Source organism: Rhododendron vialii, chromosome 9a (genome assembly GCF_030253575.1).
Source record: "Rhododendron vialii isolate Sample 1 chromosome 9a, ASM3025357v1".
NCBI lineage: Eukaryota > Viridiplantae > Streptophyta > Magnoliopsida > Ericales > Ericaceae > Rhododendron > Rhododendron vialii.
Window position 1 is genome coordinate 10,815,822 of NC_080565.1, and position 72,089 is coordinate 10,887,910.

A 72,089-nucleotide genomic window follows, 5' to 3' on the forward strand; every position below is an offset into this window, starting at 1 on the left:
ATTGTAATCTATCTCTATAATAAAACAGCTCAGTATTTGAATGCTATGTATATAAATTTAACGGCCTAAACTTATCACTTACAAATCCTACGGCTGAGAAGAGTCCTAAGGCTTGAAAATCCTATTTTCATTCTTCTCTAACCATTCCTATTTTAACTCTCTTCTGTTATGGAAAGATAGAAAACAATAAAATTTTATTGCCAAAAAAAGAGCCGGATTTTGAAATAAGACTCTCTCTCTCTCTCTCTCTCTCTCTCTCTCTCTCTCTCTCTTTCTCTCTCTCTCTCTCTCTCTCTCTCTCTCTCTCTCTCTCTCTCTCTCTCTCTCTCTCTCTCTCTCTCTAGCAAGGTGAAATCTTCTCTTCTAACTTTTCCTATCCCAACTCTCTTTTGTTATGGGAAGATGAAAAGTAAAAAAAATTCGCGTATAAAATTAGTGTAAGGTAGATCGTAAACTAAACAAAAGAGTAATAATGTTATATTTTTGTTCATTGGTTGATCAATTTCAATTTTTTTGGTGTGTGTGTTTTCATTTTTGTTGTGCAGCAATTTACTTAGTTTCGTTGGTGGGAGTGGTCAATAGTAAAGAACCATAATTCATTTTAGTTGTTTTCAAAATGTGTTGCGTTGTGCCTTCAGGCACGGATAATTTCTAGTATACACAATAATGTATGTACATTAACATAGAATTCGCGTTATACATGGGTAATAAATATTTGGGACGAACCAAGACATTTCATTAGTACAATCAAGTAAATTAATTCAAATACTATTACATAAAAACATGTAGCTCAATAAAAATACAACAATATAAAAGCAAATGAAGTATTTGAACTTCCTTTTTAAAGTTATTACTTTTTCTCCAAAGAAATATAGAATGAATTAACTCTCCATATTCAAAATCATGAGAAAGTAAATAAACATCATGCCAAAAAATTCGATCTATTGGATTTAAAGTTTTTTTTTTTAAATATTAGAAATAAGAAAGTGAGTATGCCATAGCATAAATGGACATTAATTAATCTCTTAGCTTTTTTTTCTTCATTTTTCCGAACCAGAATCAATCCCGAAAAAGATTCAATGAGGGAGAAGACATGGCTAAAGTTCAAAATCAAATAGAATTTGTTCTGCACTTTCAACATATATAACACAAAGCAATATAAATCCATACATGTTTTGCAAAAATCTCCTACCTCTCTTAAAGAAGATCATGTTTGGGGTAATTGTAGCCCTTAATTGTATAGATGTTGTCTTTGTTGGGTTGGGTATAATGGGCATTCTACTTTTTGCATGTGGTGGGAAACTTGGTGCATGTGGTGGGTTACGTGTTTTCATTGTGAGGGTGTGAAGCTAATGTCAGGAGTTTTTGCATTTCCTGACTATTGAATACGTGGGCTTCATTGTGTCCACGTGGAGCACTTCTGGTTCCCTTCAACTTTACTTTCCCCTTCTCTCTCTCTCCAACAGAAATTGCTACCTCTCTTTCTCTCTCTCTCTCTCTCTCTCTCTCTCTCCGGAACGAAATCATCATCACCATCACGCCTGTGCTCCTTGAATCGGAGAAGATCAAGGACGTTGAGTTCGAGAGATTTCGAGAATGGAAACAGCAGATCGCGATGAGAAGGTTGCACGATTCTTCCCCTAGACTTGGATTTCAACGCAGAATTCGAATTGCGTACCAACTGCATCTTTGTAGAGCTTCGCCGTCCGAGAACGCTGTGCCTGTCACTATCGCTGTTTGTAACAGGTAATGCTTACGATGATCAGATGTTTTCCATTTTCTGGTTTAGTATGTTCTTCGGATTTTGTGATTTTGTAGTTTTTGTATTTGATTTGTGTATAAAGATTTATTTAGGACATCGATTTAGTTTCCCTTGTATTTTTTGTATGCGATTTGTCGTGCATGTGTGATTTTGTCCCTTTGTTCCCAAATTTTGTACCTAATTTAGCTTGCATGTCTGCTTTTGTCCCTCTGTTCTCAAATTCTATACCTAATTTCACTTCCATGTTTGATTATGGAAATCTTGCTTGGGGAGATTTTTTTGTACTAGCATCTTAATTTTGGTTTAAATTTTTTGCATTGACCGGCGGGATGCATGTTTTTATGTGCAGGTCTCAATACATGCGTTGATGGACTCTCGATTTGGTTGACGAATTTACCATAGGATGCCAACGGAGCTAAAATGGTTTCTAGGGTTAATTGAACGAACTTGTTATGGAACGAACTCAGAGCAAATGGTGAGTTTAGTTTATGGCTTGGAACCCCGTTCATGATTAGAGTTTACATCTTTGATTTTTACTACTTTACTGCACTATAGGTGATTTGTTGTTTTCTTTTTCCTATCTTTTTCAGCGATTTAGCGTATTTGCAAGTCCTGAAATTGTTGGTAAGTTTCCAAAAGAATTTTGTATTTGCGCGATTGTTAATTTCCTTTTAGCAAGATCGGGTTTTTAGGTTAGTCTGTTGTTAGTAGTGAATATTAAATTTTGGAGTTTTGGATTTCCAAGGTTCCTAATTGTATTGCGTATGTTCTTACGTTAAAATCAAAAAGGAAAAAAAGAAGTTTCATTTCGTTTAGCTGTGTTTGGATCAAGGTTTTTCATTTCCTTCTGCTATGACAACTACCTTTAATTTTGAATAGTTGCTGCCCCTTTGGATGGAGTGATTTCAAGAGGAATGAAACGGTTATGATTTTTTGCCAAATCTCATTGTTTTTTCTAGAAACAAAATAGACCTTGCATTTGCATTTACTCAAATTTCACACATTTATTCAAACAAGTGGTGATATTCTCCTTGCTATTCGTTAGGAAAACATGCAGCTCTAAATCTAACTTAAATATCATCTTCCTTTCTTCTTTCGATGCTTTTACGAGTCGTTATGTTACTGGATGTGATTTTATGAATTGAATGGTTTCAATGAACCTTTTAACATCTACAAGGAGTTTTTTTTGAACTGCCAAAAATTTCTACGAGTAGTACTTGTGCGTGCATAATTTCTTCCTATTTAATGTGTTCTAGAAAATGCATTTTTCGATATGAATTTAGTGCGATGTATGACTATGTTAATCCCACTGTACTGGCATTGTGCAGGTTTCAACATGGTAATTGTCACAGGGCTATTTTTCGCCTAGAAATCTGCCCGTGATGGCACCAAGTTTGCCAACAACTTGGTCTCAGTCAACTAGTGTTTACACACACACCCGATATGTTTGAACGTCTAGGAACACACTCAAGAGTTACGGGAACCGTCCCAACCTTTATTAAGCACCAACTCACAAAGGATTACACTCAAGAACCTAGACAGAACAACCCTCTGCCTTAGGCTACGAAAATGCTTGCCTAAATAGGCTTACAATCATAAAAACGTGGCCACTAAGTACATGAAATCATGGGGCCAACCCATGATCTTGCAGTTGACACCCCCAACTGCCCTAGGGCTGTGCTGGCACTGCCAGAATCTGCCAGCACATTGAAACATGAAACTGCCTGGAAATTAACTGCCGATAACTGCCCGTTTCTGCCTTGGACACCTGTCCCATGCTGCCAGCAACACATGCAGCCCATTTCTACCTTGGACACCTGTCCCATGTTCCCAGCAACATGTGCAGAAATGCTGTTAACCGTCAATAACCGTTCTGCCCGAGCCAACTCAAGCCTGCCTCTGTTTTGCCCGAGCCAACTCAAGGCTGCCTGGCCAATTTCGTGATCCAACCCCAGCTCCCAATACTTAGCCGTTTTCCTCGATTGCCTTGTCCCACAAGCCTACTTCCCGTTCAGCATCCCTGCCTCGATATCATCGGGCCATCATGTGCATCACGATTGCCACTTGCTTTAGGGACCAGTGTCGACACCAACCGACACCGTCGGGTCACCTTGTAAAGACATGCCTGCCTCATGCCTTCGTTTCCACCGGTTGGCTAGGGTGCAAGGTGCCACCGCTAGCCAAGCTTAGCAAGCCTTGGAAATCAAGGTGCTAACAAACCACCCCCACCAGAGGAAGCCGACGTCCTCGTCGGTAAGGCCCGTAAGTACTCCAGCACTTGCTTCTCAGACTGCCACAAAGTCCCATCCGTTTCCCATGTAGCCTCCGAGTCTTGCCTATTTTCATACTTCGCCAAACAGGAGGTTCTCCCATTTGCCTCGCTCTGCCCTTTCGCCTTATCATCCAGAATCCCGTGCATCTGAACTGCGAGAGAAGCCCGTTGAGCTTGTTTTCTTCCAACCACTACCAAGTCTGGAAAATCCTGCATTTGAATTGCCGACAGCCAGCCACCCGTTCCTTCCCTTTCCCGCTTTCCCTTCTCTGCCTTGGAACAACGCGGTACGAAGCAGGGCCGTTTCTCATCAGCAATCAAAATCCCACCGAGATGTGGCATCACAGCCACTTTTGCAGCCACAAAGAACTCATTACCCAGTATAAGTTCGAAGTCATCAAGCGGATACACCATCAAATCCACTTGCCCATTCCAGTCCCCGATCCCCAAAGCGACATTGCCCGTCATTCCATGCCCCACCTGTGCATTGGAATTTACTGTCTTGATTCGACTGAAACTTTCAACGACTTTTAAACCAAGCGACTGCACCACCCGTTCTGAAACAAAGTTGTGTGTGGCCCCCGTGTCCACCATGGCCAACACTTCCATTCCACAAAGCAACACTTTGACATACATCAAACCCGATCTTTGCGAGGTTACTGCCTTGTCTGCATGAATCACGTTGAGCAATTGCATAGGGTTGACCCGGACATGCACTTCCGAGTCTGAATCACCATCTTTCCCTTCATCCACGCAAATAGCATTCAGCTTTTCACGCTTTGGGCAATCCTTTGCCCGATGAGGCCCATCGCAAATGAAACAACCCTTGCTGAAATTCCCTTTGCCTTGCCGTTTGTCCTCTGCAACCGATTCAGATTTCTGACCCTTGTCTTTCTGACTCTTATCCCATTTCTTTGAACCAGATTTTGACGTGCTGGATTCAAAAGAATTGGATTCGCCCGTCAGTTTGAAATCTGCCAACCCGTCGGCAGCAGCAACAGCCGATGGCAAGTCCTTAATTCCAAGCCTTCGTAGTTCCAACTGTGCCCAATTCTGCAAACCCGACATAAAATTGAAAACCTTGTCCTCCTCCGACATGTTCTTGATATCCAGCATCAAAGAACTGAATTCCTTCACATAATCTCGCACTGAACCCGTGTGCTTCAATTGTTTCAGCGACTCCCTTGCTAGCCACGAAGAATTGCAAGGCAGGAATTGATCCTTCAATTCCTTCTTCAGTGTATCCCACTGCTCGATCTTTGGACGCTCGCTGTCCTCACATCGAGTTCTCCACCAGAGTTTCGCATCGCCCATGAGAAACATCGTGGTGATTGTCACACGATCTGCCTTCGGAACGCGAGCAGCAGAGAAGTACTGCTCCATATCCCACAGAAAGTTTTCCAACTCCTTGGCATTTCGGGCACCACCGAAAGCCTTCGGTTCAGGGACCTTTACACGAGTCTCGAATCCGTCTGAGCGACCCAAGAAAGCCCTCTTCACAACCAGCAATTCTGACTCCAAGTTAGAAACCCGCTCCTTCATGACATCTAAGAGTTTGTTGAAATCCGCCAGCATCTCAGTAAACTTCGTTTCCGTCTGACCGACATGTGTTTCGTGAGCCTTTTTCTGTGACTCGACCGAAGCCAACACGACGTCCAGGCGTTCAACCAAGGTAACGCCCTCATCAGAATCATCATCACCAACGAGCTTTTCCAACTGTGTAACTCTGACCCGTACTGCCTCGAGTGCAGCATTTGCAGCCATAACTCCAACCCGAAGTTCTGCAACTTTTGCTCGCAACCTGAGCTGCTCTGATACCAACTGTCACGGGGCTATTTTTCGCCTAGAAATCTGCCCGTGATGGCACCAAGTTTGCCAACAACTTGGTCTCAGTCAACTAGTGTTTACACACACACCCGATATGTTTGAACGTCTAGGAACACACTCAAGAGTTACGGGAACCGTCCCAACCTTTATTAAGCACCAACTCACAAAGGATTACACTCAAGAACCTAGACAGAACAACCCTCTGCCTTAGGCTACGAAAATGCTTGCCTAAGTAGGCTTACAATCATAAAAACGTGGCCACTAAGTACATGAGATCATGGGGCCAACCCATGATCTTGCAGTTGACACCCCCAACTGCCCTAGGGCTGTGCTGGCACTGCCAGAATCTGCCAGCACATTGAAACATGAAACTGCCTGGAAATTAACTGCCGATAACTGCCCGTTTCTGCCTTGGACACCTGTCCCATGCTGCCAGCAACACATGCAGCCCATTTCTGCCTTGGACACCTGTCCCACGTTCCCAGCAACATGTGCAGAAATGCTGTTAACCGTCAATAACCGTTTTGCCCGAGCCAACTCAAGCCTGCCTCTGTTTTGCCCGAGCCAACTCAAGGCTGCCTGGCCAATTTCGTGATCCAACCCCAGCTCCCAATACTTAGCCGTTTTCCTCGATTGCCTTGTCCCACAAGCCTGCTTCCCGTTCAGCATCCCTGCCTCGATATCATCGGGCCATCATGTGCATCACGACTGCCACTTGCCTTAGGGACCAGTGTCGACACCAACCGACACCGTCGGGTCACCTTGTAAAGACATGCCTGCCTCATGCCTTCGTTTCCACCGGTTGGCTAGGGTGCAAGGTGCCACCGCTAGCCAAGCTTAGCAAGCCTTGGAAATCAAGGTGCTAACAGTAATCCACTACTTGCTTGTGGTTCTAGCATCTCTTCTCCAAGTACCTCCCCCTTGCATTTTTTTACTGTACTTGCAATTGGTTCTGCACTCACATTGTTGAAACTGCTGCCCTCTGAAATCTCAGCTTCTGGTATGTCTTCCCCTCACATTGTTGGATGACTGGTTTAGCTTGGAATAAAAAAGAAATATCAACATCTTGGTTGAAGTAGCACAGAACATCATCATACTCATGAAATCAACTTCAGCCATGAGCATGTCATCCAAACAAATGGAATAGGTAAGCTTTTGCTTAACACGGTTACAAAATAAAACCTTCACGTTTATCTTCACGTTTAGTGTGCGGTGACATGTTTATCTTCATGTTCATAGCCATGATGAGTCACCAGTCCTTGTAATTCATGCAGGAGTGGCCATGGAACTAGAGGATTCATTATATCCCTTTTGAGGGAGGTCAGTATTAGCATAGACCCTTATGATGTATTTGAAGATGTTTACTGGGCACTTTTGATTGGAGCAAAACCTTGTGGGCCTGGAATGGAACGAGCCAACTTATTAGACTTAAATGGGAAGATTTTTGCAGATCAGGTACTTTCGAATTTCATTGTCGGGTTAGTTTTAGTCTACATTAAGAAAAATAAACTTGAATAGAATTGTGATTCTCATTCTGCAACTAATTGTGGCTGAAATAACACGGGGAAAAACTCGTAATACAGTTTCATCGCGTAATGTCATACCTGCTAAGAACTCCCATGCTTTGACTAGATTAGATGAGAACAAAGCTAAATGCCAAGTCTCATGGAACTTTTCTAAATTGGCTTGAAGAACTCATATATATTTGGAGTAGTGCAGGGCTCGGGACACCCCTGTATTAGCCGCTGATTGTATCTGAACTTGATTGTATGTGCTAATTGTATCTAAATAGTTAGATATTTTTGTAGAGATGCTTTCATGCGGTACTATATTTATCTATAGAACTGGTTTGAATTTTGCAGTTCCATTGGAATATGTGGTGGTATCCTTTTGGTTTAGCTAAAATGTTTGATGAAAAATTAGTTCTTCGTTGTCCAATGCAAGTCTTGCTGCTGCTGTAGGTTTTATGAAACCGTTTATCTATAAATACTTATTGAGATTAGGGAAAGTCTCTGGTTCTAATTTTGCAGTACCACCACAGTCTTGCTGTTGTAGCCTTTAGGTTTTGTGAAACTGTTTGTTTGCAAATACTGATTGTAATAATGGGAACTTCGATACTATATAGGCTCTGGACAAAATTCGTTAATGCACAGCCAGAGCTCTCCATCAATATCATTCCTGACAAGGCCATCAACACTTTGACCATCATTGATAGTGGCATTGGCATGACAAAAGCTGGAATGCGGATGTGGTTTTGTACCATTATGTTTGGAATCTTGGGATCATTATATGCTATGCTTGGTTACTTAATTCTTCTCTAATCTTATTTTTCCATATTTGGTGAACAATCTTGGTACTATTGCAAGGTCTAGAACCAAAGATTTCATTGAAGCCCTTTCTGCGGGTGCCGATGTTAGCACGATTGGTCAATTTGGTGTTGGATTCTACTCAGCTTACTTGATTGCTGATAAAGTCATTGTAACCTCAAAGCACAATGATGATGAGTAGTATGTCTGGGAGTCTCAAGCTGGTGGCTCTTTCAAAATCACCAGAGACACCTCTAGCGAGGCTCTTGGCAGGGTTACAAAGATTACCCTCTACCTTAAAGAAGACCAGCTTGAGTACCTTGATGAATGCTGACTGAAGGACTTGATCAAGAAGCACTCCGAGTTCACCAGTTACCCAATCTCTCTATGGTGAAGAAGTGCATTGAGCTTATGCAGCCTATATTTCCAAAAAAAAAAAATCCGTTCAATTCAACGGGCATGATGGACGTGCCTTGCACGTCGCGATGTACCTAGTATCATTAAAAGAAGCAATTTAATTTGTCAACCTTGTCCAATTGAATACAAAAGGATGTACACAATAAAAAAAATATTCATCATCACGATGCTAAATGTCACGGGGCTGTTTTTTGCCTAGAAATTTTGCCCGTGATGGCACCAAGTTTGCAAGCAACTTGATCTCAACCAACTCACACCGCACACACGTGTTTGAGAGAATGTCTTAGAACACACACAAGAGTTACGGGAACTATCCCAACGTTTTATTGCACAACAATATAAGAAAAACACTCAAGAGTCTAGATAGAACACCCTTCTGCCTTAGGCTATGAAAATGCCTTGCCTAAATGGGCTTACAATCATAAAAACGTGGCTACAAGTAAAATGGGATCGTGAAAAGGCCCCATGATTTGCAGTTGACACTCCCAACTGCCCTAGGGTTGTGCTAGCATGCCCAGAATCTGCCAGCACACAAAAAATTGAAATTGCCAGGCCATAACTACTTACCTGCCCGTTTCTGCCTTGGACACCTGTCCCATGCTTCTAGCAACATGTGCAGCCCATTGTTTTCTTGGACACCTATCCCATGCTCCTAGCAACATGTGCAGAATGCTGTTAACTGTCAATAACCGTTTTGCCTGAGCTAACTCAAGGCTACCTCCGTTTTGCCTGAGCCAACTCAAGGCTGCCAAGCAAACTTCGTGATCCAACCCCAGCTCTCAACACTTAGCCGTTTTCTCGATTGCCTTGTCCTACAAGTCTGCTTCCCGTTTAGCATCCATGCCTCGATATCATCGGGCCTTCACGTGCATCATGACTGCCATTTGCCTAAGGTACTAGTGCCGACATCATCGGGCCTTCAAGTGCATCACAACTGCCACTTGCCTAAGGGACTAGTGCCGACATCATCAGGTCACCCTGTAAAGACATGCTTACCTCATGCCTTCGTTTCCACCGATTGGCTAAGGTGCAAGGTACCACTGCTAGCCAAGCTTAGCAAGTCTTGACCATCAAGGTGCTAACACTAAACCACAAGCTTGGATGGATGTGAAAAAAAAACCCGCCAACCCACTAAACCGACCCATGACAACATATATCGATTGAGAGCAAGGGCGGGTCGGGTTGGACAGATGAAAAATTCATTTTAAGTGGGTTGACATGGGTGTAAATAAAATTTAGCGTATTTCCCAACCTGACTTGCCGTTTAGATACTATTAGGTAGGGTTGTAAACGAGCCAAGTCGAGTTGAGCTTTGAGTTGCTCAAGCTTGACTTGCCTAAGATTAGGTCAGCTGATGCAGACTTGATTGCATGTGCATACATGGATCAGCATGAGAGACAAAGGGCAAAGTAGTAATAAGATTTCGATGGATTTTTCTTGAAATGGAATATTCTTGAAATCCTCTAAATCTTCATATATTGTCCATGATAAAAAGGATCTGATTTGCTAGTATCTTTTATTTCCATGATAAGAATGATCTGATTTGCTAGTATTGTTTATTTCCATGATAGGAAGGATTTGATTTGCTAGTATCTTTTAATTAGGAAGTTTCTTCTTTCTAGTAATTGTTTTGTTTGGCTAGGAAGTATTACCTTTTTCTTTTAATTTCCTAATATGTTTAGGTTCTAGTAGCCTATAAATAAACACTGTAAGCCTTGGGGCAAATCAATTGATTAATAAAAATTTGAGCTTTGCGTGAGAAGAGAGAGTATCTCTTGTTCTTTAGGTTGTTCTTTATTGCGTGAGTTTATTCTTTGCTTTTACGCTGCATCATCAGCCCAGGCTCGGCTCGAGCTTGAGTCGAGCTCCAAATGTTTGGCTCAAGCTCGACTGCTCGCAAATGGCTCGATTCATTTACAGCCTTACTATTAGGGTAAATCATCCTATACCTTATCAAGACACAAAAGGGAGTGGCATTAACAAAAAGAAAAGTGGCAAAATCACTCCCCTAAAATATCTACTGATAAAACAACATTTCAACTAAAAACGTGATCACCACCTGATCACTGCAACTTGCATTATATAACTAGATTTTTGACATTTTCGAATCTATACTTACATCTATATACCCCAACTACCACAAACAGAGAACATGATCAACCACTCTTCATCAAAAATCACTCAACAGAAACCATATTCATTTCCTCATTACAAAACTAGAATCGGAAGCAAAATTTCATGACATAAAAGTTTGCCATCCTCAAAAAACGAAGCTTTCTAATGCACCCACTTTCTCATCTTCATTGTCGTTACTCTCCGTCTCTTGTTGGCCTGATTCTTTGCAGAAATCCTCCGCTTCCTTTGGGCATTTCGCTCTGGGTTGACCACAGCCATAACTTTTTCTCCCTGTTTCCTCTTATCCCTCTTCGCCTTGAGACTTTTCCTGATGTGGCTGTAAACTTGTACAAAACTGTTAATCCCTAACGAATCTCGAATAGTTTCAAGAGCCTCTTGCGCTAATTGTTTCACATCATCTGCAGTACAAAGATAACTCATCAGGCAACTATAAGAAAAAAATTTAAAATTTAAAATTCGAAAAACTAGAATGAAGCAGCAAATTCTTGAATTTGATGTTGAAAATTTACAGTTAGCAAATTCTTGGCTTTGATGTTAAAAAGTTTCCCACATCCATGAACATAAGAAAACATGTCATTATCACTGACGTATTAACATCCATAACCATAGCCGATAAAATAAAAAATAAAAAATAAAAAATAAAACATCCATAACCATCAAGCAAACTGCGTCATGAATGTCCATCTGCTTGAAGCTTCCACTTACACTGACAAAATAGGCATGCTGATTCTGAAATTATGCAGAGAGAGTAGATCATGGGTAATAAGTGATAACAGTAACACCTTCCAAAAAAACAAAAAACTCCCCTGAACCTTTTTTTTCGTTTCTCTGTTTTCCCTGGGTGTGAATGGGTCAGTTTTTCTTTCTTTCTTGGGACTTTTACAGCCGGTACCTCACTGTCAACTTATTATCCCCTATGGGCATACGCTGCATACCTCAACAAAGGAAATTCACTCCAAGGACACCGCTATTTTTGTTCTGAAAACACCTTCGTGAACACCACCATCCTTTCCCAAGCCCAGGTGGTGCTCCAACCTAACAACTGCCATACATTTTTACCAAAACAGCCACTAATTAAATCAATCTCTGTGTGCGCGCGCGCGCTACGCAATTCAAAGTCTGGACTCCAAATCCTTCATTGTTAATCTAAATTTCTGCTTTGGAGATTCGAATAGGCCATTATAACAAAAATTCGTTGCACGTGTATACGTATGACTTGGGTTGTAACACACATTTTGGGTAGAACCAAACTGAGCCTTATGTCCCAATCACTTGGGGTCGGCTACATGAATCATTTTCCTCCATTGAACTCTGTCATGGGCCACTTGTTCACACAAACCCATTATACTCATATCTTTGCGCACAACAGCATCTAATGTCAATTTAGGTCTACCCCTCCCGTAGCATTGCTACCCAAAGCTATCCTATCCGCTCTCTTAACTATTGCATCTCCTGGTCTACGGTCGACATACCCAAACCACCTTAGCCTATTTTCCCTCAACTTCTCCTCCATAGGTGCTACACCTTCCATTCCATGCACCGTTTCATTTCTAATCCTGTCTCGTCTAGTCTTACCACACATCCACCTCAATATTCTCATTTCCGCTACACTCATCTTACTCGGTTATTGTTTTTTAATAGGTAAACATTCTGTCCCGTAAATCATTGCTGGTCTTATGGCAGTTCCATAGAATTTTTCCTTCAATTTTGTGGATACCCTCTTGTCACATAGTACACTAATAGCACTCCTCCACTTGAGCCACCCCACTTGGATCCTATGGGTGACATCATAGGCAATCTCTCCATCTCTATTAATAATTGAGCCTAAATACCTAAAATGATCACTCTTTGGTATCTCCTGATCTTGGATCATCACTCTTTCTTCATGCGCACCGCTGGTACCACAAAACTTGCACACCATATACTCAGTTTTACTCCTACTTATCCGAAAACCCTTTGACTCTAAGGCTTCCCTCTAAATTTCTAATTTCGTATTAACACCTCTAGCAGTTTCATCTACGAGGACAATGTCATTTGCAAACATCATACACCATGGGATATCCTCCTGAAATTGTCTAGTCAATTCATCCATAACTAAGGCAAAGAGACACGGGCTCAAGGCTGACCCTTCTGCAATCCTATAGTGATTGAAAATTCACTCATTTTCCCTATTGGTGATCGAATAGTAGTGACGGCACCTTCATACATGTCTCTAATCACCTCAATATACCCATTGGTCACTCCCTTTCTCTCCAGAACCTACCATATAATATCTCAAGGCATCCTATCATAAGCCTTTTCTAAGTCTATGAAAACCATATGGAGATCCTTCTTCTTTGCTCTGTGTTTTTCTACCATTCTCCTTAATAGGTAGATAGCTTCCATGGTTGATCTTCCAAGCATGAACCCAAACTGTTTTTCTGAAACCGTAGTCACCATCCTCAAGTGACGCTCAATAACTCTTTCCCACAACTTCATCGTATAACTCATCAATTTAATACCTCTATAGTTGTTGCAGCTTTGAATATCCCCTTTATTCTCATAGATATGTACGAGGGTGCTCCTCCATTCGTCGGGCATCTTCCTAGTCATAATAATCTCGTTAAACAACTTCGTCAACCAAGTCACCCCTAGGTTACCTAGACTTTTCCACACTTCAATAGGGATACCATTTGGTCCTAAGGCTTTACCCGGTTTCATCCTTTTTCAAAACTTTAACCACTTCAAACTTTTGTATTCTCCGATAAAATTCATATTCTATGTTCTTGCCAGGTACATATACTTCCTCCCCACCAAAGTCTCTTCATGTTTATCATTTAACTTCTCGAAATACAACACAGTCTTGGGTAGAACTCAACTCCAAAAGCTAGCTATTGAAGTGAGAGTGCCCACACGCTTGTATACTTCACATTAATTCGGTACCCAAGCAATGCGAAATTTCGATCCACACTCTCCCTCATGTGTTGCATGCTCACTTGGGACCACCAGCGTCGCGTGCAGGGCAGAGGCACGCACCCTACCCATTCTTGTACCGAGCTCTGATAGCATGCTCCGCGATTTGGGTAGAACACAACCCCAAAATCTAGCTATTGTAGTGATGATGCTTGCACGCTTATATACTTCACATTAATTTGGTACCCAAGCGACATAAGGATTTCACTTCACAAATAACAACTGAGTATTGAGAATATTCTTCAACGTGTTTTGGGTGGTGCTTTTAAAATGATGGCGGAGAATTTTAACATTAATACTATTCTCAATCTTGAAAGATGAGGAAATTTTTAAATTTTTTCCTCAATCCAAACAAAAAAATTAGGTTTTTTTGAAGAGTGGATCGAAATCAAGTCAGGGGGCGAGCTAAGGGTTGCAGGGGGTGTGGGTCCTTGCACACCTCCCAATTATCTCACTTGTTATACTATTTTAGGTTTTGTTTGTAAAATATCTAAAGAATGGTCCCCACATCACTCCCCAAGTCAAAATTCTTGCAGAGTTGGAGTGCTTTTCCCTTGAGAAAACGTATCACATGCTAACGGATGTTCAAATAGGCCACGCGGTAGTCACTTGGTACTCTGGTGAGTCATGCATGGCATCATTTCAAGTAGGAGTTAGGGCATCTACCTAGCACGAGCTTCTTGGAGCCTAAGCTAGGTTACTCTATATAAGATAGCAGTGATAGAACCACACATCACGTGGACATAGTTGAATCTTGGTGAAATAAACAGTGAATGCTATCTTATGAGGACAATTATGTCCTTTCACCCCTACAAAACCATCTGCAACAAACAATTCACTGCCAGTAATAAGCAACACTGCCACACTATTCTTTTCGGTATTTAGCTATATGCTTGAATTTAGAAGCACATCAACAAGATATTGATGTAGGATGGGATTGGAATGCGGCTAAGGAAGATGGAAATACTTAAAAACAGGGGCTGTTTGGGCAGTGAACAGTAATCCGTGAATAGTAATTTGTAAGAAGGAGAGGAAGGGTTACAGAGAGATAACCTAGGCATCACACCTAGGGGACATTTTGACATGACTAGAACCCAAAAGGCACTTCTAAGAATCCAGTCCATGTCTAGCCAATATCCCAATTTGGCCCTATGTCATCCAACATGTGCCAAATTAAGACTTAGGCCTTGGAACCATCAACCATATGAAATTACCAAATACCCATGACCTCTTTGTATGGACAGCATCAGATATTGCTTGGTTGGCTTCTGTTATTGTAAAATGCAATTTATTTCAGAGGCCGAGAGTTGAAGGTATGGGAGCTATGAGGTCCCAAATCTCTGACACACACAAAGTCAGACTAGGAGCATAGAGCATCAAAACTCACCTGGGATAACTTTCCCAGCATATCCTTCACAAACTTTGTACAACGGCAACAGCAATGGATATGCATATCCCTGGAAGTCGCTAGGTTGTGATGAGAACTTCTCTGGGTCTATGATTTTCGGAGAGATTGCCTTGAAAACATTGAAAACAATTTTCATCTGCACATAAAAACTATTATTGTCAGCAATACGAATATGCAAAAAGATAGTGAAGCAGGCAAAGAACATATAAAATGTCTCAAATACTCTTGAGTTACACTCTGTATGCTTTTCACAGGAGAAAATATTGTCTATTAAAAAAATATTCCCAAATTTAAACAGAAAATGGATACTTATGTCTAGTTGGAACCCTGAAATTATGGAGCTAGCTGCTATGTTAGTGATAGTGGTGGATGCTGGGTGGCTGGTTGGTGGTTGTGGTTGAGTGGTAGTGGTGGTGCTGCTCCAGAAAACATTTCCACCTTTAGAAATTAAAAAATGCAAAAAACAACTCATATTTTTTGTATGGAAACATTTTCTGTTGACTTTTCACAGTTCAAAAAAATATGTATAGAATGTTTGTCAATAGAAGGTCTTCACCGAAGCAAACAGAACACTGGTCAGAGAATTCAAAATAGTACTCATATGCGCTACTATCTAGCAGCCCACCTGAACAGCCTCCATCTTAAGGGCAATCTTTCCCATTCTCTTCAGCAGGTAAGATACCAGCAAAGGTTGATGATGATCACTATTCTCTTCAGCATTATGACTGTTATCGCCAGATGTCAAGGATGCATACATAGTTCCACCTTTTCCTGAATCCAGCAACTGGAAAGCCTCAACAAAACAAACTTGCTCGTGGTGTTCAACAGCTGACCAAATACTTTGGTCACCCACCAGTTTGTTTGGCCCCAAGAAAGATTGCAAAGCACATATTACGAAGGTGAGGTTTTGTGCAATTAGGGTGCTGGCTGCATCATCAATTAGCGGGGCCTTCAGTTGGCAGCAGAGAGAAACAGCAACGAGAAAAAGTCTACTTGGTCTCATCAGAAAAAATGTCCCTAATGACTTGTCATGATTTGCTCCGTCAGCCTCGCTTACTGAGGCAAAGTACCGGGCCACCAAGCGGTTCAATACATTGCGCAACCACATGTGCGGGTGCACCAGAAGCTCACAAATTATTCCCCATATATTCTGTAAATGAGGAAAGGAATTAAAAAAAGACAAACAGAAAGAGAAAAAGGGAGAAAGAGAGAAACCAGAATACAAACATACAAATCTTCCCATTAAATTTATATCAATCATCAGTTCACATAATACGTATCTACCTCGGAACCCAATGCAGGGATAATACTAAAACCAGTTCCCCAAATGTTAGGACACTTGTAACATTTGGGGAACTGGTTCCCTATCATGGTACCAGAGTTCTGGTTCTACGAATTCGGGTTCAATTCTTGTATTGCTTGTTTGTTTCGTCATTTTTGCCAAGTCTATGCAATGTATCTCCATGCACTTTTTGTTTTCCTCGAGAGCTTGATAATATATATTATACAAATACAAATACAATAAAGCAGCTCAGTTTTCAAAAGTTCCTCAAAGATCCAAGCGCTAAGATTTGTTTTGACTTCAGCTAATGGTGGAGATTGATTGTTACCCTTCAATTCGCAAATTGCTAGAAATCTAAGGGTTGAGATTGTTTATGCTTAAAACCAATGCCCAGGATTACTTTTACCCTTCAGATTTGCCGTTCAAAGTGGTTTTTGCCAAAAACCCATGGCCAGAATTATATGTTACCGTAAAGCTTCTGCAAATTTCAACAATGAGAACATGAATAATCATCTTTAAATGTAGGGAACTAACATGGCTAAAACAGTAAAATCAGGCCACAACTTTTCCTACTAGTCAGCAAGCAACTCATACACATGTATGAATCTTTCCGAAGTTTCAGTACTCTAAGCTGCTACGAATTCCTAGCAGTTACAAACTTGTATCAACAGTTCCTGTTCGCAGGTCCATTTTTTTTCTCCTAAGCTTGTAGGCTAGGCTGTGATGTATGCCCAACTATGGTTATACAAATAGAATATTTACTGCAATTTGTTTGAAGGAACAAAAATTTACACGAGCTAAATCAGTTTTGATTTCTATCGTTGCCAAATTCTCTCTATATTTGTTTTGTCAAAAAATTCTAATTTGTCATTGGTCTATGCATAATTGATAATTCATTGTATTACCTTTTCCCTGCATATAAGGTGCTTGCCCAAATATATCATGCAAGGAAATGGTGCTTCGCATGTCTTACGTTAATTCATGTTAGTAGAAGCATCGTTTGCTGCCAAGACGATGGAGCCCCCAAAGTTGAGTACCGAATTATGACAAACTGAAGATTAGCCTCAATAAAATTACTTAATTGAGAGAGGTTTAACAAAGAAACATGATTGACCATACTTCGGTTCATTTGTTCCACTAATACAACCCTCACCACGACTCTTTCATTTCTTATGATTACCATATTTGTTCAGAGCAGCAGCCTTTGGTTCACACAAAGTAGGATGTTCAAAATCGCTCCTTTTTGTGGTAAATCTTCTTCAATTCAATAAATTCTGAAAGAAACTTATTTTTCAAGGCAGGTTCTGGGAAGAGTCGAGTAAGGTTGGTCGGTGGGCAACAACAAGACATGGTTATTAGCTGGTCCAACAATATAGGCACTTGTCAGTAGGTGCTTGTTTGCAAGTAAGCGAATGAACTGTCAGATCCACTAAATAACAATTCAAGCTTTAAACCAGACAATTGTAAGCAAGAGACAAATCAGAAACTTGGGGCACCTTCGATTTCCAGATTAACTCTGGGAAGGATTCGAAAAGCTTGAATTATGGACTGGGATAAAGGGCACGTGTGCGGTCCTCAATAATAGACAGTATTGTCTGTACCAGGGGTTTATTTATATGATATTCGGAAAAAGTGGGATAAAACTGGAATAAAGGGAGGAAGATAATTGATTACCTTTGGATGAGGGAGATAATTGAGAGAGGAAGGATTCGAGATATTAGCTAATCCCCCATCTGTGAACTATTTGAGGAAAGATAAAAGTCCAGAAAATAGTACAGGAAATAATCCAACAATAGATGGCCTAGCAAATCCCAAATCCCAGGGGAAATGTAGACATGTCCTCTAATCCACTTCAAAGACACTTGTTATAAAATAATGGATGCAACCAGAAACATTTTTCATCGATGTCAAAGTTCCCTTGATTGGGAAGCAGGAAGTGTTTGATCAAAAACATCGAATTGTACTGCAAATGATTCAGCAAAACTTATCATTCTTAACAAGATGAGAGGGTGACCGGAAAATTTTGGAAGCCACTATTTGCCAACTAAACCTTCCACAACTGACAGCCCACCGGCAAACCAGGAGTTTTCACACTCCCTGCACCCCCGCCCCTGCCCCCAAAACAGAAAACCAATTGAGTTCTAAATCTCCCAATCCAGGTCAAAATTTGACCACAAATCTAACACCCTTGTTAAAATGTATGGTTTCCTTGCTACCAATAACACTGCATGGTTGAAATTGATATGAGAATACGATATAGACATTTCTAAACAACGAAAGGTGAGAATAACAATGCAAATCACCACATAAATACATCTATAATAAATAGTGCTATACCTCAAGATCACTTCCCAGACACAAATCGTGGAATTGATGCAATATCTTCTCCAACATAATTAGTGAGTAGTATGCCCCCTTCCATTTAGCTTCATTAGAAACATCTAGCGACCCATTTTTAAGATCATCGAGAGCAGATTGGAAAATACTTGTCATTACTGGTAGCACGCTATTGATATGCTTCTGAAAGTCATCCTTCATTACTTCGACCAGAAATCCCAAGACCTATAGATAATTTTCAAGCCACAGATAAAACCATTTACAGTAAAAGTTTAAAAAAAATAAAGAAAGAAGCAAAGCTAAGTCAAATGGAGAATGTGCATGAGAGAGAGAGAGAGAGAGAGAGAGAGAGAGAGAGAGAGAGAGAGAGAGAGAGAGAGAGAGAGAGAGAGAGAGAGATGGTTTTGGCACTCATGATTCAATAGTTAAGAGAACATTCGGCACGGTTTTGTTCATGTTTACTTTCAACCATATTTATCAATCTAACTCGTAAGGGAATATTTGGTTAGTTTTTAGTTTCATGTTTTCATGATCTTGTTTTTAAGAGAACATGATGCACGTAATATATTATTCCTTATAGTTGCAAATTCGTTTGAAAACAGGCTCAAAAGAGAACACACAAAAAAGTGATTTCACTTGCTACCAAATCAACTGGAATCATATCTGTACCACCATATCCTAGTAGTACTCATACTTTCTTTTCTCGATTTCTCTGTATAGATATCTGTACTCCATATCTATAGGTAAAATGTATCCAACTGCAAAGACCACAAAGTCAAGATGGCAACCGGAGTTTGTTATTCTGAACATATTCTTGAGATGCACTGCTCTAGGCGGATCTATCGACCAAATTTACCCAAAAGAGAAGAATACAATAACCTTGGAAACAAGAAAAGAATACGAGAACCCTGGTTGGGTGCTTACTAGCTTCAATGAACTCTCCCTTGTTTCTTGCATAAGGGAGAGCACACATCCAATCACAGGTAAGGAGTCTATCGTAGTTGAGTCCCACCTCCCAAGTTCGACAACCTAAGTCAACAAGACTTCAATAGCACGTCATGTCACAATCACTTCTGTTGGATCATATGGTGAAATTATTATGAGTTTTGGGCGTATTTTGTGTGGTAGGGAGTCTAGGGACTAATTTAAAACAGGACAAAATGCTCTAGCAGGCCACTTACAATGTCTCCCATGCCCAGACTATGCTAAAGAAGATGGAGAACCCATAGCAAGAACATTATGGAAAAATCCGACAAGCTAAAACACTACAATTGGTCAAAAAATAACGCTATAAGACTACAAATTTGAGAACTGCAATGTTGTAGTTATTACTGTACCTGAGCTGCAGCACTCCACAAATGCTGCTGTCCACCTAAGTACCAAGAGAAGCTATACTCAATAATGGAATGAAGTGAATGCGGGCTCACATGACCAATCAGAAGCTTTATAGCAGCACCAGTCATTGACCGGACTTTGTTGTCATTATCATTAGCCAAACAAAACACCAAACGAACAAATATTTCCAGCGAATGCTTATCTAGTACGGGTTTCGGGAACTTCATCACAATTGCATGGAGCATTTCAAGCACAGTTTCTCTTCCCGACGAATGTTTATAGCTGCAAGAAAGTTAAAACATTGATGAGAAAGTGGACTACAAAGAAAACTACAAACACATAAAATGAATTTTTGCATATTTCGTCTATCCTTGCCTGAGATTTAAAAGCAAGAAATCAAGATGTTGCTGCAATCGTTTCTCAGAGAGTCTATAATAAAGTAAGAACTGCAATAGAATTTGACTGCTTATCTTGCGAATTGATTCAACTTGACTTGTTACCATCAGTTCTGCAACCCGAGAGACAAGATCATATATCTCATGACCTACGAGCTTTTCATGCTTCTGATTCACAATTGCCTTTAAAAGTGAAAGAGCAATAGATGAGGGATTTCTTTCGAGATCAATAAACAAAGGAAATTGGATCACCATATGCAATTGATCTGCTGAGAGAGTAATCCTGGGGTTTCGAAGTAGCACTGTTAGCAACCTTAGACATGATTGCATCAGAGGACTGCCATTCATTGAGCCTTGCGCTATAACCAATAGAGAGGTCTTTATCTTGTCACCTTCCGATTTAAGAGCTGGTAAAGGTAGTTCCACAAGTGGAGCAAGGCACCTCAGTGCGCCAGATATTATGTCTTCATACTTGGAAGTCAAGCACTCAGTGAGCAATCTGACAAAAGGATCCAACATTGACAACACATGTTCATCCTTTTTGTGAAGTTTTGTCTTCTTCATGCAACTGTGCAGCAATCCAAGAGCAAACACTTTTACAAGATGGAAAGATTGTGAGGTGCAGTCAATTAACCTGCCCGATGTAGTTATTTTTCCAATTAGCCCATCTCCAGATTTCTTATTCGTATTTGAAACAGAGGAACTTGTATTTGTACGAGCTTCATAAGTAATGCCATCTTCAATGAGGTCATACAAAAAGATAAAAAGGTCAGGTTGATTTACAGATGGATTGCACTCTATACCAGAAGCTATGTTGTTTAACATGGACTCCAATTTCAATTTCACTTTGGGGGTTAAATGCCTTTGCAAACGAATGGCAACACGTGAAAGCAGCTTCACAGCATGTGTTTTGAATGTGATATTTTGGGCAATTAATTTGAGGGTTTCAAATGACTTGAGCTTTCTAGTCTCTTTCATTTTTGAAGCAATCTTGTCCACCTCTTTTTCCTCCGAAACATCCCCAAGAATATCATTCTCCACCACAGAAAGAAGATCTTCCAAACAATAATCCAACTTCCCAGCTACAGGATTCACAAGAAACTTTGACAAAACGAAATTGAGAGTATATCCCAACACATGCAACTCATATCCTCGCTTCAAGGTAGCTCTCAAGACTTTAACAATGAACTGCAAGTACTCCAACCCTAGCTCCTTCAAACAAGCGGCCAAAGCATCCCTAGCTTCATCACGAATACTTTCCAAACGATTTTTAAGGAAGTTTGAAATTCGATGGACAATACTTGGAAGTTGTAACTCCATGACATCACCAGGAAGCAATTTAAGTAGCTTAAGTGCTACAATACTGATGTGGACATTGACATTATCAGAATCAGAAGCCATTAATTTCTGTATCTTTGGGAGCACATTTCTAAGGAGATGTTCCTGGACTTCAGCTGAACTAGAACAACGGCGCAAGACGGTTTTTGATTCCTCCACTATAGAACCCTCAGCTTCTTGACCAGAATAAGTTTCTATAAAATGAAACCGGTCTAGAACAAGGCAGATTAGCCGCAGTAAGACCTTCTGCATGTCTGATTTTCGGGACATCTCTCGAAAACATCTCATTAGAAATGCGTAGTACGATTTCCATTCCATGTTACCAGATATAGATGCAAGAGCCTCCAAACATGCACTCCGTACATTTTCTGACTTCCCTCTTTGTAATTCAAATAACATGTTGAAAAAGAGAGGAACGAACACTTTAATGGTGATAACCTGAAAAGCTCAAAGCAGCATTGCATGATGTAAGTTAAACAGCAATAACAAAATGGTTAAATAATGAACAACTCGAAGAATGTATTACCTCTGACAAGCTGCCTGAGATGACGAAGTTTCTAAAGCGCAACAAAGCCCTTGCTCTCCTGTGTTTCTGGAACAATACAAATGATAACACATGAAACGAATCAGTAGTAGATCATGACTAATTGGCGATGAAGAACTGAAGCACCAATAGAAATAGTTCACAGAGATTTAACAGCCTGTTTCTTCCGATGCAAAATTTGGAAGGCCTTGGGGTTGTGTCACAAAACCTTGAAAAATTAGTATTCGCTCAACCTTAAAGACTACAACAGAAAAGTAGGGTCAACATATTTCAGTATTCTTGTAGGGAATAGCAATCAATTTCCTCCAAACAGGTATGACAACCTCATTTTTGCAAACGAAAACTGAGGAGAAGAAAATTTCCTCATCAATATATTAACAGTTTGTACGGAATTACTCAAAGATAGTACCTGTAAGTGCAGAATATTGTTAAAGAAATCTTGTTCTGCATCTTCACTGCACAAAACCTTCAAGGATTTTAAGCTTGGCACCATCGAAAGCTTCAAGACCATCTCCCGCAGTAACTCAATCCATACCTGAAACCAACCCCATCTAAGATGGACATGTGAAATCTATACATAATACTCTTGTGTACGTGAGAAACCAAATAAAGGGCGTGCAAGGCTTTGTTGCCTCATTGTAACCTTCACTCTGTGAATTCAGGTTATATGTGCAACTAGAAGGGGTGTGCATGACTTCCTTGCATTTCTTTTGCTATTTGAATTCAGGTTACATACCATAATCACATCCAATTACATAACAAAAATCAAGTTCCGAATAGGAAAACACAACGAAACCAGACATAAGCAAACCAGACAGAGCAAAAAAAAGTGAGGATGGTTAAATAGATACCTTATGAGTAGAAGCTTCTTTGTTCATTGCATCTCCCATATGTTTGAAAAAGAACTTGTTGATTATCTGATGGATGCATGACTCAGACCAGCTTCGATCATCAGATTTCATCTCTCGTTCAAGAAGTTCAGCAGAGAATTCAATATACGAAAGTAATAATCTAAATGCACTTTGCCTCAAAATCAATTCTTCTGATGACATGTCGTGCACTGCATGAGACAAAATGACTATTGCATGCTTCTCTTTAACTGTGTAAAAGAAGTCTTTGCTGATCTTTTCATAAGCACCAATAACACTGTCGTAGTCAAGCCCGCCCATTTCCATAGCAGAAGTTGAATTTAGTTCACGAACAAGTTTCGCCTGCATCCCAATTGAAAGTAAGACAAGAAGATTAGCTAAAATGGGAGATAGAAGCTCCTCTAGGCTCCAACCATGCTGAAAGAAAATAAACACGTGATCTGGTTTACCACAGCAATAAGGGAAGAATCAGTTCCAGCAAGAGCATCAAGAAGATCACAAACAGACATCCTTAGATCCAGACTAACAGAAATAAGAAGTGGAGAAACTGCATTAAGAATTTCTGTTGTACTTTCACTTCCTAATACTGGTATCATTTGTTGAATGACATGCAAAGCTTCCACACATGCATCTGCAAAAGAAAATAGCGAGTTCTCATGCTGGGAAAAAAAAGAGCTTGATAAGGCCAACAAGCACACAAGAGAGGACGAGATTAATACTGATAGTATACTAACCAGAACTTTGAACTTCCTTTGTTAGCAAAGGGAGCATGATATCAACAAATTTACTCGCTGCTGAAGGATCCTTGATATACTTGGACAATAAATTGAAAATACAGAGCTCTCTTTCCCCAGGACATTTCACCAATTTCCTAGTACACAAACGTGGTCACTCAAGGTGGTTAATTCAAGAAAGTATCGACAGCATAAATAGAGCTACTATACATTGATTTGCAGGCAAAAAACAAAATAATGAATAATTGAGTGAGGAAGCATAAACAAAAAGGAAAAAAAAATTGTCCTTGCATCATAAAACGACCGCGAGACAAGAAATGGTAAGTGTTTCCATGTATGTCATGTTTGGATGGGCCAAATCATTTAAAACACGATGGCACCTACATTTGTTGTAATATGGATCCAAACTAGAAGTAAAAGATACCGAATGTTACCGAACCATAACCAAGTGCAACAGCTAAATTTGGAAACCCATAGAAAACTATCCATAACTTTGACCCAGATGCACTCCAGACTCACCTTATTGCATTATAACATCTCCAAGGTATCCCTGCAGAGTGCAGAAACTCTTACCGAAGTTTAGAATTCCACCCCCTAACCAGGGTGTACTTTTATTCTATTTCCAGAAGTTCTTGGAAGAACTGTTCATCCAAAGTTCTCAATCTCATACCAGCTTGTAACGTTTTCGTTATGGGTATGACACATACCAGTGTCAATGCATTATAGTGTACTCTGAACGTATTTGATAATTTAAGTTTTGGTAAAGAGAAATTATAATTTTTCTTGAATATAACTAATTATTCACGAACAATGTCCACCAAACCCGTATAAAAAGTCAGCATTAGTATTTAAGTAACCATAAGTGGAGCAGGCGATTCTTGTGCTTCTCAAGCTCCTTACTGGTTCGAGAGCTTTCTTTTCTTAGAGCTTTTCAGTATTAAGAATCAGAAAAACTTGATGATTTGTTGGAGCATCTTTATATGAGGGATGGCTCAAAATGGGAACGATGAAATAACATAGAAATCTTGCTGTCTCACTCAATCAGAGTACTTGTACCCCAAACGGGAAGGGGTAGGCCTTCAAGAAAGAAAGAAGGAGCCCACTCGCTAGATAAAGCCGATACACTAAGAGATGCCACTAGCCATAACGTAAAGGGTGGATTCTCTGATCCTCCCTCAAGTACTAAGCTTACCGAAAGGAAGAGAGATTTTGAACTTGACTTACAGCTGGATTCCAAGGTTGGTTTCATTAGCTGACTTTAAAGAAAGGGATGATCACTCATCCACTTTCAAGACTCACTTCTCTTATCCCCTTGACCCAACATCATTGGAAAGGGTGTAAAAGTTAATGCTAATTTCTTATTCATTTGTTTGTGATACAAGTGATGGCGTTTCCTTTCAGATGCCAATTTGGTAAAGGACATCCCCACCAAAAGCCTCTTAGTTTAGAAGGTTTCTTTTCTTTTCTTTTCTTTTTTGATAGGAAAGTAATATTTCATTATAACAATAAACATTACAAGAGAGAGTAGAGAAGGAAAACCTAAAAAGTTGGCAAGAAACCAACAAACTAAAAAACAAACACCAAAATCCTAAAGTCAACATAACCTAGAACCTAAGAAGCACAGACACGTCTCTGGCCTTTCGTATCCGTATCCCAGATGTGTTGGATGCGGACACGTTCCCAACACGTCTGACACATGAAAATGTGTCCGAATATTTAATTATTTATCTAAGTCGGACACATTTTGGACACGTACCCGACATGTATTGGACACATTTTGGGTTGTAATGTGATTTTTAAATCTTAAAATTTGTAATATTTGAAATGTGAACTGAATTAAAGCCTAATATTAAATAACTTAAGGATGAAAAGGGTTAAATACTCTAGATAAAATTAAAAAACACGAAAGCTATAATATATGTTATGAAAAAGATGCAATTTTCTACTCTCATTTGTTCATTGGAATTTTTTATCTTTAATGTGGGAAAAATAATATCTTTACGTACTATATGAATTTTTTATGTACACATATATAAATAATTATTAATTATGTATGTAATGTATCCCCCAACGTGTATGTGTCCTATATTTTGGAAAATCCCGTGTCCATATATCTATGTCGTATCCGTGTCCCGTATCCAAATCCGTGCTTCTTAGCCTAAAACCCACTCCCCAATATTCACCCTAACACCTGATTTCGAGCTGCCAATACTCCAATTAATGCAACACCAAAGTTTCCCATGCCTTCACGCCTATTCACCAGCCTCAACAACAAAAGCTCCCATTCGCAAGTCCTTACCTTCCCAACAATTTTGCCTAGCAGAAGTTGCATGTGAAATGATAGAGTCCATCAATCTTCAATCATCTATTAACTCGTTCTGAAATACCTAGATACTCGAGCGTGTTGCTTGTAATTTTTAGAGGGAGTTTATGATGTATCTACTTCTCTCGTATACTTAATCCAAGATTGGGTTCACAATTCTCATTTGAGGACGACGAGGAAGGCTTCCAGAGCAACCCCATGTGCCTCATGGTTCCTTGGAAGAGAACAAAAAAGGCCAACATTTCTGCATGACTATTCTCGCACTGTTTGTTTTTGGAGCTTTGTGATCTATCTATTTTGTGGTGAATATATTAAGATTTAAGAGCTAACACGAGGGGCCATGAACTTATTTTATTCTCACACTGTTTGTTTTATTTTTTATTTACTCGATGTCTCTTGATTACATTGAAAACTTCAAAAAAAAAATAAGAAACTTAGAGACAGTCATTTATGATACTAAATTATTGGACTTGGGTGGTTTTCCCTTAATGCCCTTTCACGTCTATCAAAATAGGAACACATTTACCAACAAATTTTACAGTTTGTAGGTTCGAAAGCTTGGGGCTTTGAAAAAGAAAAAGGGAAGGAAAAAGAAAGGCTTTCAAAAGATCAAATATTTTAAAGCCTTTACAAAATGTACATAAACAAGTACATTCTACTTTACAGCGTCTTATAAAGTTGGTATAAGAACTTAGGAATACAATAACCTTGAGATCTTGGGAGACGCCGCTAGAGTTGTCAATGATATTTGGCTGAGTAATTGAGGTTTGATAATTCTTTGTAATAGATGAATTGACTGTAATTTGCTTGTACTTCATGGAATATAGTGTACTGAGCAGATAAAAAAGGCTTAATTGCAAGAACACGCCCTAAACTATCACTTTTTGGCAACTTCACCCCTTAAGTTTAAATTCGAGCAACTTCACCCCCCTAACTATCAAATTCGAGCAACTTCACCCCCTCCCCCATTTTCCATCCAATTCAGTTAGGGATTTGGATGGAAAATTATAAAATTGGATGGAAAAGTAATTTAACATACCAAAATGCCCTTTATAGACACCCCCCCCCGCTCTGCAGTACACGATCTCTCTCTCCTCTACGCCTCTCCTCGATTGGAGATGGGAGGTGGGAGATGGGGAGATCGGTTATAGGGTCTCGGTCGACCTCGACCATGACGAAGAGAGCGAGAGAGAGAGAGAGACAGAGATGAAAAGGTGGTGGGAGTGATCAATCGTTGTTTTCTTCCAATTATAAACCATGTGTTTTTTTTTAAACCTGAGGGGTATGTTGGTCTTTTTATTTCAGTTCGTCCAAGAATTGGACGGAAATGGGGGAGGGGGTGAAGTTGCTCGAATTTAAACTTAAGGGGGTGAAGTTGCCAAAAAGTGATAGTTTAGGGGGTGTTCTTGCAATTAAGCCGATAAAAAATGTAAATAAAACTATTACTACTACTCTTTAACATTTGTAAATCCAGGGCATTACACGGTCGCTATGCCAGCATAATGTGGCACCATTGGACAGTAATGCCCTCCATAGGTAGTTAAACTTAAGAACGTGACCATGAAGTTATTGCAACGCGTATATCAGTTATCACTATGCCATGGAGCATCCAAGCTTCAAAACTCAAGTGTGTATGGTGGTTCTTTCCATAATTATGATTTAGTATCCATTTAGGGTACTAATGTCATTTTGTGTTATTAGTAGTAATGGGTCTATATATAGGTGTTTGAGTACTTCATTTAGGAGAATTATCATTTTGAAGAAAGAATATCAAGAGCTAGAGCTCTTTTGTGTCCCTTTTGGGAGTTGCTCTCTCTAATAATTTTAATGGCTATTTTGGTTTGCACCAAATTAAGGACAACAAATTATCCAAACGTACTAATTAAGAATTAAAATAATGCAGTCATGGTATAAGTTTGGTATTGCGTATGCCATCTATGTAAGAGAGCATTGACATGCGTGAGAAGGGATTTTTTTTTTTTTTTGATCGGCTATAAAATTTTATTAAGGAAACTTGACAAAGGGTGCAGCAGGTTGGGGAGAGGGGAGGGGAATCCAACCAACAGTTGAATAAAAACAGCAAAAGGAACAAAGCCCAAACACCCACGGGCCAAACCCGAAACACCTAAGAGGGCAAAACCCTAACAAGCTAACAGCCAATGGGCCAAGCAAAAACAAAACACCTATGGGCCACCCCAAACCCAAAAAGAAAAACCCTAAGCCTCAAACCCTGCACAGCACCAACCACCGGCCGTAGCCCCTAAAGACCGCCACCCACCCCAGAACCACCTCATCTAGAGCCTTCACCGCAGCCACCAACCAGCAAACGCCACTCGCCGGAGACGCAGAGAAGATCCAAACTAACAACACCTAGAAGAACCAATGATAAACCGCCATTAACAACCATCCGCAGCGGCCCGGACCACCTAGTTAAGCCCAAAACCAAGTGCACCCAACAATGACAACCGATAGCGGTGCAAGCACGCCGTATCCGGAGTACGAAAACATAAACGAAAAGGGGAAAAGGGGAGGGGGATCAGAGAGTGCCGGAGTCGAGAAAGAGAAGGAGAGAGGAGGAAGAGAAATGGGGAAAGAAAAGGAAAGAGGGAAAACGGAGGAGAAACCCACCTCTGGCCGCCCCACGCCATTAGGCCCAAACCGGAAGAGGAGAAGGGAGAAAGAAGAGAAATGAAAAAGAGAAGGGAGAGAAGAAAAAGGAGAAAGGAAGAAGAGAAGAAAGGGGAAGGAGGAGTGGCGGTAGAAGGAGATGCCCCGGGGGGGGGGGGGGGGGGGGGGGTGGCGGCGGCTTCCCCCCGGCTGATACCCTAGGCAACTGTTTGTATTCTAGAGAGGAGGAGAGTTTGAAAGGGAGAGATGAGAAGTGAAATTTTCACCACATAAAATATACTATTCAAACAGATTTGCCAAAGTACCCCATGTCAGCAATCCAACAAAATGAAAGGAGGCCATAAAATGTAGAAGGCAATGCACTTGCAAAACACAGAATGTAAATAAGCATGCAAGCATATAAAGGGCACCAGTCATACCTCCTTGCCGCATTGTTGAACTTGAAAAGACAATGCAAGCCATTGATAAGTGCATCGAGGTTAGGAAGTAGTATTCTCTTCGCAGCATTGTCTTCACCATCGAGTTCACTATCAAGATTCAATAGGTTCTCAACAAACTTAAGAACGCACGATAAAATGGCTTCAGAAGCTGTTGGAACCGTAAGAATTGAAAAAATATCTGGGACAAGGCTTTTCTCTCTATAAAGTAATGATATGAGCTTGTAGTCTCCACTCATGGTAAGAAAGCAAGAAAACAATGAACTTGGCTTCTCACTACTAGCGCCTTCTTGCTTGAAACCATCTATCAATGGTTTCACTGACTTGAAGAAAAGGTCCCAAAATTCACAACCAAACTCATGGTCCTTGTATTTTTTCAGAACCAAAGATATGACCTTGAGGCATAAAGATCTCAGCTCCTTGAACTGCTTTATTGCTGTGCTAGTCTGCATACAGTATGAATCTTTCTTCAGGAAGTTGCCATGATTTACTTTCTGTCTTTGTCCAGTTGAAAAGTTGTAACTTGTACGAGTTCACGAAAACGACACATGTACACTTATTTCTAGGTAGTTAAGAGTACAACATATGACACGAGGGTAAAAAAAATATCACTATTTTGCATGTCAAAACTAAACAAAAGAATTCACAACAGTGTTTACGAGACTAAAGATCTAGTTTTGTATGTCTAGGCAATCAAGCCATTCTGTTCATCTAAGCGGTCAAAAAGCACCAGCTTAGCAGTGGCAATAATAACAGCAAAGTCACTCTCAAACCCAAGCACGTCAGCAAATCAAATGTCACGGATGACAGAACATATATCGAATGGGAATATACAGGTTACTGTGATCTGAAAATCAAATGACAACACTTAAGAAACCTAGAGAAAGTAGAAATATGGAGGTTACATATTACCGTGATTTGATTTGCTGCTCCACCACCTTTCTCGTGCATCGTTAGTAAGCTAGAATGTGTTTCCAGCACCAATAAACCGCTGTCAATGATTGATGTGCAGCTCCGCAGTATGCCGACAACACATCCCATTAACAGGTCAAGGTATGGTTTCACATGCAATTCATCAAAAACACCAAGAATATCTTCTATTACATGCAAAAAAGCGTATCTCTTCTTCCAAGAAAGGGCCATTATGTTGTCCACAGTGAAGTACTTCAAAAACATAAATGAGTCAAATTCATCCTTAGACTGTTCAGGTGAACTCCAGAACCATTTACTCATCCCATGATTCCCATCTAATCCTTGTGAAATGCTTAGCAATGGCTTTATTAACAGGGCAAAGAAAAGTCGAAGCTCATCGACATCAAGTTGAGCTACAAATCCAAGAACCGCCTTCCGATGATGAACACTTGTATGCTGAAAACAGTAGATAAATAAACACATCATGCAATGCAAAAAAATGGGGAAAAGAAGAGGAAATGTCATGGAAAAACCCCAATAGTGAAATATCGAAATATCAAATAGAACTACCTTTCGAGAGGCGAGTGTTTTCAGCTTCCTGACTTTTGGTATCAAAACTCGGGTAACTAAAGGTAACAGATAACTTCTATGGCGTTGCTCAATAAGATTAGATTCTTTTGACAAGCTCCATGTTGTTAGTTCCTCTCGCAAACTCTTTGAACTGATCAGATTTTTCAGATGCTGATCGTAGGGAACTAAGAAATCGTCTTTCCAATTTAACAGGCAATCAAGAACCTCCATCTGTATCTCAGCATCATTTTCCTCGAGCAGCCTGAAAAAAGATAACCAACTTAGAAGTTGAATTTTACAATTTTGGCCTGACACATCTCAAAATCAGTGTTACATGAACTCTTTTATCGCCCAGTTGACCTGGGCCTGCTGGATATGACGAGGGCAAGGTTATAGATACTAGTCGTATGACTCCTACCCCTATTCCCAAATTGGACAATTGTTCCTCTAACTTTCTAAGATCCACAAAGCCAAAATTGACCGTAAAGAAATTTTCTAGCCTTTCACATTCTGGGACCAGAAATCCCTTCTAAATAATAATATCTTATGCTAGAATATAGTGCAAAATACAGAAGATTTAAATCCATAGCCAACCTTCAGGTGTAGCAAGCATACCCAATACTCAAACTTGGGTCCGTGTTACAGCTTGAAAAAATATATAAAAGAAAGAAGGTACTTAGACGAGCTAAAAGAATGTAACACCAAAACTTTACCAACCTATATTGCAGAACTTCCTTAAGAAATTGACTCCTGTAGAAAGACCTGGGATTTCGCATCAATTTCAACAAGGTTAACCACTCTTTAAGGACATTCTTCCATTCCTTGCCTTTAACCGCCTGTGTGTTGAATGATCCCACACTGTATAATTACAAAAAGACAACCCAATTTATATCACAAGAATACGGTAGAAACTGCATAAATTTAGATTTTGGAGTAAAATATTACTACAACCTATCAGAGGCACGCAATACCTAGAAAATAATTACCTGACAACATCACTGACATTGTACCCGATAAACTTAAGGAACAAAGGAACAATTTGCTGAGACCGAGATTCTGCGACAGTTGGAACTTTTTGTAAAGACTGGATCAACAAGGTCAGAACTGTTGTGCAAGGTGTGTTATCAGATGCAGGCGACACGAACAAATCGAACCGTTGAACTAAATCTGAAAAGAAAAAACCAGGTATTAAAGACTTCTGAAACATATAAACTAAATAAATAAGTAGCAAATCCCATTAGTTTCTAGTAACATGCATGGATATAAAATGACTTGGTGGACAGAGCCACAGGAAAAGATGCATATGACATACCACTTGACTTGCTACTAGACGCACTTCTGCTTCTGTCAGATTGATCATGAGATGCAAGAAAATTAGATTCACATTGTTCAAGATACTGAACAAATATATCCCATGTCATGTCAAAATACTTGCTAATTAAGACTGCAATGCAATCCGATGCTGGGTCCCAAAGATAGCTAAACCGGTTATGGAAGATACCAATTACGCCACACAAAACAGAGGGCATATACATTCCAGCTATCCTCGCACCAGAGAGGCCCATCTGTATTCTTGAAATCAATAGGATAACTTTCCTGCTGGTAGTAATTGAAAGAGGTGTATCCTGAATTGAGAGGAGGAGCTGAAGAACCTGATATTTGAACGAGTCAACCTCCAATTCTCCAACTATCACACTACATGAGGAGAAAAAGACCGTAACAAGGGAAAGAAATACATACATTGCAGCCCTGGTTATCGGCAAGGCAAGATTCAGAAACTTCAGTCTTCATTCCTATCTCAGCAGGCTCATCTTTAGAAGAATGCTCACAACTTAGAAGTTGATAATGACATAATATTCTTAGAGTCGAAACACGGATCACTTTGTCTGAGTGCCACAAATTTTCAGCAAATAAAGCCAATGATTCTTTAGCCTTTGTGGCTTTAAGTTCTGAATGCAATACAACACTGCTGGTTCCTTCTTGAAAAGTAGGCCTTAATTTTGCATGATTAGAAGAAGGTTAGATAGATCACTTTGTTCCTCTCTTTTTTCTGTTGAACAATATATAAACAGCACAAAAGGTTCAACAACCTTAACCATGATTTTGACAAAAACGTACCGATCCATGGAATCCAAAAAGTCGGCTACAGCTGATAATATTTGTGATGATGACTTGTATCTTGCAGCAACTTGCAAAAATGTGCTCACTACTTCTCTATTGAGGTTACCAGAACTCAGTTTGTTGAAGGAACTCAATGCAGCACCAATTAGGCTTTGCCAAGCGTGTTTATGAAACCCTGCAATATTGTCTAAAATACAAGTACGTAATTACCAGTAATGACCAAAATATGACTAAGAGCCGGTACAACTAAATTGCAGAAATCCCAATTAGAAACAATAAAATTAAATGTTGAATACTATTTGGAGCAAAAACCAAATCTTAAATTAGAAAATTCTAAAATCGAAGACAAACGATTTGAAACAAAACAAAAACAGCTTTTTTGTATTTTACCAAATTCTTTCAGGTGATCAGAAACAAACAGAAGGGAGATTTAATGTCCAACAAAGGCCTGTGATTCCAGCAGAAATCCATTCATGGCAACTGAGGTACCGTAAGAACTCCACTGTACTAATTAATTCCAAGCTCTGGGGAATGGCGTTAGCAAACCACGTTACAGTCAAAATCTACATAGATAGTTATGTCATGTCATGGTGAAATAGGATGAATGCCATACCATATTCAATCACCAGAAGCTGATCGAGGGCATCCACAAAATCAAGTAACAAGGATGAGTTTGCTTGGCTCATAAAAGGATAGCAACTAATGATTCCCCATAGCAAAGCCAATGCAGTCTCTGGAAGTTGAATGGATGATGGATCGCCATGCACAATTTGATTGATAACCCCAATCCAGTGCCCAATAGCATTCTGCAGGTAAGTGCAAATCCTTGAAACCTGTTGACTGGATGTTCCATCTAACAAGTCGGAGCTTTGAACATGAACTTCTATTCTTTCCGAAAAGATAAGTAGCAAAAGAATTACTTCCTCCGAAGTTTCTATTAAGTCACTCAACGCACTGGAATCCAATTAGAGAAGCCAAACACAATAGTATCAGGAAAGCAAATGAGACAAGCATTGGGTAATTTGCATCGGTAATACAAGTATTACCTCAAAATATTCCTTCTGAAGGCATAGACTATGCGAGGATCCTTCAGGAGCAATTGTTTGATAAAAGTCAGCAAACTGAAAAGAAACCATGTCATGTACATGTCAAAACAGAAGAGAAAAAAATAAAAGAGGGAAGGGAGCGCCACAGAACAAAAAGAAAACCATTTCAACCATTAGAAAAGCAGTACCTTGAATTCTTCAACTTAAACACAGGAGTCCATTGCAAAGAAACATGAGACATAACTGACCCATTATCAGCTAAACGGAGCCCATCAACAATGCAAAGCATCAATTGCAAAAGCTTATCAACAACTTCAGAAGATTGGTCCTCTGTATATACTATTCCCGAAGGCAACACAAACTTCTGCATAATCAAGTCAACAACTTCAAGCATAAGTTGGTAATCTGTACAAAAAGATGAACAGTTGATTGTCAGTGTAATAGAGCTTGGCTACATATAAAAAAAGCATAAAAAAGTAGAAACAAAAAAGAATAGTTTAAAGCCAACCACAAAGTTTCTGGATGTAATCCTTATGAGCGGTAGAAATCAGAAGGGACAACAGGCGACAGAGGTGCAATGATCCTCCACTAGATACAGCATCTTTTATTTCTTCAAATAAACAACGCCACAACAACTTCAATTCCGTAGGCTCAAGTTCCTCACATAACCTTTGAAAGGCTATAGTAACAACTTCAAGCACAGACTGTGAGCCTGCACACACACAAAACACATGGAGTCATGGGGGGAGAGAGAGAGAGAGAGAGAGAGAGATCAGAATCGATTAAGTTTACTATTTTGCAGAATCCATGAAATTGTTGACCTAGAAAGGGGAAATCAAACTATTACAGCAGACTACAGTAGAACTTCCGTTCACAGTGTCCACCAGGACAAATTACGTTGGAAGGTGATATAAATTCATACGCACTGGCCAGCCTCAGCTGACCATTAACCTGATCATCTAGTGTGGGAGGAAGGCTAAAATGAGTTCTCCTCTTTGCCTTAGCTATGTGGATGACATCGACAGCCAAAAAGAGAGAAACTTTCCAGGATCTAAAAGAATCCATAATAACGAGACTCATTTTTTTCCTTTTCTTTATAGTTGGGAGAAGGGGAAAGTTTACACCAATTAGATTCTTATCTGGATTGTCTATATACATCGCAAGTGCAGTCTGGATGGGCCTCTTTTATTTTTGGCCATCTCTAGTAATGGTTCAGTTTTGTTTCTCTTTGTACTTGGATAGCATTCCCTTGATACCCTTAGCTACTATAATTCATACACTTGTGCTCATCAAAAGAGAAGGGGGAGAAAGGCAACCAACAGAACCAAGCACCAAGAAACAACACAACAAAACAAAAAGAGCAAGGGAAAAAACAAAGGACCAGAACTGAAATAACAAACAAAAGCACGCCACAATAATCAGTTCTCAAATAATGATAGACATAGGGATAGGCACCGTTATTTGTTCTACCAGAAACTAAAACGGAGTAAAACAATGATATCAAACGTTGGTCTTGTAAAAGTCAAATCTTTAACCCCGATCGTTTTGGGGTTTTGGATTTTGAATTCTAATCATTATCCTATTTCTCTCCAATCATTACTCTCATTTCTCTCTCTCTCTCTCTCTCTCTCTCTCTCTCTCTCTCTCTCTCTCTCTCTCTCCAATCATTATCCCTATTTCTAATCATTACTCTATTTCTCTCTACACTCATTACCTATAAATCCAAATCCAAAATTCCAAAACGAACGGGGCTAAAAGTGTTCAAAAACACAGACTGCTTAACACATAAAAATTGTAGAAGTTAATACTTGAAGGGAGCATAACATCACATACACAAATAGTACCAGATGTGTACATTTAAGGGGAGGGCAATATAGAACCAAGAAAGATATCATAAACCCAAACACTAGATATTTCAATAGTAAACGCTACAGAATACAAATGTTAGAAAAAGCAAGGGAAAAATGATTTTCTTTATTGAAATAAACAAGATTTTGCTAGCTAACTGCATAATCCAAAAGAGAGAAAAAAAAACTACTACTTAAAAATGATAACTTATGAGTGTTGTAAGGATGTGAATCTCATGGTTAAAATTCTCCTTTGAGCAACTAACCAAACCAAACCGAGCCTTATATCCCAATCACTTAGGATCGGCTACATGAATCTTTTTCCTCCATTGAGCTCTGTCAATGGCCACGTATTCACAAAAACCCATTATACTCGTATCTTTACACACCACGGCATCTAATGTCAATTTAAGTCTACCCCTCCCCGTAGCATTGCTACCCAAAGCTGTCTTATCCGCTCTCTTAACTATTGCATCTCCTGATCTATGGTAGACATGCCCAAACCACCTTAGCCTATTTTCCCTCAACTTCTCCTCTATAGGTGCTACACCTACCATCTCACGAACCGTTTCATTTCTAATCCTGTCTCTTCTAGTCTTACCACACATCCACCTCAACATTCTCATTTCCGCTACACTCATCTTACTCACATGTTGTTTCTTAATAGGCCAACATTCTGTCCCGTAAAGTATCGCTGGTCTGATGGCAATTCCATAGAATTTTCTCTTCAATTTTGTAGGTACCCTCTTGTCACATTCAGAGAGCTAAGGAGGAGGAGATCACGATAGTGTTGGTGAAATTAGAGAATACTATAAATATCGCAGGAAAGCTTGAAGTAAAAAGGACACAGAAAAGTTGAAAAAGGTCCAAAAATTAGGATCACCATATGACATCCTATTGAGGCAAGAAATGATTAAGTGAGGTGGGGGTTTATTTGTTAATAACAAAGGCTATTAACTAAAATCATATGGCAAGAAATATGCCTGAAGAGACGAATACGAGTAATTTAGCGCCTTCAAATAAATATCAAAAAGATATCAAAAGCTGCAACAACTACACAAATATTAAGTTAGTGAGCCATACAAAGAAGAGGCACATTAGATTCAAAGGGAATTAAAATAAGGAGGAGTACCTTCGTGACAGCAGAAATACTACTCGAGAAGAAGATTAGATTCAAACTAATAAGATACCAAAAGGTGGACATCTCCATTATTTAAATTCAATAAACATCTCCATTATTTAAATTCAATAATTTCTAGGGATGGAAAGAGGGAGGACGATGTTGTTAAGTTATCAATTGTCCCCCAAGCTTAAGCTATTAGGGAATGGGCCCAACAATGTATATCAAGCTATCTAACACCCTCTCTCACATTTAACCCCACCTTGCACGTTGAGATACAAATATCCATGCATAATGTGAAACAATGCAAACGGGAGAGACATAATGCAAACGGGAAACAAATGCAAATAGAGAGACTTTAAACCCAAGACCTCTCCCAACTTGAGCTCTCATACCACATTTAGTTACCAATTGCTCCTAAAGCTTAAGCTGTTAGGACATGGCCCCAACAATGTAAATCAAGCTACCTAATAGATGTAACCCATAAAAACAAATAGGTTTGCTTCAGTGGACGGTTGCTCCTAGCTTATTATGTGATCATATCAACAAACTTGAAATGCAAGTCTTATAGAACAGCTCCAAACCAAATGATGCTATACAAGATAATGTTATGAAACTAAGAGACAACGCATCAACTTTATGAGTTTATCTGACGTAGGATGTTAAGGCAGATGTGTGATAAGTCTAGAAGACACAGAATTGAAAAGGCAAACAACGATGAATTAGCAGGGGTAGCTTGTTAATGACAGGTAATCAAATTGCTAAATTTAATAGAAAATATAGCCTTCCAAAGAACGGGATGGCACAAAATGATTCATAAAGCTGATCCTAAACAGATGCAAAATGAGGCTTAGTTTGGTTTTGCTTGGTTACGACACTTCAGATCACTTGAGTCTTATAACAGGATAGGATGTTCATACTAAAACATGAGCAATTACTAGAGTTTGAATTAGAAAACAACTCTCGCAAAATAATAAATAAGTTATTAAATCAATCATTGATGATCATGATAAATAAATTAAGAAACATATTACAGCAGATTGTGTTGGAACTAAATGAGCCCAAAGGACAAACTGAGGGAAGTACCCAAACGGAAGTACATAAACGAGATAAGAATATAACAGCATGTATGAAGAAGTGTTAGATAAAAAAGCTTACCTTCGACAAACTTATCACCAATATTAAGTGTTGAGTCATCCATCAGTAACCGTAATACTTGCTCTGCTCTTGAATGCAACTTTAATGAAACTCCTCTCATAACATACCATAGTAAAGCACTAACTCCAGATTTTCTATGCACCAGTGGTTTCTTTGCAACTTCAACCATGACTTTTCTAGTACCTGCTTAACTCAGATATTACTACATGATATTGCTTGTCACATCACTGAAACTACTTTCCATCTGCAAATCAACCTACTTTACAGAGTTTATTAATTCAGGATATCTGAGCATGGTGATTCAGACAAATGTGAGCATGCATGCAAGGATGAATAAGAACACAGAGCAGTAAACCAAAACAATAGAGAAAATGGCCACTTCATAATATTTTGGAACGCATAATATGCAAAGCATGGAATGATTTCCGAGAACCTTTTTGGCTTTTGATAGTTGGAATTAAGGTGATCTGGTTTAGTTTTATTTTTCTATAACAAACTAGATTATTCGTGTGATTTTGTTCATGTTCTATTAGTTAAGCCAAAAGGAGTAGCCTTCTATTCTGCGATTCTTCGGAATGAGCATAAGATGTAGGTCGTGGTTTATGTTTGATTCTTCTACATGACTTCTAATCTCCATATTTGTATGACTCCAACGGTTTGTTCCAAAGATAACAAACCCGGCATACTTCTCTTGCTTAGCAACCACGCCGCATAGGCAATATCAACATGAAATGTTCAAATTCCAAACAAATAACTCCAACTTTTGTCGTCAAATTTTCATGACAAGACGTTCCGCTGAATTTCTCCCTATTATGTTGGAAACTATAGTCTCTATGGTGTGATAAAACTGTCTCCTCACAACAATTTGGAATCAACCCCTTTCAAACAAAATTGAGTTCCTTTATGAGATCATTTTTTCATGTAGAGATGCCACAAGATGTCAAAGAATATTCTTATTGTAGAAAAGAAACCGATGGCTCACAGATAAGAGGGACATGAAGAACCCAAAATTGATACCAAAATACTGCAAGATGGAGAGGGCTCCCCTAAATGTAATTGCAACATAAAGAAAGGATCTTTGAGTACTGAACAAGTAAATTGGGATTGTCTATAGTACTTTCAAAGAGATGGATAAGTGCCCAAACACCCCAAAGAACAGCAATAGTTTCATTGTAAGCTAAGAATACTCAAATTTGAGAATCTCTTGACTAGGCAAACACAAACTACTGCAACAACTGGAGAGGGGTATATAAAATTTTCCATCACTTCATCTTTCAAAGCAGGGGCGGCTCCAGGATTTTTGTTCATCGATGACAAAAACCTTAAGAAAAATTTGGCATACAAAGCTCTTTATAAACTAAACTATTTATTTTGGCTGAAAATTTATTGGGCCTAATTTATTTTGTTCTTGAGCTATATTATCTACATACTCGAAAAATTTAAGTGAGACAATACTAAAGAAAAATAAAATTATGTGTAAAAAATTATGAAATTCTAGTGCATTTTTTGAACCCAAGGGGTTTGCTTGAAGCCCAAACTATAAGGTGGAGCCGCCCTTGTTTCAAAGGCCCATGACAAGTCCAAAATTCAAAACGTAGAACTCTTCTACCTAAACCGCTTCCAATATCCACTCAGGTGTCCAGGTAGGACTCTATTAACCAGAGATTCTTGCCAAAAAGTAAGCAATGCACACAAGCGTTGATATCACAGTTACAAAGAAGAATTTATCACATTAAGCTGTATACAAATGTTTTTGATGAACCACATAGGTCAAAATGACATAAGAAATACCCTTGATAAACTGGTCGGGGGCGTGAGTAAGTGCACTTCTCAACAAGAATGACACTGCCTCTGCCATAAATTCTTGCACATAATCCTTCGGATAGTATCTTAATTTGGCTGAAACCCTTCAAAAGAGAGAGTATTACATGTCAACAACTTAATGCATACAAGTCTCCATACACCTCAATAATCATACAAAGAGAATTATACTTCCATGAAGGGCCCAATCATATCAATGACAGAGGTAAAGTGTCCATGAGCAAAACATGACACCACTGCTATTGATGATCAAAGGGTTCCAAAATTTGAGCCTCATAAGATTATTTGGGGTGAAATATGTCACCTAAGCTTCAAAAAATGTTTGCAGCGACACCTATACTTTTACTTCCACAGGTGTATTACCTGTAGAGAGTATAAAGAGAGCACAGATCCCCGGTGACCTTAGAACTATGGTGGAGTCTGGAGCTATTCCATGCAATGAGTATTAATTGGGTGTGTCCCCCTTTCTTGTGTTTGGGACTTAATATACTCACAATAAAAGGATGCAAGGGGGTCACAGGTCACTCATATAGTTTGGAAAAAAAATAGAGTAACAAAGGTAGAACAAAGAAATGGATTCAAAATATTTTGACAAGGGAAGGAGATCAGGTAATTGTTCAGGGATCAGCAAGAAGGTGATCAATCAAGTCTAGGAGGCTCTCTCTTGCCAATAACCAGCCGTGATCAAAATAGGGATTAGTTACTCCTATACTATGAAGCACCAACACTCCAAAAGGTCGCTATATCCACGTATTGGACACTGCGGGGACACACCCAAATTCATATGGGACACGCCACGTGGAGTGTCCCTTAATTTTTATGAATTTTTGAAAGGAGACAAGCGAGGGACAAGACTGGGGACACAGCAGGGGTCAAATCTGTAATTTTTTTTATCTTTTTGAAGTTAATATGTTATTACTCAAAACTTTTGGGTCATAATGAAATTAAACTTCATATAAAAAAACATCTCTCTCTGCATGAGACTGTGTGTGTATACTGTGTGTGTATACTGTGTGTGTGTATATATATATCAGTCTGTTTCCCATAAGGGGGTCCTCATTTTGGTTAAAATACGAACCTCCCCATTCCTCCCATTTTCCGATCGAATTTCGATGATCCGAGCCGCTCAATGTGATCAGAATGTGATTTTAAGGGTACCCGCGAGAAATTGGCAAAAAAAAATGACCGGGAAGGGCTTGATTTGAGCAGTTTTTATTTGAACCGTTCAATAAAAAATTGTTCAGAACTGTTCGGATGAAGTCCTTCCCAGTCTTTTTTTTTTTGCTGATTTCTCACGGATACCCTTAAAATCGCATTCTGAACACATTGAGCGGCTTGGATCATCGAAATTCGATTGGGAAAAGGGGGGGTCCGAATTTTAACTAAAATGAGGACCCCCTAATTTGAAACAAACCGCGCGCGCGCGCGTGTGTGTATATATATATATAAGGGCCAATTCGCCTCACACAAAAGTTGACACAAATTTGCGTGAGACTCCAAAATGGGTCCCTCACAAAACTTGTGTGTGGGGAACCAACACAAATTTGCGTGGGACTCCAAAATAGGTCCCTCACAAAACTTGTGTCAAATTTTGTGTTAACTTTTATGTGCGGGGAACCAGCCCCTATATATATATATATATATATATAGAGACTGTATATATGTCTTGTCTTACATATACATGTGTATATCTAACATATGTGTCTGTACATGTTAGTATAACAGTCTTACAAGAAAAAAACAGAGTGCATAGCTTTGTACATGGGAAAAAAATATTTATACATACACACACACACACACACATGTTTATACACGTGGCGTGTCCCCCACCCGTATCCCCATTTTTTAAGAATTCCCGTGTCTGTATCCGTGTCCGTGCTACATAGACTCCTATATCAACCGAGAAAAAATTTACTGACAATCTTTAAAATGATTAGTTGTTTACAACTTCCACCGTGTCAAAAACTTAATGATCCTAAGTTCATCTTGTTTCTCATAGATGTTTTTTCGACACACCAAGAGCTATTTAGGTCTTTTTTCAGGGGATATCTTCTTTAAAATGATTAGTTGTTTACAACTTCCACAGTGTCAAAAACATAATGATCCTAAGTTCATCTTGTTTCTTATAGATGTTTTTTCAACACACCAAGAGTTATTTAGGTCTTTTTTCAGGGGATATCTTCTTTGTCATGAAAGAGGTCAAAAGGCCAAACAAACTTAAAGAAATCTACCCCACTACGGGGCACCCATAGCTAGAAGCCTTGAAACTTCTGCACTTTCTTAGAAGGCTCATCAGTTGAAGATCAATCCCACTCACAACACACTCCCAAACTTTTTGCAGATACTCACGAATTTGTAGACCCAAGTTCAAGTTCAGAGAGTATGAATTCAACTGATGCAATAAATCCAACTCTTCTTGGGAATCTGTCTCAAGAACTACACACAAATAGTCGCATTCCCATGCTAGGCGACTAAGCGTAGACCTTGGAGAATCACCCATAACATCAACGTAAAAGCCGTAGCCCAACCAATTTTCTGTGCAAATACCACCACCCAAAAGCTAGGGCTATCATGAGGAAGACCCCCAATACTTGCATTACCCGGATTACCATCCGATCACCCGTCGACATTTATTTTGATTACACCTTCAGGAGGGATCCAATTAGACACTCTCTCAGCCTTTGGCTTTGTTGATTGGCTGTTGTGTGTGATAGATCTACTTAATGAACCAATAATTCACATTGTTTTGCATATCTACTATATATACATATATATATATATGTATACATTTCATCCTCAATTTTTTGTCACCATGAAATTACCCCTTAGCCCTACGCAAAACTATTAAAATGGTGCCGTTCTATGTGTTAACTAATGATACAAATGCAAACCTTAGGAAGGGTATTCTAATAATTGGATGTAATGAGTCCTATTTTAACTTGGTTGCCTTTGCTGTCAGCATCCCCATCCCAACTTTCCCAATTCGTGAAAGGCGCAGGAGAATCAAGAAGTCATGTAGATAGAAGTTTTATTGACTTCCAAATCATTGGAATTTAAGAGTTTTATATCTTTATTTTTCAGATCCTCATAGTCAGCAGTTATAATAGTTTTTGGTAGTCAGGCAGCCCACAACCGAGCCGAAATAGATGCAAACGATGAAATTGCATTCCAAATCAAAATCATAATAGTTTTCATATCTGTCACCATTAAATTGATAATCATGGGATGCGATTCTTGGTTGCAGAGTACCAAATTCGGGGAAAGGAATGACGAGCTGGAATTTCGTATCACAGATCTTGTTATTGCAATCATGTATCCTCAGTAGATTCAAATTCTATCCTAAATGTTTTTCGCCCCTCTAATTGAACACAGACCTATACTTATATTGAACAATAAGTTTGTCATTTTTGAACGAGTTTGGAAGTGGGCCTATGCCCTTCCAGAATAGTTAAGTATATGGTAAAATATAGATGTTAAATAACTTCTGAAATTTTGTCCGCCATACTAATTGAATTGTAAAAATACGCACTAATTACTTGAATGGGCCAGCATAGATCTAGAGGTTATTTGAATGTGCCTAAGTTGCGCGCGCACTACTGGCTAGTTGTCCAATAAATAAGGACAATCAAAGAGGCATTTACGTACCTGAGAACATGGACAACATCTCTTACAAGATATTTCTGCAAATACATCATGATATGCGACCATGATGTGAAAATCTGCACCACAAAACTCAATTTTTCAGTACCAAAACAAAATCCACAGCAATAATATTAAGGTAAAAATTAATAATCTTCAAAGATCATTCTAGCAAATACCTGTTCAATTATCTCTGGTTCTCTGTCAGCTCCACTTTTGAGAAGATATGCTAGAGCATCAGCTACCCTCTGTAGAAACCTGAAGATTTTCAAAATGCACAAGAATACATTACAAAGACAAAACCCATATCTGGCTTTACTGTAAGCAACAACTCCAACGGAGTCGCATAGAACTATAGTTTAAACATTGTATTCATATCATCACATCACCGGGGAAAATCGAAGCCCTTAACACCAACCAAAAGTAAATTCAAAGAGCGGAAATTACTGAAACATGGTGCTCAACAGACTTAAATCAAATATAATATAAATCCACAACAAGAAAAAACTCACTGGGGGAATTTCTCCAGAAGATCTCTTGACAAGGCAGCAATCAACCTGCAGAAGAAAACCCCAATTCCTTAGTGCACATTGAAACAAAAAAATTGAGTTTACAAGGAAAAGAATGGTTTGAAAGGAGTCTAGTACTAATCTTACTGCACATTGAAATGAAAAAATTGAGGATAAAGAAAAGGATCCCCAATTCAAGGTATGAAAGCAAATTCTTTTAAGCAGAAGGGAAATATGCTGGCTATTAAGGAGCTCTAGAGAAAGTAACTGAAGAGAAACAGCAATATCTGGAAATTAGCATGATTCTAAGGCTGGACCAATCGGAACCACTAAGCGATGTTCCTAGTACTAGGAGGCTTATGTTATGGTTATCGACATTAGCTAATAATCTGGTTTGTTTTCCATGTGTTTTCTAGTATTTTGCAGGCTAGGGATATTTCGGTAATTTGTGTACCATGGGCAGTGCACGTTGTCTTATGGGTCTAGTCTTACTTGATATTAAGGCAGTGTGGGTTGTCTTACGGGTCAAGTCTTGATATTGGGCAGGAATTAGGACAAAGGAAATTAGCAGTTTGACAATGTCCTGATTTGAAATAGTTGGTTAAGCAAGTCGCCAAGACTATATAAAGTTGTGTCATCAAGCTTCTAAAATTTTAGAGTGGAATACTGAGAGAAATTTGAGCTTACAACATGTTTTGTGAGTTGTGTGATGCAATTCTAAATTGATTTGATGTTGTGGGAATCTAGGTGTGACGCGGCTGACGCCTATTTCTAGGAATGATTCCTAGAACATCACCTTAATTTTCTTTCATTTTCATTTCTGGATAACAGTGCCGTAATTCATGTTCGCGGATACAGTTCAAGTGTTCATAGCACCTGTTGACCTGTTCTGGTCCCGTCTCTCCTATTTAGTAAATCCCAATCCTAATCCTTCCCTTGGGTATGAAAACCCTAAACTTCCGTCTTCGGGCAAACATCTATAACCACTTGGAAGTTGGAACAATGACCCTACCAGGGCCAATCATATACTCTTGACCCTACCAGGGCAAATCATATACTCTATAGGCTCGTATGTTAGTGGGATATGTTTTGGAGGGGGGGATTATTTTAGAAGGGGGGAATAAACGTTACTTGATTTGTTTTGTAGGTGATATGAAGGGTGGATAAAATATAATGGTAGAAAATTCCTATTTTGCCACCAAACAAACAAATCACAAATCACAACTCCTTTCATCGGGGACTCTCATTGTCTTTTCATCGATCCAGCAACCCTCGCAAAAAATCATAAATCACAACTCATGCCCAGGTGCGCCCAAAATCTAAAATCACGTAAAATGGGTTTGGTAAGCAGGCGCGCGCATTTCACAACTATGGTTTGGTTCAGTATCATTCGAACGGGTTTGGCTCCAGGTATACCATATCCGGGTGAGCCAAAACGTAACAAATATCGGATATAGCACCACTCGGATTTCTATATCCGGCCACTCCCTATATCTGGCTTTTATATACCTCTAACAAACAGGCTGTAGAACTTAACCTTTACTATGGCAAGGGCACTGATTTCAAAGGTAAGGGTAACAATAGTAAGTTTGCAACATAAAGTATTCAAAAGGAAATGAACTTCGTGTTCATTCCTTCAATAAAATTGCATAACCACTTGCCCCTAGCATCAAATAACAGAAGTAGAATTCCCACTAGAGAGGAAAGGTAGTATAGGAAAGGAACATCCAAAATTTCGGATCTCCATCCAACGTTATAAAGAGAGGTATCGGAGCACAAAGAGAGTGTCTATTAAGGTGTAGAGGCATCCGGAGTATGAAGTGATACGTAACGAGATTCTGGTCGCAATTGAAATATACGCGCATTTTGATTGTATCATAAGTTATCTATTGACATGCATAAATATTATTCTGGTCGCATGAGAAAGGAAAATATATGTTACGGAAGCTGTGACGTGAAATAGATTGACTAAGGGTAACTTAATTAGGGCTCCATTTTATAGAGATGCTCGCACAAAAGTCCCAATTTAAATCCAACTACCTCACTAACCACTCCCTCAGTCCCATTTTTGGTAGTCTACTACGAAAAGACGTGCAATTTTCGGATAAAAAATAAAGTACTTCCATACATGATCTTTCGAGTTTCTTCACACAAAATTAAAGATCTCGATTAGTTTTTTAATTTGGTGCGAAAATTCAAAAAACTATGAACGAAAGTACTTTATTTTTTATCCCAAAATTGTGCACCTTTTCCTACGGGACTATCATTTTGGGACAAAGGGAGTACTAGATTTGAACAAGTCAAATAATCTTCTCACTCAAAAATCTCTCCCTAAATTTTTCCTATAAGGGTTAAGTTCAGGCTTTGAATTTATTTTATTTTATTTTAACAGCAAAAGAAACAATTTATTAAGGGGAGGGGAAAAGTTGGAACCACAACAAAGGGACGAAGCCCAATACAACACCTGTAGGCCTAAAGTGCCCAGATAAATAAATAAACAACACAACACCCAAAAGGCCTAAAAGCCCAAACACAACAATAAAAGCCCAGCCCAAAAGAAAACCCAAAACCTAACCCTAGAGACCGTCGCCGCCCACTGAATCAGACAAAACCACCACCGTCATAAATCATCGCCGAGAACCACCAAGCCTCCACAGGCAAACAACAGCAGTGAAACCCGAAACCCAAAGCAAACCCAACTGCTGCGGCGTTGCACCTTGCCGTAAGGCGAATACCGGGCCGCCCAACGACAGCCATGGCGATAGCCAACGCCGACCGCTCCATCCAAAACCGAACGAACCCTTGCTGTTAAGCGAAAATCGGAGAACCTGGCAGAACTCCAACAAGAAACGACAGGCGGATTAACGGCTGAGAATCGGGGACAAGCACGACAAGGGAAGGGGGTCGGAAAATAAGAGAGTTGAGACGGAAAAGACGAAGGAACGAAACTATATCAAAGCAGAATCGTCCGACAGATCCTGGACAGCTAGCATCGCCACCGCAAACCACCATTGCCGCCATCCCGCGACAAAGCCACTCGGTTTTGTGAATGACAAAAAAAGGGGGGGCAACGAAGCGGAGAGGGAGAAAAATGGAGAAAACGGAATGGAAGGGATAGAGTGGGAGAGAGAGATAGACGTGAGGCTTTGTATTAACAGGTGCCGTTCATGGCAGCACCACTACATATGATACGAGAATGAACACTTTTAAGTAATAATTTGCTATCAATCATCTAGTTTATCAATCACGTTCGAAGGGAGGTAAAGGGGAAAAGAAACAACCACCAAAGCTTCATTTATACACCTCCCTCCTTCCCATGTTGTTTATCTTGTAAGGAGAACCAGCTTGTTAAGATGACATACAACTAATGTTCGTCTTCCTCGGAAATTTGTTTAGATTTCAAGCATGACCCCTTGTCTTCTACTTTTAAAACTGCTTTTAACTAATTATGAGGGTTAGTTTGTGAAAATTTAAATACATTTTCCTTCGACTTCTCAAAGAGGAAATATATTTTGAGACTTCCAAGAATGGGGTAGTGAACCAGCAATATGGGATGAAGTAACAACAAATCTATTAATTCAGGATAGCTTTTCACTTCACAGTCATAAACATCGATCTCACCAAACTAGATTGACAAAAGATACGTTGTGATACCTCAGAATGGGCTCAAGAGATAGTCGTCCTTCCATTTGCAATCTAGAAAGAAGTTTCGAGAGTATCAATTCCTTGTGCAGTATTATTTGTGGTAATGTTTGCACCAAGGGCATTATTTCCTCATACAAGGAAATAAAATCCTCTGCAGTGTTCAGTTCCTACATAGGTGATGAAGAGATTAACAAAAGTTGCACAAAAATAAACCTCAAGTAAAACAGTGGATAGTAAAATCGCCAAGACAATCCATGCACTGTGTTAGGATCAGAATTAGAGCACCCAAATTCTGGAACAGTCACTAAGATAGAGTCAACTATATCCCCTTACAGAAATCCTCAAATGCCTAGTTAAAAAAAGGCAAATCAAGTCCTGAAATCAGTACAATCATCTTCATAACTGCCTATGGAGTGCCGAGATACACTCGTCTTGCATCACTTGGCAGCCAACCAAACGAAGACTAACACTTGGAAATATTAATTGAGCACATCAAACGATCAAGTTTAACCAATAATAAATGCATAGACCTCAAAGGAAAAAATCCATCTTTCGCAACAAACTTACAGCCAACAACATAAGTAGAATAGTACAGCTTAAACCATCAAAAGATGAAATTAAGTCTACTAGCAGCATACTAACCAGCAAAAACATACAAACACTCAAGTTAAACTTGAACTTCAATGGACAAGTTCAAAGACTCAAAATAAAGGCCAGTAATGCATAAATCTGACAACCACAAAAAGAAAAGGTCACTCCCATAAACATGTTCGCATATAGGCAATGTGCCAAGCTAAGTACAGATACAGCTACGACAGAGAAGTACAGCACAATATGAACACACAAGGTCCAGGAAAACAACAACTAATAGCAAATGTATAGATAAACACGAACTCTAAATAATTATATGGAAGTAGTGAGATGCCATGCAAACGTGAAGCACTATAATATATCCTACAGAAACTCTATTAGTATACAAGGTGCAGTTTCAGGATTCCAAGTTTCAAAACTATGCCCCCTCCCCTTTTTAAAAATTATGCATTGAAGAGTGTGCACTCTTATTTAATGTCAAAAAAGTGAGGGACATCCTTGGAAACTCAAATCTTTAAAGTAGTAATTATTTTGTCTCCTTAAGAAGTTGGAATATCAAAATTGGACAAACAAATTGGGACGGAGGGAGTATTTATAATGTTGCCACGTGTTATTTAATTGCATAGATGGATATTTGCCCCCAAAAGCGTCTGAAGTGTGTCCTGTCCTGTTCTAAAAAGGTTTGACTTCGTGACTAATGAACTTTGTCCTGGTCCATTTCAAAGATGGCATCTTCTAGGAAGTTACCGTGCTTCCCTAGATTCATGCCAATCTCACTTCTCTCCAAATCTACAAATGGTCACAAGCTTTCTCAGCGACTGGATCAAATCAGAGCACTTTCTTCTGATATAAGAATCTGAAACTCTAAGTGATGCATATAATTCAACATCAATTGTTTGAATTAAGGCATAGTCTCCTGACTGTCCTCCATGCTGTATGGTGACCCGTACAGTATGCTAGACCATATCTTGCAAGGATGGCCATTGATTAAATTGCAATACGATGTTTCCCTTTTAAGAGGGAGAAAGGGAAGTTTCAGATAACTGGCTGGTGGTTTGTGGCATATAATTTGAAAGTTCTGGATGACCTTATGCTAGACCATATATGCCTAGAAAGATCAGCTACATATGCAAAGTCTTCCTAAAAAAAGCTTGATCATAATCTAGAATTGGTGTGACTGTCAAGTTACCTTTTCGGCATATAAGGCATATAATTAAGTATTCTCGATGTAAGATCCAGTCAAGACTCAAGACGCACAAGTGTAACAAAGTTGTAATAGCAAAGAATTTGAAATTACAGTAAACAGCATTCAATTTGCTACAAAAAGGCCTAAGAGAAAGAGGTAAAAACAACAAGAAGACATTGCAACGACGAATTAAAGTAAATAGTTCTCAACTCATCCGAAAAAGTCCACAAAAGAAAAAGGTAAGATACGACATACCCTCCATTCAACAAGACAGTCCCGGAAAAATGAAGACCCTTCGGAAGGCTCGGACTTCAGAGGATGGAGACTTCGGAATACGTCAATCTCGATTTCCTCCACACGTTGAGAAAATGTCTGGAACTGCACATTAGATTCCAATACCAAATAATTCAACACCATGTACCCACCAATTCTCTATAATCAAAGAACAACAAAACAACTGTACAACTAGGAGATTAGAATGGTTATACGGTGGTTCTTTCTTTCTGCGTGATTGCAAGGAAATTGCAGGGGAAAAAAATAAGAAGAGAAATAACGTACAAAGAAACAACTCAGAAAACAAAAAAAAGACCAATACAAGTGCTAAATTCTGAATGAGAACATATCAGTGGCTAGCCGTACATTGTCCATGGGGTGTTGACTTGAACACCCATAATTCAAAAGTACCAATAGACAAAACTGTAATAGTTATCTTATTAGTGGTTCACTAAATATTTTGACAACCCTTAAAAACTTATATATGAACACTCTAATGTCTTGCAATTCAAATTGGAAAATACTAATCACTATTGGAAGTTTGGAACTAATTTTGTTACTACAAATCTTTCTTTTCCGGACAAAAAAAATTTGTTACTGCAAACACAAGCTTTTTAAATTGAACAAGAGAAACACTGAAACACCAGTTTAACTTCAACCAATCCAATCACTTAACTAATCTTGGCAAACTACGAAAACTTGTTGGCCACAATTGTAGTATTGTGTATCTATTTCATATTCATTTCCCAGTCTTATTATCAGTATATTCAAAATACACGTTGGAGTTCCTTTTCATTCATTAATAGGCCGATAATATTCAAATTACATAATGACCACCCTAACAGAAATTTCTGAAGCCGCCACTGGAACATATACGCAACTCAAAAAACGGGGGAAAAAAAAGACCAATACGAAGTGCAAAATTTCGGTTCTATCCGTTGGTTGCAAAGAAACAGAAGGAAAACTAGCGCAGAAACTAATGAGGAACATTGCTGAGCAATAAAAAAAAACTAATGAGAAACATGAAAAGAAAAAGAAAAAAAACAATGGTTGTTAAGGGAGCTCGTTATTCTTGGAGAGATTACCACAAAGCGCCTGCGGCCAGGAGACTTGTTTAGAGACTTCACAGCCTGAGCGTCCTTCGCCGTCGCCATACTCTTTACAAATACCAATACACATATACGTATTTTGCAACTATATGGGGAGAGAGAGAGAGAGAGAATGGAGAGAGAGAGAGAGAGACCGCTGCTGCTCCGCCGGTGCTAGGTTTTACGAAATACAGGGTTTAAGACGTTTAGAGAGAGAGAGGGAATCGGTTTTACTTCTGTTGGGTCGGGTCAAGCACGGCCTAGTCGGTCCCACTTAAGAGAAATCCTAATTGTAACGACGATTTACAGGAACCATGTAAAGAAAAACTTCGTTCGGATCCGCTTTGGGTTTTACAAAAATTTTAAAAAATATTTATAAATTTTTTAATATCATTTTGGGATTTTCTATTTGCGAAGAAAATTTGCAAGGAACCACGCAAGAAAAAATGCATTTGAGTCCATTTCGGGTCTTACAAAAATCTAGAAAAATATCCATAAATTTCTGAATATTTTTTTATGGGTCCTGTAAAAAATCAGCTCCAATTGACATTGGTAAGTATTACTTTTGGATTTATAGGGGTGAACTGAGCAGTTTCGCTCTTACGAATCCAAAAATAATACTCACCGATTTTCATTGTAGCTGATTTTTTACAGGACTCATAAAATAATAGAGAAATCCTAATCACAAGGTAGGGAATCACAAATGAAAATTGAAAATTGTGCGAGAGCTGCGTCTCCTTGTGGATGTGATACCCATAACCTCCAACAGTGGTATCCGATACTCATTGGTCTTGTATGTGATATCAATGATTAACACGGACAGAAAATTTACAGATAACTCTATGCTTTGTAGGATGAACCCAAAGAATACTTGTGATTTTGTTAGTGTATGAATTTGTAAGAAATTCATGGATGTATCATTTCCTAATTAATTGATCTAAGACATACTGAGTAGAAGTTTGACCGCCCCGTTTGGCTTCCTTGTTTGTGAAAATGGCGTTATAAATGCTCTTGATTCCCGTAGTGTTTGACGGGTCATTTTCTTTCAAAATACTAAGAATTTTACAAGGCGCAGTGTTGTTGGTCATGTCGACCACAAATTGTTTCTCTGTTGGTTTTAGCCTTGACGGGTACTCGTGGTCATTAATATGTTCTATTGGTTCATGGATATGGAAACCATAGAAAACCCTTAAACCCCACATGACACCATCTGGAAGTATTAGTTTACCTCACAGCTCAAATGGACAATCGCATTTTTTAGTCCTAGTATTCCTTTGCAAAGATTGACCTTCAACCAGATACCATTGCGGTTGTACTTTCCTCCTCTTTCACAACCAAGAATGCACTTCAGCAGCTTGACACATTTTAAATTAGCAGAATTTTTAATAACCACCACAATACCATTTTTCATACAAACTCTCTGCACCCAAGCTAACATATCTTCTCTACTTTCAAAAATCTATAAAAAAATAATAATAATAACGAATATGTATAAGTACAACATTAACCAGTCTTAATATATTTTCTCTACTTTCAAAATAAATAACGAATATGCATAAGAACAACGATAATAACTAATCTGATCAGTGATAAATTCGGTTGTATAATCAGGACCATTCTGGGAGATGTTCTTCTCACTAGGAACATCATTCTCAAATGACAAACTATTTGAAATTGAAAAATTGTAGTCATTCATAATGTTCTTCTATGAATTACAAAAAATAAATGTTAAGGAAATATTGATGTTCTTGTATAAAGTAGTATAAATAGTTACAATTGAAGATAAGAATGTAAGAAAAAAATTTGAACGAGTGATTAAATTGAAGATCAGAAGATAAGAAGAGAACAAATTAAATAAAGAATATTTAAAGATAAGATCAAAAAAATTTAGAAATTAAATAAAAAAAGAATTTAGTTAAATAAATAAAAGAGAAAAAAGATATAAAGAATATTAAATAAATAAAAGAGAAAAAGATATAAAGAAAAGGAGATAAATAAATGAATTAAATAAATAAGATAAAAGAATTAAAAATTAAATAAAAAAGGAATTTAGTTAAAAGGGTGGGGATATTTCGGACTTTTGGCAGACAGCATCCGAGGGGGCAAAGCAATTTACAATTGTGTGAGTTTGATTAGGCCTAAGAGCATCCGTAATGGGAATAATCAAAGTCGATAACCAAAATGTGCCACGTCAGCATTTGATTATCCATTTAGTTCATAATCAAACCTAACAAACTTGATCTCTACATTGGTTATTTTTGTATCCCTATAAAAAAAACCCCCACAATACGCAATGCATCTATGTTCAATTGCAAACGAGTTCCAATTACGCACCGACCACACCAAATTATTCATCTCGATGAGACGATTCTAATGTAAGGTGTTTTTTAATTTTTTAGTTTTGAATTTGGTTATTGGGTTTGGTTATTGAGTTTTGGTTATTGGTAAAAGTTGTTAAGTTTGGTTATTCAAAGATCAAAATTTAATGAGTTGCTAAGAGGTTGCTAAGTTTGGTTATTACAATGTGAGCATTTTTTTGAGCAAATATTGTTAACTTTAACAACCTTTTAGTTTTGATTATTACATTGTGGATGCTCTAACAACTTGCCGAACATGCATCAATCACAAGACGCAGGGCTGTTAACGGGTCGGGTATCTTCAAGTTCGGGTGTCACCCGATCGACAAGGCTGTTCACGCAGAGAGAGAGAGAGAAGTGGGCCTAGGTCGGGGACTGGCCAATTGGGTATGGGAGGGAGTTTACGGAGTTGGAATCCTTTTAGGTGTTTATATTGGTCGGGTCGGGTCCCATCGAAACAGAACACCCTAATACGAACTCAACCTAAAATAAAAAAAATTATTCAATAGGACCCGAGCCCGTCCGTTTATATCAGTCGTAACCATTCGTGAAGCTGTTTTGTCGGGTCGGTTTTCGGTCGGACCAGTTCATTGGACAACCCAAGCACGACGCAGCCCGCGGCAATGTTCCACTTAGACAGTCCAATTAACAACAGATCAAGGGTTTTTCTCCCACATTATTAAAGAAATCGTGCATTTTTTTATTCGGATACCCAGTAAACTGCATCCACGTTAGCCACCAAACATAAATGGCAGCTCTTTCATTAAATGCTTAGGCTTCTGTTGCCTTCAACCAAGGATTTCCAACAATTTCGATGGGTTTCCCTTTAACCTTAGTTAGGGGTAGTCTGATTATCTACTGCTTCTTCTTCTTTTTTCTTTTTCTTTTTTCGTCTTTCTTAATTTTTTACATTTGTTAGTTTTCTATTAATTTTTTTGTGAATTATTAGTTCGTTTCGATAAGAGAAACCACAAAAATAAAAACTATAATCCAACCTCAATTTTTTTTTGAAAAAATCCAAATAATACACCTTTTTGGATTTACCTTGGCTTTTTCAAAACATTTTTAGTTTTGGTCATAATTTTTTATATTTTCTTTTTATCTTGTCGAGGCAAATGAATAATCTACAAAAAAATGAACGCAAAACTAACAAACGCGAAAAATGTCAAGTTGACTTTTATAGGGAAACTACCCCTTAAAACATTTACCCGTCACTCTTTTTTTTTTTTTTGTCTTTTGAGTTTACTTCAAAGATTAAAGGGAAATTTTTAAAAATGGTCCCTCTAGTTTGCACGAGTTTTCATTTTCGTCCCTTTGCTATTAATTGTATCAATTTTAACCCTATAGTTTTCATTCCATCTCAATTTCGTCCTTCTCCCTGACGCAGTCCATGAAACAAACGGAATTGAAGGGCAAAATTGTCATTTTCTCTCACAGAGGGACCAAATTGAAATTTTATGCAAACCAGAGGGATTATTTTTAAAATTTTACATTTTACTTTCGTTTTTGCAAATAAAATAAAAAAGACCATAAGTAATGTATTTGACAACTGAATTATTTTTTATTGGGTAATCAAACTATATTGAAAAATTTATATTTCATTACACGTTACAAAAATATTAGAAAATGCACAAATCAACCTCTTAGCTAATGTCTTTGTATCATGTTCTTATATTCTTCTTATTTTTTCATTCAATAAAAAAATGTTTAAAATCTGTGTTTATTTGTTATATGAGTGATCTTATGAGTAAGTCCCAAAATAAATACACTTATACCCATATTTTAATGTATTTGATCTTTTAATATTTAATAGTGTTTCATTGCTTAATTAAACACAATTACAAGATTTCTTAATACTACTGAACAACTTTTTCTTTTTAATCATGTGACAAAAAAAATAATGATAGTGAAAATTCAATTGAAAAAAAAAAATACAAGACCAAGACAATTAACATAAGGGTTGTTTTTCGAATTTTCTCATATTGTTTGTGATGTATATAATAAAAACTTTACAAAATTTCAACATATTTTTTATTATTCAATATAAAATGAGATGAGAAATATATTATATATATGATGTATTTTAAATTTATTTACAAAAACAAAAGTAAAAAATAAAATTATAGAAATAGTCCCTCTAGTTTGCATGAAATCTCAATTTAGTCCCTCTGTGAGGAGAAATGACAATTTTGTCCTCCAATTCCGTTTGTTTCATTAACGCCGTAAGTGAGAGGGACGAAATTGAGACAGAATGCAAATTATAGGACTAAAAGTAACACAATTGATACTGAAGGGACGAAAATGAAAATTCATGCAAACTAGAAGGACCATTTATAAAAATTTCCCAAGATTAAAAAGAGAGTCAAGTAAAAAGAAAGGCTCCAAGGTCACCAATGTACACACAACGCCCAAAAATAATTACAAGAGAACTTGGTCACAATAAAACTACAATTTTGTAACTAAAAACATTCAAAATGAGATTGTGCTTGCTCCCATTATCTCAATCATACGTTATGTTCTAATTTTGGGTTGTCCTCATCATATTCTTTACATTCTTTATGAGGAACATTCAATAGAATTTACATTTAGAATGAGGTCATATTGTTTGCCTTGATGAGAAAAATTAAAAAAGTAGAAAAATATAGACTAAATTTGAAAAAAAAAAATTCATATAAGACGACGATTAAGACACTAAAATACTATCATTTCTGTCTTTTTCAAAAAAAAAAAATTGTTTTTAGTAATTTTTTCCCAATCTTGATTTATTTTGTTTATCTTAACCCAACTTTAAAGAGGACCTATATTTTTTTAACCTAAATCGAGTGTGTATGGGGCCTACCCCTATTGTGAGTGTATGTGTGTTGTTGTAGCATTGTTGATAAAATTTTCGTAAAAGGGACCTATTAACCTTCTGTAATGACCCGCCCTACCTGACATGCTAACCATTTGCCTAATCACGTGGCTTAAAAAGGTTAACCCCAAGTTATACAGTAGCTGGTCGGATTTCGTTATATATTACTTTCATTTCAATTTCCCAGCCCATGTGGGGTATGGGGTCTCACAATCTCCCCACCTCGTTGCATTGGCCCAGCAACCTTCCCCTGGTGGCCATGGTGTGACACTTGGCTCTGTACAGCACATTAGTTTACTCGTACCAGAATCTAGTGGTGGCCCCCACCATATAGACCAGAGTTGTGCGCTGATACCAATTGTAACGACCCGCCCCAGCTCACCTACTAACCATTCGCCTAATCACGTGGCTCAAAAGGTTAACCTCAAGTTATATCGGATTTTGTTATATATTACTTTCATTTCAATTTCCCAGCCGATGTGGGACATGGGGTCTCACACCTTGGGTAAAAATACTTAACCTAATGTTAAAGGGGACCTACCAAAGTTATTGCAAAGCCTTGTTTGAGGTGACAACAACCTTTGCATTTAATCCGTTCAGTTTGGTGGTTGACGTGGATGCAATCTATTAGATATCTGAATACCAGTGGTTTACCGAGTGATTCAGATATAACTTTTTCTCTTATCTTTAATGACACTCGGTGTGATTGTAATGACCCGAATTTTTGGCCAGTTTTTTTTTCTAAAATTAAACATTTTATTATAATTATTTTATTTAAATGTTAATTTAGTATTGTTTACTCAAAAAGGAAATACTAAAATACTAGTATATATAGCTGTATACATATACCTGCATAGTAGTACAAAACCCTAACAAGTATTTTCTCCACCATATCCACCTCCCTCCACTAATCCCATCTACCCATCACCCACTCCATTGTCCAAGGGTTTGACACCATACTCCATCAAGATTTCCATCAACTACCTTATGATTCAAGAGTAATAAGAGAGAAATGTGGGAGAAAAGGGAGTTTGTCACCTCACTAGTCAATCTGTAACGACCTTGATTTTCGGTAAATGAAAATTTCGTTAAATATTTATTTTTTTTTAATTACTTGGATTTGCTCTTAAAATTTCTTTTTAATTTCTAATAATCCGTCATAATTAGATTTAAGACTTATAAAATTGTATCTTTTCATCCCGGACGATCTAGTCCTTTTCTAAAAGCAAGTATGCTTATAGAAGCATTTGTATATTTTCCTAGCAAGTTAATAAAATCTTTAAATTACATTTCTTGGCTAGAAATCCTACTTGGCTAATAGAATTAGTTTCCAATCAATTGGTTAGATAAACCTAGTTACCATTTAACCTAGTTACATTTTCCTAACCTTAGATGGACCTTTTTGACCATCTTTGAGCCTTATGAACCCTCCAACCCTTATGAACCTTTTAGGCCTAGGAAGGTCATCATCATGCTTACTTGGTCAAGTCACTTTCCTAGAAAGTGCTTTGTCATTTCTCTCCATTGAAAGGTCACTTTCACAAGAATATTCCTTCCAAGAATATATTCCTTCCCATCATTTCCCTCTTTGCCCATTGAACAATAGTTGTTAGGATAATTTTTATTCTTTGAGTAATAGGAGAAGGACTTGCCATAATGAGAACCTAGACATATCAAAGTCATACCTATCATCATTATCCCTTTAACCATTGGTTAATAAATGCTAGGAAAAATATAATCCATTGGATAATAGCAACTAGACTTGTCATTATGCATATATATTTGACAAGACAAGTCATAAAGGAATCTTGGACCATAGGAAGCCATTACTTTACTTCTAAAAGAAGTAAACCTAGTCATATCAACCTTACTTACCTCTTCAACCATTGGATAACAAATGTTAGGGAAATTTTTATCCCTTGGATAATGGAGACTAGACTTATCAAGACAAGTCAAAATCAAATCCCATCATTTTGCTTTTATAAATTGTATTTCTAGATTTTTGTAGGAGTTCATGCATGCAAACCTAGGAAGAATAGCCTTGAACCTAATTCTCCTCCTAGACTTACTTTCCTAGATTTTCCTATATGTTTATATATATATATATATATATACAGAGGGCTTCAGACGCGGACGCCCGCAGACTGGGAAAATGCGGACTTTGCTTTCTAGCCGTTGGATGAGATCCAACGGCTCAGATAAAAGGGAGAGACGCGCGGGTTAAAAGAGCCATGGGTCGGGTAAGTTTTGGTTCGCGGGTCCTTGGATCTCCTCAGTCGGATCCTAACAAAACCTGGGGTTTTCCTCTTTTCCGTTCGAACAACACAGACGAAGAGAGAGAAAGCACAGACGAAGAGAGCGAGAGAGCGGAAAACGCGAACGATTGAAGACGACGATCACGAAATCGAAGAAGGATCAAAGAAGAACAAGAAAGTCTAACCCGAAAAACGGATCCCTCTTCCCCTTTTCCTCATTTCGTTCCAGATCGAAGATACAGCTAGAACACGACGAACCAGGTATCTTTCTCTCTCTCAAGATGTATCTCGATCTCTCCCCAGCTGTATTTTTAAACCTTGTCAATCTGTATTTTTTTTTTATTTGGAGTTAGGTTTTTTTTTTTTAGAAAATTGGTTTACAAGGAAAACCTAGTTTGGAGTTTGGGTTCTTCGATTATGGCACACATGTTTTTTTTTTGTTCTGATTCCTATTTCGAGTTAGGTACTCAAACTCTTTGAAAGAAAAATAAGAGGTGATTGAGTTTGTAATTTTTGTAATTAGGTTTATACAAAAAATACAGATTTTTGTAATCTCTGGTTCGATTTTGAAAATAGGGTTTTTTTTTTTTTTATAATTTTGTTAGCATTTGGTAGAAGCTTTTTGAGGCTTTTATGGAAATTGGTCTGATGGAATTATAGCATCTACAAAAAAATATGATTTTGGTTTTATTCTTTGTTTGGTCTGATGGGAATTGGAACATCACCAAACATTTGGCTATCTGTTTTGGATGTTGATGTTGTCGTGCTGCTGCTGCAACAGTCTGTTATGGCTGTCTGTTATTTTGACTCTTCCAAACTATGGTGGACACTGTATGCAAAACTGTCCTCAATTGCAGTATCTTCATATATGTACTAGTAGCAGACTAGCTGCAGATTGCATAGATGTCTTCCTCTTCCTCCCATTTCAATAGCATAAATGAAGGCCCTCCTTGCCAATGTGGGATACCAACACCTATAAGAACTTAAAAAACAGAGGCTAATCAGGCTTGCGTTTTTTGTTTTTCAGGCTTAGTGAGCTTATGTAGGTCTGGCTATGGGAATTTCAAAGGCTCAGTTAAGAGTAACGTTCGAAGTGAAGTGCTTCAAAGAAAGGATCAGCGAAGTTGCTTTGTTTTGAATATAATAAACCTGGTAGGGAAGATGATCATGCTAACTGGGTTTCTTTTGTGACCGATGGTGCTTGGCATGTGGGCACACAGATGGGAGCGGCTGCTTGGGTGTTGGAATCTAGTGGCCAGGATGTTGTAAATCAAGTTGTTAATGTGCTTTTGCTTCCTCTGCTACTGCTGTTGAAATTAGAGTAGGTTACTGGTGTTAGAGTGCGCCATTAAGGAGAAGCTGGAGACAATATGCATGCATCAAAACAGATTGCTCGCTCTTTGTGCACGGTTTAATTGATCCTAGTAGTGCTCCTTTTTGTGTTAGAGCAGTTTTTTCTGATTTTTGTTATTCATGTTCCAGGTTTAGTATTGTAAAAGTTATTAAAGTTTCAAGACTGGTGGTTAAGTCTACTCATAATCTAGCAAGAGCGGCCTTACCATGTATGTTGTAATGTTGGTTGTGTGGCTTGTTTATATATGCATTGAAATTTGGTCGAAAAAATTGGTTGACTAATAGAACAGGTTACCCATAATAAATTTTGTTTCTTTGGCATAATTACTAGTAAGATGAGAAAAACAGTTCCTTTCTATTTTCAAAATCATATCCTGTTGTGATGGAGAAAGTTCTCAAATTTCTTTTCAACGAAATTGTAAAGTTGTGACTCCTGCTAGATCCTTTAACTTTGCTATTTCCTTTTTTTTCCCTTACCAAATACAATGATCAGGTAGACTGCAGGTTTTGTGTACATGGTTGTAAATCTATCACCTTTTTCAAGCTTCATTTAATGGTTCATTTGGCAACATAGCACCTGAAGCAGGTATGTTCTTGTGAGTGCATATCCACTCAGACCAAACTGCTGAAATGGTTGAGTAGAGAACGGTTTCATAAGCTCCAATCTGACCAAACTGATTAAAACTGAAAAACCAAACATTGTGCCCGCTCTTGTATGGAATTGCAGCAAAAGCTTGGGTATGGAGCTGCAAAAGCTCGTTATTTTCAAGTATGGCTCTGAGAATTGATGGTCTCGTCTTATAATCATGTTTCCATCAACCTCATATCTTACAGCTATGCTCAATCTTGGTAAAACTGCAGTTGCTTCCAAAAGAATCAAAAGATTATCAAAATTCAAAACCTTGCTTTGTTGAAAAGTCGTAGCTCAAATACACCCCAAAGAAGCAGAAAATTTAAGGCTGTTGAACTATCGATCCCCCTAAAAATGGCCAGCAAAATTCCTATGCTCTAAGCTCATATCCATTTAAAAGTATAATACTCAAGAAAATCAATTACATAACCGAACATAGTGGAAACATGAATCACAATGACCGAACATATGCAAAAATAAATAAATAAATAAAATTCATGACGGTTGTGAAAAACTCAAATTTGTCGTCTTCTAGTTCAAGCTCCGAAGTGTGATGTTCTACAAGTAAAACCCTTTGTCGCTGCCTCAGGCTCTTTCTTCAACAAATAACAAAGCTTCAAGTTCCTCTCTACACCTCTCTAACTCCTGTAAAAGTCGACCAGGCATCAGATTTAATAATGCAAATTCCTAATTATAGAACAATATATGTTTGAACGAACTGGACCCCTATCAATTGTGGACACCAGTAGACTGCTACACAAAACCACAACTGAAATCAATTTAAAAGGATACAATGCCCCATGTTGAAGAAATCCAAGAACGATCTGGGTACTCCCAACGATCAAAAAGCACATGGCCCCAAATTTATTTTTCATTAGGTAAAACAAGGAAAGAAGACATCAGGGGAACCAAGAGAAACTCCAAACACCATACCAGAATTCAATTGTGCGTCTGTTTTCTTTTTCTCCAGTAATTGCCAAACTAATCAAAATGAAACCTTACCCTAACACCATACCAAAATTCATGTAAAAAAAAAAAAAAAACAGAATTAGGGATTTTTTTGTTTGAAAAATTAGAATTAGGGTTTTTTTTATTTGCAAAATTAGAATTCTATGTCGTCTTCTTCGTAATCGGTTCGAAACATTTTCCCAAATTTTCTGGTGAGAGAGAGAAAGATGAAACAAGTTAACACACACACATAGAAATCACCAAATTCATCAAAACCCAAAACAGATCTGGTTCGAACCAATGCAAACCCTAAATTGGTTCGAACAAAAAAAAGCCGTAATAAGAGAGAGAGAGAGAGAGAGAGAGAGAGAGAGAGAGAGAGAGAGAGAGAGAGAGAGAGAGAGAGAGAGAGAGAGAGAGAGAGAAGGGCTTTTTAGTTCGATTTCAAACCAAACATAGCCCTAAATTTGGGTCGAACCCCTAAATCGCAGAAAATCCTGAGATCGAGAGAGAGAGAGAGCTTGGTGGTACCTTGTTGTTCCTCTTCTTCTGGTTCGAGTGAGATCCTTCGATCTGGTCGTCGTCTTTAGTTGGCGTCGTCTGTTCTCTTCTTTTTCTCTCTCTCTTCGTCTGCATTTTGAACGGGTGAAAGTGAGGGGATTGGGGTTTTATTAGGATCCGACTGAGAAGATCCGGATGACCCGCGAACGATTTTACCCGACCCATGATCCCTTCTTACCCGCGAGTCTCTCCCTTTTATCTGAGCCGTTGGATCTCATCCAACGGCTAGAAAGCAAAGTCCGCATTTTTACATTCTAAGGGCGTCCGCATCTGAAGCCCTCTGTATATATATATATATATATATATATATACATTGAGAGTGAGAGAGAGAGAGTGTGTGTGGTGTGTGGTGTGTGCTTGTGTCTTTGTTTACTCCCACAAGCAACCTTTAGCCCATAAGCCTATTATCTATTTGACAACTCATTTCTAGTCAATTTTAAGCATAGAATCCTAGCTGTAATCATTCTAGATTTGCTTCCAAACTAGCCTTTGATCACCCTAGAAATTGACTACAAACCTAGACCTAGGATTGACTAAACATGGGAAGACTACTCTTTAGCCTAGCTATCATTTCCTTCTTACTTGCAAGACTTACCAACCTAGGTTATAATTACCTAGGATTTGCCTTTAAGCCTTGGAAAATCTCCATGATTACTTAGCCTTACACCTAGGATAGATTGACAAGGCATGGGCATGATTAAAGGTGAGATTTGACAACACAATGGAACAAATTCATGGGAGAAAGAGAGAGATATATGGCCGGCCAAGAGAGGAGAGGGAGAGCCCAACATTTTGCTATAAATAGGATCCCATTCTTGTCATTCAACTCACACCTTCAACCTTTCAACTTCTCTCTCTAAGATTCTTGCTTGTTCTTCTTTGTTCTTGAGTTCTTCAAGAAATTCATCCTAGTCCGCCACCAAACCGCCACTCGACTACCCTTTTGATCCATAAAATTTAAGTAGTTTAGTCAAGATCTAGTTTCAAGAGAAACATTTCTCTTTCGAAGCTACCGGAAGCTCACCGTAGGAAGTTACTCCGTTCGACGTACTTACTTTTTCCATAGCCGCCCTACCGCCAAAAAGAACGGTAGATTTTTCCGTCCTCATTATCTCTAAGTATAATATCCCTTTCTTTAAGTATATAAGGTTATTTATCACCTATAAAGTTTGAAATGCATGATAGTTAACAAACTTATTTTCGCTAATGGAAGTATGAGCATGTTGAATAATCAACTTTTACTCTAATAAACATATATTGTTTTGAACTTCCCACAAAGGAAGAAAGAACAGATTTGAAAGATAGGAATTTAACGTTGATTAGAAGTATTCGTATTTTGATCTTTAGGATGGTTATGAGCATGTATACATGAATTGTTTGTATTACTTGTGGTGTGATAAAGCATAAGTGATTTTCACTCCAAAGGCATCCGTACATGTGGCGTTATGCTTTAAGTGGTGATTTGAGCACGATTAGATGATATAGAGTTGGATGATCTTGCTAGTTTAGTTTCAAGATTACAATGAATGATTTATGATTACGTATGTGAAAAGTCCTACCACGGAGTCATTTCATGAAAACGAGATATGAAAATCGAGAAAGTAAAAACATGACACCTAGGGTGTGGTTAATGAAAAGAAGTGATTTAAAAAAGAGAAAGGTTTTGGAAATCGCAATGTGGCCGGACATGGTAGCCCATCGTGTGTATGGTGTGTGTGTATGCGTGCCAATGGGAACCCGGTGCGGCGGAACCATTGTGAGGATACTCGGGAGACCGGAATGGCGAAACCGAGGTTGGGTGTGTGGCTTGGTTATCCGCGGAGAGGAGCCAATGCAAATATTTTTGTGTGCCAATGGGAACCCGGTGCGGCGGAACCATTGTGAGGATACTCGGGAGACCGGATCAGCGGAACCGAGGTTGGGTGTGTAAAAACGATTTTGAAAATGTTGATTTGGTTAATGAAAAGTGAAACCAGTGACACGGTCTACGAGATGTCGCGTAGGAGAAACTCAGAAATCATGGACACCAACGATAGTGAATCTTAATCGCCGAGGAGCTGGTTAAGATGGAAGAGTAGGCGAAATTGTAGTTAGGAACCTTAATTTCCCTCATTTTGTGTAATCATGGGTATTATGATGTAATATTGAGCCAAACTCTATTTAGTTTTTCAATGAAATTGTCTATTTAACGTTCCCAAAAAATAGGGGCGTTACACAATGTAGAGACCCGTAATTTCAAAAAAAAAATATAAAAAAAAAGTTTATTAATATTAAGAAATTGAGAAATGTGTGAAATATGTGTTTATGAGATTTGGGTTCAATGCGTAAGGATTGTTAGCGGAGGGAGTGCAAATGTGAGTTGTGTGTGTGTGTGAGTATATATAGGTGTGTGGAGGAGTAGGGGATTAAAATCCCAACTCCACACTCTCTCTCTATCTCTCGGTCTCTCCCTCTCTCTCGGCGCTCTCTATCTCTCTCCCATTTCACTCAAAACTCAACAAATCAACTCCTTCCCTTCATCAATCAACCTCCAAACCTTCATCTCTCCGCGTATTGAAGCTCAAATCGCGTTTGTAGGAGCTCGGTGGTTCGTATTCGGCTTGGTTCGGAGTTTGAAGTTCTAGGGCTTGGGTGATCTTTTGATTTCGGCTTTAACCCTCGAGGTAGGGATTTCTCTCACTCTTTATATATTCTTGAGTTGGTTTTGTGCATGAAATCGTGCTTTTGATCGTTGTTGTGGTTGTTGATGTGTTTGTTGTTGAAAACCCCATGAAAATCTGCTGAGAATTTGCTCGAACAACAATGTTATCGATACCTTTTGTAATTGTCATCGATACCTTCGTGTTCCAAAGCCTAGAAAACCCATTGTTATCGATACCCATAGCACTGTTATCGATACCTCTGTGTTCCAAAAGCCAGAAAACCATTTGTTATCGATACCTTCAGCCTTTGTTATCGATACCCTTGCGTCTGGAAGATTTTTAGTCCAAAGGTATCGATACTTTGTCCCTTGGTATCGATATCTGTTGCTTATCTCCAGCTTTCCTTGTTTTGCTATATTTTTCACCGTTTTGGTTTTCGATCACTTCTAACTGTTCTAAATGACTTCTAAACATAGTTATTCGCACTCCAATTATTCCTTGGTCATCCTCGTTCGTAGGCTCTCGTTGCGTTGAACACAAGTGTCATATGGAGTGAGTTACCGTCCTAATGCTTTATTGGTGTGCCCATTTAACTACTAGCTGTATTGTAAGATGTTAAGATAGACGGAGTGAACTAGTTAAAACTAAAGGTGTGTTTTGAAATAGAGTTGATTGTTAGATAGGAGGATGGATAGATCACAAACACACGCAAGAACTTGACACTTGATGCCGTGTTGTATGAGGAGTGAGTTAAGATAACAAGTTTGGAAACAAAATGGAAATATGAATTGGCATGTGGACTGTCACTTAAAATCAATCTCCTTTTATCTACAGTCGTGAAATCAGAGTATAAGAAACACATATGACGAAAGGTAATACAGATGAGTGGTAATTGGCATACGGGGTCTTGATACCCGGAACTTGAATTGGACGTACGGGGTCATGAGTACCCGGAATGTAGAACGGATGTACGGGGTCTCAAGCACCCGAAAAGGTATTGTGGGTATATGGGGCCCTAAGACCAGGAAGAGTTCTTAAGCTTACTATTCGGTATGTTAATTGAGGAAGAACTACTTGAGCTCATATTGGAAGTCAATAAGAGATGTACAGGGTCCTTAAGACCCGGAATGTAAGCTAATAACCGCAGAAGTGTACAGAATGAAATTGGTCAATAAGAACACGAAAAAGATGGCAATAGATCGATGAATGACCAGTGAAGTGTCCCTTGAATCCTAAATTCCCTTCATGAAGTTACGTTGGTTGCATTCTCTATCATAGTCTCTGACTCCATCCTTTTATATTCAAATCTTCACATTTACATATAAAGTTTGTAGAGATTTTCCTACTGGGCATGTGTTTTGCTCAAACCTATCATTCTTTCAGGTACAACTCAAGAGCATTAGCATCGAGTACTTGGCGTGCATATCATCTCATCCTTTTGAAAGTGAACATCAAGGAAACAACTCAGTTATCATTGTAAACTCTTTTGAGAAGACATAAATTGTAATTTTCATTTAAATCCTTGGTTTAAAAGAATTGTAATTATTTAACTTATCTTTGTCTAAACTTTGGAACTTTGGGGCCGGAGTGCCATTGTTGTAATCTTTCGAACTGGATCGTACTCAATAAATGAATATGAGAAAGTCTTTTGGGTTATTATAAGTATACCGCGGTGGTTTTCCTTTTAAAAGTTATTATTATTATTATGTTAAAAATCGAGGGCGTGACACACAATCACCCTATTGCCCAAGAGTTTACCGCCGCCACCCATCAAGATTTCCATCACTAAATCACCTCCCCAGTCAACCACCCAATTGCCCAAGAGTAATCCACCATTCCCTATCAAAATTTCTATCAACTACACTAAGAACCAAAGGTAGCAAGAGAGAGCGCGCGCGCCGAAAGGGAAAGAGGGGATGGGACTTTGTTCGGTACAAAATCTTGTACCATCAGAGCCGGCTTATGGTCAAGGCTGGGGAAGCCTGCGCTTTCGGTCCACAAAAAAAGTTAAAAAAGAGGGCCTTAAAATTTTATGATCCCTATATATATAGAGTCCAGATCCTATAAGGGATCCCGCACGGCCTTACCGTGCGAGACTCCCCTTTTTCGATCAAACTGCGACGATCCGAGCCACTCAAAGTGATCAGAACATGATTTTTAGGGTACCCATGAGAAATAAAAAAAAATGATCGGGAAGGACTTGATCCGAATAGTTTTTATTGAACAGTTCAGTAAAAAACTGCTCGGATCAAACTTTTCCCGATCATTTTTTTTGCTGATTTCTCGCTGGTAGCCTTAAAATCACGTTCTGAACACATTGAGCGGCTCGGATCGTCGCAATTCAATCGGGAAAGGGGAGTCCCGCAAGGCCGTGCGGGATCCCTCATTGGAAATTTTGCTATATATATATATATATATATATATATATATATATATTTATATATATATATATATATATATAGAGAGAGAGAGAGAGAGAGAGAGAGAGAGAGAGAGAGAGTCCCCTTCTCCTAAGGACCACCTTAACTTAATAAAATAAGGACCTCCCTTTCCCGATAGAATTTCGATGATCCAAGCCGCTCAATGTGTTCAGAACGTGATTTTAAGGTTACCCGCGAAAAATCAGCCAAAAAAAATGACCGAAAAGGCTTCATCCGAATAGTTTTTGTTTGTTTTTTATCGAACGGTTCAAATAAAAACTGCTCGGATGAAGCCCTTCCCAATCATTTTTTTTTGCTAATTTCTCACGGGTACTCTTAAAATCACGTTCTGAACACATTGAACCGCTCGGATCATCGAAATTCGAACGGAAAATGGAAGGAATGGGGAGGTCCTTATTTTAACTAAAATAAGGATCTCTTTATTTGAAAATGACTATATATATATATATATATGTGTGTGTGTGTGTGTGTGTGTGTGCGTGCGTGCGTGTGTGTATGGTCCAAAAAAATTTGCACTAATCTCCTTTACACAAAACAGATCCAATTAAAATTTAAGAGCCACAAAATAGGCCAAAATGATGAAATTACTCACTAGTAACACTAAGACGTTAAAAAAGAAGAAGAAGAAACGACTGGAGCCTGGAAGATATTTTCAGTTCGGTGATTGCTAAGTACTCAATCAGGCCTTATCTCCTACGCTACCATCTATGTTGGGTTATCAAATTTATTATAGTTAGAGGGAATTAGAGAGAAAAGGAACTCCTAAAAGAAAAGCCGCGCAACCGATAAAAAAGAAGAAGAAAGAAACGCAGACGCTTGAAGAGTCGAAGGTGAGGAAAAATATAAGAAGGCCTCATTCAAGAGGTTCGCTTCCGGCCTCTAAAATTTATGAACCGGCCTTGTGTACCATGGATACACATGTATCTCTAACCTGTTAAACACCCCATGGACCAAAAGTTTACCACCATTTCCCATCAAAATTTCCATCAAACACTCTAGCATCCAAGAGTAACAAGAGAGGGATAATAATGGCAGCACATGCCATTTATTTTGGCCCAAGCATGAACCGGAGAGAGAGAGAGAGAGAGAGAGAGAGAGAGAGAGAGATCCCTTAGCCTATAAACACCTCTCTCACTCTTGCCATTGTTGTATTGACTGCTCTGAAAACAAGAACGGATTACCTCGAATTCTGCTATTGAAAACAGAATACCAATTTGTAGAACGACGGCTGGGTTGAGTCGCGGACTAGGTCGCTTTCTTTAAGACGTTTCACGGCTCTGCCCAGATTGTGCAAGCAGTTCTTTGAGCACCACGCCGTCCCCAGGATAAAACAGCCCGGAATCTATCACCTCTGCCCGGTCTTCTCTGCACAGAAGAAAATCGAAAACAAAACGCACAATCGACCTATTGCTCGAACTCAGAAAACATTTTTGAGGTGGAAGAGAGAGTTGTTTTTTCTGTATTAAAACCAATTCCGAAAGTCTGCATTTATAGGTGCAGGCTAGGCTTGATTTTTGGAAGCAAAAATCAAATTGCTTTGATTTAGCACATGTTTTTTAATCAATCCGAAAATCAGTCACAAATCAAAATCCCACTGATTAAGCACATGATTTAAACACGTTTTTCTTTCTTAATCAGATGGCTTTGATTAATCAGTTTCAGTTTTCCATTTTGAAAAAGATCGCGAGGCTCAAATCCCGGATTTGCACCCCCCTGCGCGATTAACTCGTGACGCACACCCGGTTAACTGGTTTCCGAATCAGTTTTCCAAATTGCCGCCCATTTTCCTGAGCGGGCGAGACCTCTCTTTGGGTCCTCATTCACAAATCCATTAGTGTGCAAAGTCATTTAAAGTAGATAAAACTTTTGTGACTAGCCAATATGGGATTAATGAAAAACTCAATGTTTTACAAATACACACCCAAGTTCCGACAGCCATTTTATCCACTCCACACTTCAAAGTTTCATCGTCACTTCTTGCTCCAAAAAATTGCAATTTGAAAGAGGAAAGGAGTGGGTAAGAGGTTCGGCCTTGAGAGGAGAGAGGGAAAAAATTCTAGTCTGCCACCACCATACAACCGCCATTTGATTTTAGTAGTTCTAGTTGTTCTTTTGATTCTAGAAAACGAAAACAATTTTCTTTTTCTTCTGAATCGAACCCAACAAGCCGTCACTCCGTCCGCCACTCATTCTAAAGTACCGTACCCGACTACCGTCAAGAAAAACGGTAGAAACCTCCTACTTACTCACCTAAGTATAATGTTGATGCATTATATGATTAAATATTGAAATTAGAATTTGTATGGTATCAAATATTATAATGTCGTTATAATATTTGCATAGTTATCGAAAGTCGGCTTTCACGACATTTGTATTAAAAAAAAAGAAAAAGGTATGCCCTGGAAATCAAGACTTGGTCACTTAATTTGTAGAATGCATGCTAACTGTTTGGATTCAGCTAATTTTGTCCTAGCACTGGAAAAGAAAGACTTCATTTTTAAATAGTCGTTAAAGAAGCCAAATGTCATTTGCATGCTAAATAGTCGTTAAAGAAGCCAAGAATTGGTCACTTAATTTGTAGAATGCATGCTAACGAATGTTAAATATAATTGTTCAATCCTACTGTTTTAGTTATAAATGTTGTGACTTGGAAGCAAATATCGAAACTAGGCTTCTTCTTTTTTTTAATATATATATATATGAAGTAAACTTCCTAGGGGAAATTAATGACATTTATGAGGGAAATGAGGAATGTTGTTAGCTTAGTGATGTACCGAATAATTTTCCTTTTCATATAAAAAAAAAAGATTGGGAACTTGATTACTGTTTGTTAAAAAAATAGTATTCAGAACCAATACTTGGAAACTTAGAAATGGTTGAACCCATGGTCCGCTGTTAATCTTTTAAGTAATGCATTAGTACTATTGGTACCGACCCCGTCGGTACCGAAATCGTAGGGACGGTCGCGTCGGACCGTCTCCGGTCATCGGACGGCCGATCCGAGCTGTCCAATTTTTTTTTTTAAAAAACGAGGGGCCTAACGCTGGAATCAACGGTATCCGAGGTGTGTAGGATGCTTGATGCGAGCACCCCTTTTTTGAGTATATATGCGTATATACATATATACATGAAAAAAGGGTGCTTGGATCAAGCATCGTACACACCTCGGATGCCACTGATTCCTGCAATAGGCCCCTCGTTTTTTTTATATAAAATTTTTGAACGGCTCGGATCGGCAGTCCGGTGGCCGGAGATGGTCCGGCGCAGCCGTCTCTATGATTTGCCGACACCCATGGTCGGTACGTATATCTTTTTTGAATGCATTATGCATGACTTCAAATTTTAGAACGGAAGAGACCAACTGTTCACGTGATAAAATTTAATGTGAAAAGTTGCCAAGCGTGTACAGATTATTGGAATTTACTGTTGTGTACTGTTGTAAAGAAATATTAATAGGTGTGCTATGTAACGTAGTAAATGTAATGGTCTTTTCATTCCTTTTCAGAAGGGGTGAAAGTCTTGATAGTATTGAAATGTCATAGTCCTGTAAATAGTAGTGTTCAATTATGGTACCACTTGTATTGTCGTATGTATATAGGTTTAAGTATGGACTTTAGTCCGTAGGTACAGTAGCATGGCAGGTGAACCAATTATATGCCATACTATTCAGTGATGTAAGCTATGATACAAGCCACCCCGCCTTACGCCTATAAAAGGGGGGCTTTGCCTATTGTAAGAATCAAGTTAATAAAAGACAGAGTCCAGTGTTCTAAATATTACTTGTGTCTTGCCTTTACTCTCTCTCTCTCGATCCTAACCTACTTCGTGTTTGTACGCACTTTGTGTCTGCAAATTTGGTATCAGAGCCAATGTTTTTCATTCTAGCGTAAACCCTTCTTTTGGGAACTTCTTTTCCAACACTACTTTAAATCTTTTTCTAAAGGAAAAATTGAAGCGTATGCTTTGTGGTTGCCTTTTAAGGATCCTCCACATCAGAAACTTCATTAACTATTTTGATTAAAGAATTTTGTATCAGTGGGTTAAAAGTACCTTGAGACTTTTGGCTTTTGAGCGGTGTATCTCGGTTTATCTATTCTGGTATACAAAATTTTATTAATCAAAATTAGTTAATAAATTTTATATTGAAAAAGAAAAGATTTGTTGTATGAGTAAATGAAGAACTCAGACTTTTATCCATAAAAAATGAATCACTTATTTTCCACCTATTCCTCTGCTACCTTCTCTTTAGTCCCTTCAAGATCATCCACCAATAGAAATTCCTCAACATCTTCTTCTTCTAATCTTGAGTACTTGTATAAGTTTGGATACCTTCCTGATGATAGTAAGATTCCCCTTACTGATCTCCCTTTTCTAAACCCATATAATACTTTTGTTAGACCACAAACTTTTGTAAAAAAGACCGTCACCTAACTCTTCTCTACAAAATGTCCAACCTCCGTAAAAGAGTATGTCCAAACCTCTAAGTTTGATCAATGTTTTATAGCAGCTACAGAAGCTGAACAACTTTTACCACTGGAAATCCCAGTTGATTTGTCTCGTTTTTGGCAACAACAAGGATTTACCCATATTCACTTTGGAGCAATCAGATTAGCTGTCACTTTTCATGGCAGAAAAGGCTTACCTGTGACTTCCAGACTTGCTCTAGTAGACACCAGATTTCTACAGTACCAGCACGCATGTATTGCTACTGTCCAAACCACGTTAAATGCTGGAACTGTAATTTTTACCTTTGTAACGCCCCGAATTTTGGGTACGTTAAAAGGACATTTTATTCATAAAATCAAATGGAGTCTGGGTGTTAAATAAGTAATTTTATTGAAAATAAACTGAGTCAAGCTCTTTATTACAACAGAAACTTAAAAGGAGTACTTTTATTACAAACGGAAGGGAACTAAGGTTCCTAACTACAGCTCCGCCTGCTCCTCCATCTGAGCCAGCTCTTCAGCTCCAAAGGCCTCCAAGGTGTACGGCTCACATTGATCATCTACAAAGTCTGACACATTATACCAGCGTCGCCACCGATATAATATGTCAGGGTCACCAAAAAGGCAACACCGTGAGCTACGAAAGCTCAATAGAAAAATCCTATACCCGCTAACCCATAACTAACAAACAACAGGTTATAACATCACATCGATTTCCACATGATACGTATATACAAAGCTAACAATGACACATCCATATTCGAATATCAATATGCG

At 38.5% G+C, this 72,089-nt stretch overlaps 1 protein-coding gene and 1 long non-coding RNA gene across 5 annotated transcripts; one reads left to right on the forward strand and one right to left on the reverse strand.

Moving 5' to 3' along the window:
- Nucleotides 1-6,735: 6,735 nt before the first annotated feature.
- On the forward strand, nt 6,736-8,690 carry LOC131299459 (uncharacterized). 2 transcript variants are annotated; one of them, XR_009190777.1, is made up of 3 exons: nt 6,736-7,008; nt 7,136-7,316; nt 7,987-8,690. It is a non-coding gene; the product is annotated as an uncharacterized LOC131299459 (long non-coding RNA). The 2 variants fall into 2 exon arrangements; XR_009190778.1 differs by lacking the exon at nt 7,987-8,690 and adding an exon at nt 7,445-7,979.
- A 1,928-nt stretch (nt 8,691-10,618) lies between these two features.
- On the reverse strand, nt 10,619-51,019 carry LOC131299427 (uncharacterized). 3 transcript variants are annotated; one of them, XM_058324971.1, is made up of 31 exons: nt 50,826-51,019; nt 49,723-49,845; nt 47,700-47,857; nt 44,049-44,093; nt 43,716-43,794; nt 43,543-43,616; nt 39,868-39,983; nt 38,077-38,259; nt 34,460-34,663; nt 34,140-34,356; nt 33,952-34,026; nt 33,519-33,859; nt 32,903-33,092; nt 32,525-32,777; nt 32,097-32,436; nt 31,771-31,951; nt 31,502-31,642; nt 30,785-31,046; nt 30,215-30,670; nt 29,285-29,748; nt 23,915-24,051; nt 23,630-23,811; nt 23,163-23,522; nt 22,721-22,846; nt 22,294-22,359; nt 20,410-22,205; nt 20,037-20,316; nt 18,700-18,924; nt 15,706-16,230; nt 15,060-15,216; nt 10,619-11,118 (listed from the first exon to the last, which is right to left on the reverse strand). In XM_058324971.1, exons 1-31 carry the CDS (start codon nt 50,892-50,894, stop codon nt 10,862-10,864), a joined length of 8,082 nt encoding a protein of 2,693 aa, XP_058180954.1. In that variant the 5' UTR covers nt 50,895-51,019; the 3' UTR covers nt 10,619-10,861. The 3 variants fall into 3 exon arrangements, with proteins under 3 accessions (XP_058180954.1, XP_058180953.1, XP_058180952.1); XM_058324970.1 differs by lacking the exons at nt 10,619-11,118; nt 15,060-15,216; nt 15,706-16,230; nt 18,700-18,924 and having other exon boundaries at nt 20,269-22,205; nt 29,285-29,796; nt 32,903-33,080; nt 50,826-51,013; XM_058324969.1 differs by lacking the exons at nt 10,619-11,118; nt 15,060-15,216; nt 15,706-16,230; nt 18,700-18,924 and having other exon boundaries at nt 20,270-22,205; nt 29,285-29,796.
- Between the last annotated feature and the right edge of the window lie 21,070 nt (nt 51,020-72,089).

What these genes read in the sequence shown, in the direction of transcription:
- LOC131299427 (XM_058324971.1), bottom strand. Translation starts at nt 50,894, where the DNA reads ATGGCGACGGCGAAGGACGCTCAGGCTGTGAAGTCTCTAAACAAGTCT. An exon ending in TCTCTTGAGCCCATTCTGAG is followed by an intron (nt 44,094 to 47,699) that starts GTATCACAACGT and finishes TTTCTTCTGCAG; the next exon opens with GTTGATTGCTGCCTTGTCAA. An exon ending in CCGATAACCAGGGCTGCAAT is followed by an intron (nt 32,437 to 32,524) that starts GTATGTATTTCT and finishes TTCAAATATCAG; the next exon opens with GTTCTTCAGCTCCTCCTCTC.